Source organism: Pan troglodytes, chromosome Y, assembly GCF_028858775.2.
Source record: "Pan troglodytes isolate AG18354 chromosome Y, NHGRI_mPanTro3-v2.0_pri, whole genome shotgun sequence".
NCBI classification, from domain to species: Eukaryota; Metazoa; Chordata; class Mammalia; order Primates; family Hominidae; genus Pan; species Pan troglodytes.
Genome location: NC_072422.2, coordinates 17,509,540 through 17,581,628, shown reverse-complemented (window position 1 = coordinate 17,581,628; position 72,089 = coordinate 17,509,540). Strand labels below are relative to the sequence as shown.

At 40.7% G+C, this 72,089-nt stretch overlaps 2 long non-coding RNA genes and 2 pseudogenes across 2 annotated transcripts; 3 read left to right on the top strand and 1 right to left on the bottom strand.

The window, feature by feature from the left end:
* The first annotated feature begins 17,482 nt into the window (after window positions 1-17,482).
* On the top strand, window positions 17,483-18,003 carry LOC104005502 (keratin, type I cytoskeletal 18-like; annotated as a pseudogene).
* A 3,703-nt stretch (window positions 18,004-21,706) lies between these two features.
* Window positions 21,707-23,222, top strand: LOC100614199 (C-terminal-binding protein 2-like; annotated as a pseudogene).
* A 7,086-nt stretch (window positions 23,223-30,308) lies between these two features.
* Window positions 30,309-35,137, bottom strand: LOC134809400 (uncharacterized). The gene is made up of 2 exons (XR_010154987.1): window positions 33,783-35,137; window positions 30,309-32,183 (listed from the first exon to the last, which is right to left on the bottom strand). It is a non-coding gene; the product is annotated as an uncharacterized LOC134809400 (long non-coding RNA).
* A 179-nt stretch (window positions 35,138-35,316) lies between these two features.
* Window positions 35,317-56,611, top strand: LOC112208158 (uncharacterized). The gene is made up of 4 exons (XR_010154986.1): window positions 35,317-35,409; window positions 45,392-45,482; window positions 53,347-53,506; window positions 53,792-56,611. It is a non-coding gene; the product is annotated as an uncharacterized LOC112208158 (long non-coding RNA).
* The last annotated feature ends 15,478 nt before the right edge of the window (window positions 56,612-72,089 follow it).

Here is a 72,089-nt window from a genome sequence, read left to right as displayed (position 1 = left end):
ATACTTCTGGGCCCAGCAAACAGGTGATGTGTTTCTCCTGCCTGTGCCTTGTTCACAGGGAAAATTGTGACATATCGCTGGGCCCAGAACCCAGGTGAGGTGACTCTGCTGCATGTGTCGTGCTTTCAGGAGGGAGCAAGAACATATCCCTGGCAGAACACCTAGGGATGTGACTCTCTTGCCTTGTCCCTGTCCTCAGGGGAGACTGTGACATATCCCTGACACAGACCCAGGTGATGAGACTCTCCTGCTTCGTGACTACCCAAATGTGAAGTTGTGACATATATTTTGGCTTGGCACGTAGATGTGATGATGACATTCATACCTTAAACCAACCAATAGGAGAGAAACTTTCTCTCATAGCCAGGCTTAACAAAACTTGCAAAATTATGGGTCTTCTCTTACTGTGAAGGTCAGAGAAAATAAACACTCTTGCATATCATATAAAGCACTCAGATGGTACAGTGTCATCACAGGGTCCGGAACACAGGTGAGATTGTGTTCTCTGTGTGCACACCCACCAATCATCTGAATTGTCATTCTTACACAGGAACAGAGGTGATTGTGGAGGTCCTAAATCTCATACCTGAATCAGTCCACAGTTGGAACTGTAACTATCATATGTGAACATCCGATCACAGTTGGGATAGTGACTTATTTCTGAACCCAGTTTATGGCCAAGTAAAGATCCTCTTATCTGGATCCATCCAGCTGGAGAGATGTTGACTCTCATACCTGGGCTTATGGCCACAGGTACAATCATAAGTTCATATCAGCACGAAGACCTCAGAGTGGATTATGTTTAATGCATACTGTACAAGGCCCACAGGAGGTACATAGTGTCCTAACAGGGCCCAGCAAACAGGTGAAATTGTAACACTCATGCACACTCTGGTGACAATAAAAGTTACCATCCTCAAAAATGGGCACAACTGGCTGGGCGCAGTGGCTCACGCCTGTAATCACAGCACTTTGGGAGGCCAAGGTGGGTGGATCATGAGGTCAGGAGGTCAAGACCATCCTGGCCAACATGGTGACACCCCGTCTCTCTACTATTTATGATTATGATTATGATTATGATTATTTTGAGACAGAGTCTTGCTCTGTCACCCAGACTGGAGTGCAGTGGCACCACCTAGGCTTACTGCAACATCCGCCTCCCGGGCTCAAACAATTCTCTTTTCTCAGCTTCCTGAGTAGCACGGACTACAGGCTTATGCCACCATGCCCAGCTAATTTTTGTATTTTTAGTGGAGACGGGGTTTCACCATATTGGTTAGGCTGATCTCAAACTCCTGACCTCAGGTGATCCACCCACCTTGACCTCCCAAAGTGCTGGGATTACAGGCATGGGACACTGCGCCTGGCCACCCCATCTCTACTAAAAATACAAAAATTAGCTGAGCGTGGTGGCATGTACCTGTAATCCCAGCTACTTGGGAAGCTGAGGCAGGAGAGTTGCTTGAACCCAGGAGGCAGAGGTTGCAGAGAACCGAGATCGCCCCACTGCACTCTGGCCTGGAGATAGAGTGAGACTGCATCTCAAGGGACTAAAAGAAATAAGAAAGAAAGAAAAAGAAAGGAAGAAAGAAAGAAAGAAAGAAAGAAAGAAAGAAAGAAAGAAAGAAGAAAGAAAGGAAAAGAAGAATGAAAGAAGAAAGAAAGAGAAAGAAAGAAAGAAATGAATGAATGAAAAGAAAGAGAATGAAAGAAGAAAGATAAAGAAAGAAAGGAAAAGAAAGAATGAAAGAAGAAAGAGAAAGAAAGGAATGAATGAAAAGAAAGAATGAAAGAAGAAAGAAAGAGAAAGAAAGGAAGGAAGAAAGAAAGAAAGAAAGAAAGAAAGAAAGAAAGAAAGAAAGAAAGAAAGAAAGAAAGAAAATAAATTGACTCTCATATATGGATCTTGTCCACAGGTAGGTGGGTGACTCTCAAACCAAAATTCATTACATCTGTGAGACTGTAACTCTCCTAAGGGGAGAAATTCTTCTCAGCCAGAGAAGACTTATTTATGAATCCAGTTCACTGTTAAGATTGGGACTGGCGTACTTAGGCCCCACATACAAATTCTCATACTTGGAATCTGGACATGTGTGAAGTTGTTCATGTCATCCCTGTCGCTTTCTGCAGGTGGGATTGTGACATACATCTCTGCCCAGCTCCAGAGTGTTTTAGATGTTTCCTGTGTCCAGCTCACAGATGGGATTCTGATATATCACTGAAGCCAGCACTTAGGTGATGTGACTCTTATCTCCTGCCTTGGTGCTGCCCACAGGGGACATTGGGACATATCACTTGGCCTTACACCTAAGTAATGTATGTTTTCTGTCTTGCATTAGTGCTACTCACAGGTGCGTTGTGATGTATTGCTGGGACCCACATCCAGGTTATGTGACTCTTCTGCCAGTGCCCTGTCCACAATGGCCATTTTGACATATTGCTGCATCCAAAAGCTAGATGATCTACCTCTCCTTCCTGAGTTTTGCCCAAGAGGATGTTGTGAAATATCTTTGTGCCCATCACCCATGTGGTGTGATTTTCTTCTCCTGCCTAGTCCCTGCTTAAAGAAAGTATTGTGACATATCACTTTGCCCAGCACCTAGCTCATGTTACTCTTCTTTTGTTTTTTAGGAATTGTTTGGAAAGAGATTGTAATACATTGGTGGGTCCACCTTCTCGGTGACATTACTCTGTTGACTTTGCCCTACAAGCAGAAAACACTGTGACACATTATTGGGGCCAACACCCAAGTGAGTCTCCTGCCTGAACCCTGCCTACAGCAATTTGTGACATAAGGCATTGGGACATATCTCTGGGCCCATCAACTATTTGACAAGACTCTTCTTTTTTAACAAAGGCTTTGCCCATAGGAGAGATTGTGACATAATTCTGAGCCCAGAAAATAGGTGATGTTTCTTTTGTTTTCTGCTTGAGCCCCACATTGTGATATATTCCTGTTCTCAGCAACTGAGGGAAGGGAATCTCCTGCGTGGGTCTTGCATACAGGGAGCCTTGTAAAATCTTTCCACACCATCACCTAACAGATTTGACCCTCATCTTCTGCCTTGGCCATGTTTACAGAAGGGAGAGTGGGTTATTCCTAGACCCAGCACACAGATCATATGATTCTGCATCCTGGTCTCTCTAGAGGGGTCATTTTGACGTATCTCTAGACTCATCAACTAGATAATGTGATGCTCCTCTTCTCCCTGAAACCTATCCATATTGTGAAATATGGAGATTTTGAAATACAGCCTGGCACAGCACCTACATGATGGTACTCTCTTCTCATGCTTGGGCGCTGCCCACAGGCATCATTGTGACTTATAGCTGGGTACAGTCTTCAGGTGATGTAACTCTCCTCTGTTTTTGGGCCCACACACACAGGGCATTACCATATAGCTCTGCTCCTCTGACCTAGGTGATGTGACTCTTCTGTCTGTTACCTCCTCTTAGGGGGTATTGTGATATATTGCTGGGCCAAAACTGAGGTGATGTATCCTTTTGTCTTGCCCGGGCCCTGCATACATGGTATATGGTAACATATGTCTGGGTTGAACAAATAGGTGATGTGACTCTTCTGCATAAGTCTTGCCAACAGGGGTATTATGACATACCTTTATATTCATTGCCTGGGCGATGTGACTCTCCACTCTTATCTGGGCCCTTCCAAAAGAGGGGATTGTGATATATCACTGACCCTACCACCAAGGTGATGTGATTGTTCTCTTTTTCCTGGGTTTGCATATTTTGGGTATTGTGACATATCCCTGGGCCCAAAACTTAGGGAATAAAAGGTTTATTCCTCTATCTTATGCACAGTGAAACTTGTAACATATTTCTGCATTCATCACCAAGAAGATGTGACTCTTCTGCCTGCATCCTGACCACAGAGAGGATGGTGACATATTGCTAGATCCAGCATGCAGGTGATGTGTCTCTGCTGCCTGGGTCCTAATTTGAGAAGTGGATTGCAACATACTGATGCCTGAGCATTCAGATAATGTGACTGTTGCCTGGTCTCTGCTCTCAGGGAAGTGACATATCACTGGCCCAGCGTCCAACAGATTTTACCCTCCTGCTCTCTTCCTATACGCAGGTGTAATTATGACATATATCTTGGAACACAACACACAGGTGCAATGATGACTTTCATATGTCAAACTAGCCAATAGGAGAGATACTGCTTCTCCTAGCTACACTTAGGGAAATGAAAAAAAAAACATGGGTCTCCACGCTAGGATCATCCACTCTCTCACATATTACAGAAAGCTCTCAGGTGGTAGAGATTCTTATCACAGGGCCCAGCACACAGGTGAAATTTGTTTCTCGTATGCACACCCTGCACCCTCCTGACCATTATGATTTTCACCCTCACATATAAACAGAACCCACTGGTGAGGTCCTGAATTGCACACATGAATCAGTTTATAGTTGGAACTGTGACTCTCATATGTAATCATCTGTCCAGAGTTGGAATGGGAACTTCGTTAAAAACCCAGCGCATAGAAAGTTGATGATTGTCTTATCTGGACCCCGCCAATTGTAAAGGTGTTGACTCATATATTGGCTTAGGGCCATAGGTATGATCATGGGTCCATGTCAGCATGAAAATCTCTGAAAGAATTGAGACTGTCATGCATAACATATAAAGCCCTCAGGTGCAACACAGATAGTCCTAATAGGGCTCAGCACACAGTAATATAATGACATTGGGATGCACACCCAGCCAACATTAAAAATTGTCGTTCTTTCACATGATCATAGTTCGCTTTTGAGGCTCTGAATCCCACACCCGAAGGCAGTTTCAAAAGTTGAAAAATTGACTCTCATATGTGAGAGTCACAGATGTGTTGATGACTCTGAGATCATGAGTCAGCACACCTTGGGAAGCTGTGATTTCAATTAGGGGACAAAGTCTGCAAGAGAAAATAGGGTTGCCACACACAAGTTTAGTCCACTATTGAGATAGTGACTTGTGTACTTAGATCAAACATACAAAAGGTGTTCACTCTCGTGCCTAAAACCAGAATATGTGCAGGATTAATCCCATATCTGGACCTTCCTCCAGGTGGCATTGTGACAAATATACACTTTTGTCCAGCACCTGAGTGATTAGACTCTTCTGTTTAAGCCCAGATCACAAATAAAATTGGGACATATCATTGGACCTAGAACGTAGGTGATGTGGCTCTATTCTCTTGCCTTCATGCTGCCCACAGGGAGCATTGTAACGTATCACTGAACTTAACACCTAGGAGATTAGAGGCTCCTGCCCAAACTCTGTCCACAGTGAGCCTTGTAGCCTATTTCTGCTTCCAACGCCAGATGATGTGACTCTCCTTTCTGCCTGCACCTTGCCCACAGGAAAGATTCTGACATATCACTGGGCCCAGTAATCGGTAATCACGTGATGTGTCTCTCCTGCTATGGCCTTGCCCACAGGGAGTGTAGTGACATATCACCGAGCTCAATATTCAGGTGATTTGTCTCTGCTGCATATACTCTGATTTCAGGAGGGGATTGTAACATATCCCTGGTGAGCACACAAGTGATGGGACTCCCTTCCTAACCTCTGACCTCAGAAAACACTGTTACATATCCCTGGCCCAGCCTTAGGTATGTGACTCTCCTACATGGTCCCTGCCATCAGGGAAGATATTGACAAATCTCTGGCCAAGCATCCAGGTGATGTGACTCTCCTGCTACCTCCCTACCCAGAGGAGAGATTGAAAAATATATCTTGGCCAGCTCACAGGTGTAATGACTCTCATACCTCAAACCTGCCACTAAGAGAAACATTGTTTTTCATAGTGAGGCTTTGGAAAACAGGTAGGTCCTAAGTTTTCCTTTTGTATGAAGGTCTGAGGGGAATACCACTCTCTCTTATATTATATAAAGCCCTTAAATGGTACAAAGAGTATTATCACAGGGATATGTTGCACAACCTAGGGAAGGGGCCCAGTTATATGTCACAATTACCCCAGGAGGCAGGGCATATGCATGAGAAGAGAGTCACATCACATATGTGCTGGCCTAAGTGATATGTCATCGTCCTCACTGTGGACAGGTCTCAGTAAAAACAGGAGAGTCACATCATTCTAATAATAGTCTCAGAGATACATCACAATGACTCCCCTGGGCAGAAACAAGAAACAAGAAACAAGGGATAAGAGTCACATCACCTGTGGGCTAGGCCCAGAGATGTCACTCTTATTTCCGTGGGCATGTGTCAGGCTGGAGAGGAGAATCACATCATTTAAGCACCGGACCAAAAAATACATCACAATCTTTCTATGGGCAAAACCCAGGTAAGGGAATAGAGCCATATCAAATAGTTCATGGGCTCAGAGATATGTCACTATGCTCTCTGTGGGCACGGTTCAGGTAGGACAATCACATTACATTGGTGCTTGTTCAGCAATATATCCCAATGCCTTCTGAGGGCAGAGCCAAGATAAAAGAGTAAAATCATTTTGGAGTTTTACCTATCGATATGTCACAATCTCCCCCTTGGGCAGAACCTGAAAAAAAGCAAAGAGTCACATTAGCTAAATGCTGCGCCTGGTGATAAGTCACAATTCACCCTGTAGGCAGAGACTAGACAGAAGATAGAGTCACATCATCTAGTGACTGGTGCAGAGATATGCCACCATGCCCTCTGTAGGCAGAGTTCAGACAGGAGAGCTATGTCACCTGTGTTTTGGACCCAGAAATATGTCACAAGAGCTCATGGACAGAGCACAGAAAAGACAGTCACATAACCTGAATATAGGGTTAAGTGGTATGTCCCAATGCCTCCTGTGAGCATTCCAAGGCAGGAGAGGAGACTCACATCACCTGTGTGCAAGACCCAGTGATAGGTCACATGGAGGAGTACCACTGTCATGCATATTGTGTAAACTATGGTAGAGAAATTGTCACCACAGGGCTCAGCACACTGGTGAGATTATGCTTCTCAGATGCACACCCCACCAATATTCAGGATGGTCTCTATCACACGTGGAGAGAGTCCACTCTTGAGGTCCTGAATTACACATGCAGACACAGTCCACAATGGGGATTCTGACTTTCATATGTGAACACCCAGCCACAGGTGGGATGGTGACTTATTTTTAAACACAGCTCATAGGCAGTTAAGAACTCTTACTTGGAACTTGCCAATTAGAAAGATGTTGACTGTCATGCCAGGGCTTAAAGCTAAAGGTACAAGGAGGGGTCCGTGCCTGCTTAAGGTTTCAGAGAGGATTGTTATATTCATGCAGACTCTATAAAGACTTCATGTGGTGAAGAGAGTGTCCTGACAGGGCCCAGAACAAAGGTAGATTGTGACACTCATATCTACTCTGAGCCGAGAGTAAAAACTGTCATCTTTTCACATGAACACAGCCCACTGTTGAGGTTCCGAATCTCACACCGAGAGGCAGTTGAAAGATGAAAAATTGACTCTCATAAGTGGATGCGATCCAGGTTTGAGTTAGCGACTCTAAAACTAACATTCAGTAAACACGTGAGGCTGTGACTCCATTAAGGGGCCACAGTCCTTAGGAAAGACTGAAGCTGCCATGCACAGATCCAGCGCACCATTGAGACTGTGACTTGTATATTTAGACCCAACATACAGAATGTGTTTGCTCTCACACCTAGATATGGGACATGTGAAGGGTTGTCAGTCTCAACCCTGGACTTTCCTGGAGGTGTAACTGTGAAATATATCTCGGCCCAGCTCCTGAGGGACTTGACTCTTCTGCCTAGCCCAGCCCATATATAAAATTGTGACATTATTGAACCCAGCACCTATGACCCTCCTCTTCTGCCTGGGTCCCGTCAAAAAGAGAGATTGTGACAAACCAATGGGACACAAGCACCCACATGATGTGACTCTCCTCTTTTGCCTGGGCGCTGCATATTTTAGATATTGTGACATACTGCTGGGCATAATACCTAGGGAATTGATGGCTACTGCCTGAGCCCTGTTCACAGGGGACCTTGTGACATCTCTCTGCATTCACCACCTAGAAAAAGTGCGTGCACCCTGCCTACTAACAAGATTGTAACAGATTACTTGTCCTAGCAACCAAGTGATGCGAGTCTCCTCTCCTGCCTTGGTGCTGCTCGCAGGGGACATTATAACATATACTTGGTGCTGCACCCATGTTTTGTAATTTTTCTGCCAGGGCCCTACCAAATAAGCCACATTGCCTGGTCCAACACCCAGGTTATGCAGCTCTCCTGCCTGGGCTCTGCCTACAGGGGACACTGTGACTTATCTCTGCACCCATCACTCAGGTGATGTGACTTTCTTCTGCTGACTGATTCCTGCTCAAGTGGGGATTGTGACATATCAATGGGGGCCCCATCTAGCTGATGTAACTATTCTCTCCTGCCTAGGTTCTTCCTGCAGTGGAAATTGTGACATATCACTGGGCTTAACACCAAAGTGACATTAGTTTTTTGCCTTGGTTCTTCCCTCAGAAGACATTGTAACATATTGCTGGGCTCAGCACCAAAACGATGTAAGTTTCCTGTCTGGACCCTGCATACAGGAGTGTCTGTGACATATCTCTTGACTCATCAACTATTTGATGTCACTCTCCTCATTTCCCTGGGCTTTGCCTATAGGAAAGCATCAGCCTGGGCTCCAGAGCCAGCCACCCACCCCTGCACAGACAAGAAGAGGTCTCATTAAGCTTCAGCACAGTCTGGGACCTTGGCTTTTTTTGTAACGATTTGTTCGACATGAGGCCCACTCACAAGGGCCCTTCGTGACTGGACTCAAGGAAAACGAAAAGGCCAACTTGTCTTTGCGATTGTCTGTTGTTTCTCAATAACTATTTCTCAGTAACAGTGCTGGATGAATTCCACTAGGGGTTCACACAACCTGTTCCAGGACTTAGTGACCATTGTGTCTGTCCGTGTTCATTGAGTTCAAATTTAATATTTAACTTTTCCTCCTCATTCAGCCTCAATTTGACACTGAATCACAGGAAAATATTTTTACCGATATACGGGGAAGGCACAACTGGTATAGATTACAGATAAAGCAGAGGAGAATTAAAAGCACAATTAATAGAAACCACACCCACCACGGCCAACGCCAATGCCGGTTTGACAGCCAGTCCATGATGGGGTCCTGACGGTTAGATTCTCACTGTTTTACTTGTCCTTGCATGTCTTGGTCAAGGAGAGTAATATTGTGAGACTTGTCAGGGATATACACACAACATTCAGTATGCAGCAAGGTTCAAAGCCCTCCTTAGGCTGCTGTAAGCATACCTAATGCCATTCGATTTTGCAACACAACAGTACACAGCTGAGCAAATTCTTCTGATAACAACAGAAGTCTAGTGCTACTATCTTAGGCGCTTTTTCTACATGTAGACTTAATATTTTAATTTGTTGCTGAAGCAGGATTGTACCAGGGGCAAGGGAGAATATTGTGATAAGTTTCCACCACCAGGGAGTCTGGCACGTTCATAACCAGCTCTCTTCGTAAGCATCTAAATTACTGGGGAGGGGAATATTATCCCAGATGCTGAACGGAATTAATGGCACCCCCAAGTGAATCTCCCCATCCAACATGGGGGCAGGTACAGCCACCCATAGTGTCTGCATACCCAGAGGGCCCCCCAGGGGACAGTAATGGTTATACTATAATTATAGTGCATTAAGATGTTATTAAAGTAGCAAAGAAGTCCAGGTTGGATTGCAAGTGTTGTTGTTTTGGCCCCATTGGTAGTGACAGAGCCATTCAGAAATATTGGCAAGGACAACTCTCCAAGGTAGTCCATTTCCTGTGGCCTCTGTCAATTTGATGCATAGCCAGCATTGACTGCAGTTGGCTTCTGTTGCAGTGGTTGCTGCCCAGTTGATGAACTCATTCTCAGCCTCAGACAAGATGACCCAGGTGCTGAATACTAGCAGACAGGTTATTCTCTGTAACAACAAAAATGAAGGGGAACATGATATTGTTTTTCATTTTTAGGAAATTGTACTACCTCTTTATTTTCTGCTCCCATAGCTACAAGGTCACCAGCCTTAGGGGCGGGTTCTGATGGAGGCTGTATCCATATTTTGGCTCCAGGATTTAAGCTACCTATACCAGTGGATCTGAATTTCCCAGTTCTGTACGTAGCCTCTGTTGAGGCAGAGATTTCCTCAGGGGTTAATTGTTAACAAGGTACCAGGTACCAATGACAATTGAGCAACCTGCATCTGCGGTCTTGTAACAAAAGAATGTGGAGTGGTATTGTGTAAAGTGAACTATAACTCTTCCCGGTAATCATTATCAGTTATACCACCATACATTATAATGTGTCTCATTGCCAGGCTTGAACGTGTTGTAATACATTCACCCACATTCAAGTTTGCATTTATGCTGGAAATTTTCGCCTGTCGATCTGCCTGCTGTTTAGTCTGTCAAGAGAAAGCAGAGATGCATGAGCATCAATATGGAAAACAGCAATAATGGTAGTGTGCGTCAGGATTCAGGTATCTTCCAATATTGTTTTCTCCAAACTTCTTTATTTGTAATTCACCATTTATTTCATGGTCATTTGGGCAACTAGGTAGTAAGACAATTTTCTGCTGACTAACAGTCGGTATACAAGCAACAAATCGCTCTGGCCTCCTCTTAAATAGCTCAGGGGATGGCTTCTAGTTCAGCCAGCTGGCTGCTCACACCCCTCCCTTCATCAGAAATGTTTATGTTTTTAACAGGATTATAAACCACAGCCTCCCAGCATCGAGTACCATCAATGTATTTGGTGGGACCATCAGTAACCAAGCGTGTTTCTGATCCTCTGGGCTTAGTACTTTAAAGGATTTGCCCCATTGGGCAAGGAAGGTTTCCTTCCCTATCTGCAGGACTTGCTCAGTTGTTTGCTGAGCTGGCAAGTTTTGCACATCCTCATGTAAAAATGATACATGTTTTGGTTCCAGCTTAGCCTGGTCTTTTATGTACCATTTCCATTTACTTTCTTGAGTGTACCCTATCCAGTGAGTTTTGAGGGAGCTCCTGACCCAAGTCATAATAGGAATTTGGGGCCTCATAAGAACATCATGATTGAAACAAAGGTGTTCTGCTTCCTGTGAAGCCCAGTAGCAGGCCAACAACAGCTTCTCAAAGAGAATATAAGCTTTGCCAGCCTCTGGCAGCTTCTGGGTCTAAAACCCCAAAGGTATCTTCTTCCCATCTTGTTTCTACCTAAGGCTCCAATAAGCATGTTGATCTAGGACAGTTACTTGCAGTTCTGTTGACCCATCCTATAAGGGCCATAGATCCAGGGCCAGTTGCTCCGCTTGTCTGGCTTACTGAAAAGCCAGGCTGTCTTTCTGTCTCCAGTGAAATTCATAGCGTTTTCAAGTGACTGCCTGCAGAGGTTGTAAAATGTTACCCAAGTGGGGAATATGATGTCTCCAGAATCCAAGCAAGCCACTACAATTTTGGACCTCCTTTTCAGTGGTAGGGCTGCAAATTCTAGTATTTTAGCCTTAGCCTTTGGTAAAATGGACCGTTTCCCTGCATTCCATAGGATGCCAAGAACTTTACAGTTTGTGCAGGCCATTGAATTTTACTAGAGTTAACTTCCCATCCTTGAGACAGGATTTGGGTTTTTACCCTCTCCAAGCCCTGAAAACTGACTAGTTCTTCAGTTTTACCCTGACCGGGCCACTGGGACAGCTGCTTTTTCTGCAATAGGCTGGTAGCTTTGAGCCTGATCAGTCAAGACATAGGCCTGGCATGGGGCCAGGGCCAGTCTGGAAGTCAGATTAAAATTTTCCTTTTCCAGCTTACATTTCTCTTGTAGCAACCAGTCCCTATATTGACACTTTAACTCATAAGCCGTAAGCAAGCATCATCAATGCTGGGAAATTCCCTCAGCATTCCAATTACCAACTGGGATTCCCTGCAGCACCTCACGCACAGCCAATGATTCAAAATGCACTAATATAGATTCCCAATTTTCACAAAGGCCAGTTCCCTTGGACCAGTCAAAGGCCAAGGGGAAGAACTGGAGGAGTTTCCATCTGAATACATGGGAAGTTCCTGAGCTCCCTGTCTGGTTTCTGCTGCCAAAAAAATGGCACGCTTTTGCTTTTGAATCCTGTTCATGACGCCAAAAATGTACTGTGCGGGAAACACCCAAAGGGAGAAGAAAAAAACACACACACACAATAGCTTTAAGGGTAAACAAACTTTATCCCACTTAAAAGGCAATGCAGATATAATAAGCAAATATATAAGCAAGTTGCAATGGGAAGGGGAGAAGGGAAAGTATATATATTATATATATATAGTGTATGTATACATTATATATAGTGTATATATATTTTAAATATAGTGTATATATATTATATATAGTGTATATATAATATATAGTGTATATATATTATATAGTGTATATATAATAGCTATAGTGTATATATATTATAGCTATAGTGTATATATATTATATATACTGTATATATATTATTTATAGTGTATATATATTATATATATAGTGTATATATAATATATATAGTGTATATATATTATATATAGTGTATATATATTATATATATATAGTGTGTGTATATATATATATAAAATATATATATTTACACTCACCAAACTATGGAGGATTCACCACCAGACTGTGAAGCAACAGCCTGGGCTCCAGATTGGCCACTCATCCGTGCACAGACGAGGAGAGATCTCATGAAGCTTTGGCGCAGTCTGGAACCCTAGCTCTTTTTGTAATGAGTTATTTGGCATGAAGTCCAGTCAGGAGGGCCCTTCACGACTGGGCTCAAGGAACACAAAAAGGTCAACTTGTTTTTTTGATTATCTATTGTTTTTCAATAACTAACATATAGGAATAAATTGAAATAGAAATTTATCTGAAACAGAGCCGGATGAAGCCTTCAAGGGGCTCACACAACCTGTTCTGGGACTTGGTGAACATTGTTTGAGTCCATGTTCAATTGAGTTCAAATTTAATATTTAACTTTTACTCCACAAAGTGTCAAAAGTAATTCCTTCAAATGCAGGAAATTATGTAGCTACTCACAAACTAAAATTCTCAACCAAAAGTCATAAATTGAGTACAGAGATAAAAAATAAAATAAAATCTAACTACATTTGTCTACAGGGTGCTCAATTTATTTATTGATTTATTTATTTTAGAGACATGGCATTGCTGTGTTTCCCAGGTTGGTCTCAAACTTCTGGCCTCAAGTGAACCTCCTACCTCAATCCCCTAAAATGCTTGGATGACAGATATGAGCCATCATACTATATAGTAACAAAAACAGACTAAAAGTGGCAAGATGCATCAAAACAATTTTATGCAAATCGTAAACAAATGAAGACAATGTCACAATTACATTATGCAAAATACTTTTTAAATGACTGTCTTAGTTTATAAAATATACTGTAAGTTAAAACTGTCAAAGAAAACAAAGGACAAACTAATAAAAGAGTTTATTCACTGGAAACCTAGGACAATTATATACATTTATATAATTGTATTTATCTAATTATGTATACACACACACATATATATGCACCTCACATGAGGATTTTAAAATAAATCAACAACATTTTGTCAGAACATAAACAAAAAAACTGCAATATACTGAGAACAATATTTTAATACACCAGTTCTGTAATTAATAATAAAGCCAGATAGAATATTAAAAAGAAAACAGAGGACATGAAAATACTATAAAGCAGTTAGATTTAACAGATGCATAGAGACCCCTCTACACAACAACAAAACTCACAGTCTTGTCAAAAGCTCATAAAACATTGTCCTAAAAATAAATATTAGGCAAAAAAAATTTTTAACAGAATTAAAAAAAAATTGCATGTTACAGAAAACCCTTCAAAAAATCAATCAACCCAGGAGCTGGTTTTTTGAAAGATTAACAAAATAGACAGACCGCTAGTAAGACTAATAAAGAAGAAAAGAGAGAAGAATCAAATAGACGCAGTAATAAACGACAAAGGGATATCACCACCAAACCCGCAGAAATACAAACTACCATCAGAGAATAGTATACACACCTCTACGGAAATAAACTGGAAAACCTAGAAGAAATTGATAAATTCCTGGAAACATACACCCCCACCCCAAGACTAAATAAGGAAGAAGTTGAATCTATGAATAGACCAATAGCAGGTTCTGAAATTGAGGCAATAATTAATAGCTTACCAACTAAAAAAAGTCCAGGACCAGACGAATTCCCAACAGATTTCTACCAGAGATGCAAAGAGGAGCTGGTACCATCCCTTCTGAAACTATTTGAATCAATAGAAAAAGAGGGAATCTTCCCTAACTCATTTTATGAGGCCAGCATCATCCTGATACAAAAGCCTGGCAGAGGCACAACAAAAAAACAATATCCCTGATGAACATCGATGCGAACATCCTCAATAAAATGCTGGCAAACCAAATCCAGCAGCACATCAAAAAGCTTGTCCACCACAATCAAGTCAGCTTCATCCCTGGGATGCAAGGCTGGTTCAGCATATGCAAATCAATAAACATAATTCATCACATAAACAGAACCAAAGACAAAAATCTCATGACTATCTCAATAGATGCAGAAAAGGCCTTCAACAAAACTCAACAGCCTTTCATGATAAAAACTCTAAATAAACTAGGTGTTGATGGAACATATCTGAAAATAATAAGAGCTATTTATGACAAACCCACAGCCAATGTCATGCAGAATGGGCAAAAACTGGAAGCATTCCCTTTGAAAACCAGCACAAGAAAACGATGCCCTCTCTCTCCACTCCCACTCAACATAGTATTGGAAGTTCTGGCCAGGGCCATCAGCAAAGAGAAAGAAATAAAGGACATTCAATTAGAAAAAGGAGAAAGCCAAATTGTCTCTGTTTGCAGATGACATGATTGTATATTTAGAAAACCCCATCGTCTCAGCCCAAAATCTCCTTAAGCTGATAAGCAACTTCAGCAAAGTCTCAGGATACAAAATAATGTGCAAAAATCACAAGTATTTCTATACACCAACAACAGACAAACAGAGAGCCAAATCATGAATGAACTCCCACTCAACAATTGCTACAAACAGAATAAAATACCTAGGAATCCAACTTACAAGGGATGTGAAGGACCTCTTCAAGGAGAACTACAAACCACTGCTTGATGAAATAAAAGTGGACACAAACAAATGGAAGAACATTCCATGCTCCTGGAAAGGAAGAATCAATGTCATGAAAATGGCCATGCTGCCCAAGATAACTTATAGATTCAATGCTATCCCCATCAAGCTACCACTGACTTTCTTCACAGAATTGGAAAAAACTACTTTGAAGTTCATATGGAACCACAAGACAGCCTGCATAGGCAAGAAAATCCTAAGCCAAAAGAGAAAATCTGGAGGTATCATGCTACCTGACTTCAATCTATACTACAGGTCTACAGTAATCAAAACAGCATGGTACTGGTACCAAAACAGATATATAGACCAATGGAAAAAAACAGAGGCCTCAGAAATACCACCACACATCTACAACCTTTGGATATTTGACAAATGTGACAAAAACGAGCAGTGAGGGAAGCATTCCTTATTTAATAAATGTTGCTGGACAAATTGGCGAGCCATATGCAGAAAACTGAAATTGGATTTCTTCCTTACACCCTATACAAAAATTGACTCAAGAAGGGTTAAAGACTTAAATGTAAGACCTAAAACCATAAAGACCTAAAACCATAAAAACCTAAAAGAAAACCTAGGAAATACCATTCAGGACATAGGCATGGGCAAAGACTTCATGACTAAAACACCAAAAACAATGGCAACAAAAGCCAAAATAGACAAATGAAATCTAATTAAACTTAAAAGCTTCTACACAGCAAACGAAACTATCATCAGAGCGAACAGGCAACCTACAGAATAGAAGAAAATTTTTGCAATCTACCTATCTGACAAAGGACTCACATCCAGAATTTACAAAGAACTTAAACAAATTTACAAGAAAAAATGAGCAATCCCATTAAAAGGTGGGCAAAGAATATGAACAGACACTTCTCAAAAGAAGACATTTATGTAACCAACAGACATGAAAAATTGTGCATCGTCACTGTCATCAGAGAAATGCAAATGAAAACCACAATGAGATACCATCTTACACCAGTTAGAATGGGGATCACTAAAATGTCAGAAAACAACAGATGCTGGAGAGGATGTGGAGAAATAAAATGCTTTTACACTGTGGGTGGGCGTGTAAATTAGTTCAACCACTGTGGAAGACAGTGTGGCAATTCCTCAAGTATCTACAACCAGAAATACCATTTGACCCAGCAATCCCATTACTGGGTATATATCCAAAGGTTTATAAATCATGCTACTATAAAGACACTTGCACACGTATGTTTATTGTGGCACTGTTCACAAGAGCAAAGTCTTGGAACCAACCCAAATGTACATCAATGATAGACTGGATTAAGAAACTGTGGCACATATACACCATGGAATACTACGCAGCCTTAAAAAAGGATGAATTCATGTCATTTGCAGGGACATGGATGAAGCTGGAAACCATCCTTCTCAGCAAACTATCACAAGGACAGAAAAACAAACACTGTATGTTTTCACTCATAGGTAGGAGTTGAACAATGAGAACACATGAACACAGGGCAGGGAACATCAAATGCTAGTGCCTGTTTGGAGGTGGGGGGCTAGGAAAGGGATAGCATTAGGAGAAACACTTAATGTAAATGATGAGTTGATGGGTGCAGCAAACCAACATGGCACATGTATACCTATGTAACAAACCTGTATGTTCCGCACATGTACCCTAGAACTTAAAGTATAATAAAAACTGAAGGTTACAGACTATAATTTCTGACCAAAATGGATTAAAACTAGAAATCAATAACAGAAGAAAATTCATAAAATTCACAAATACATGAAAATTAAACAATTTACTCTTCAACATGTTTTTGTTCAAGAGTTAGAAAATTTAGTATTTTGAACGTGTCTATAACACCCAAGGTGAGCTACAGATTTAATACAATCCCTATGAAATTCTTAAGATTATTTTTGACAGAAACAGAGAATGTGACTCCCCAAAGTATACGGAATTTCAGGGGACCACATAAAAAAGTTGGAAGCATTACAATTCCTGATTTCAAGACATGTTAGAAATCTACAGTAATCAAAATCGTTTGTTACTGGCATAAAGACAGAAAACTAGACTAATAAAAAAATCTTTGCCAATTCTGCAGACAGTGCCTGCATCATCCTGCAGACTGAAAATGATCATTTTGCTGCTGATGACTTTAAAGTGTGAGACAGAGCTGGCCATATGCCAGTTTGTGGAGAGCGACATTACTGATAACACCAGTATCACTCAGCCTCTGCTGGAGACAGAGATGGAGGCCCTCAAGGAAGAGCTGCTCCTCATGAAGAATCATGAGGAGGAAGTTAAAGGTTTATAATACCTGATTTCCAGCTCTTGGTTGACCATGGAGGTAGATGTCCCCAAGTCTCAGGACCTTGGCAAGATCATGGCAGGCATCCAGGCCCAATATGACGAGATGGCTGAGAACAACCGAGAGGAGCTGGACAAGTACTGGTGCCGGCAGACTGAGGAGAGCACCACAGTATTCACCGTGCTGTCCACTGAGATCGGAGCTGCCGAGAGGATGCTCAGGGAGCTGAGATGTACAGTCCAGTCCTTGGATATAGACCTGGACTCAATGAGATATCTGAAGGCCACCTTGGAGAACAGCCTGAGGGAGGTAGATGCAGATGGAGGAGCTCAACAGGATCCTGCTGCACCTGGAGTCAGAGCTGACCCAAACCCGGGAAGAGAGGCACCAGGCCCAAGAGCACGAGGACCTGTGGAACATCAAGGTCGAGCTGGAGGCTGAGATTGCCACCTACTGCCGCCTGCTAGAAGACGGGGAGAACTTCAATCTTGGCGATGCTCTGGACAGCAACAAATACCTGAAAAACATCCAAAAGAACACCCCTGCAGGATAATGGACGGCAAAGTGGTGTCTGAGACCAGTAACACCGACGTTTTGAGGTGCTGAGCCAGCAGAAGCAAGGTCCCTTTGGGGAGCAGGAGGCCAGTAAAAAGTTCAGAGGTCAAAAAAAATTACCTTCAAATCACAGAAGTGTTTCCTTCACACAAAAGTAATATAGAATCATTAATACATAGAAGTGGAAATTAAGACAATTTCCACAACTACGCACCCAGAGAGGATTAAAAAAGTAATTGACCACCAACTAATAAAACAAATACACAAGTCATAAATAAAGTATGAGTAAAGTTTATACAGGCAAATGAACAGAGAATTATGTTGGCAATAGACATATGGTTGATTCACATTTGACTTATTTTCTACACTCTTTGAAACTGTACACAGTTGAATATAGTCGTGCAAAATTATAATATATAGGCAGAATCTAAAAACACAAATGATGTAAGGCAGCCTATCCTAACAAGGAAATACAAGAATATATAATATTAGAAAATAAAATTAAATAAACATTAACCTGTGAAATACTGAATAAACAAAGCATACAACGGAAGAAGACTCTTTCTAGGTAACTAGCATGTTCAACCATAACTGGGCACCCAGAAAGATCAGATTTTGAATTATTAGCATATGGTTAGAGTAACAAAATTGCACAACAAATACATTATAATCTCCCATAAAGAGCATTTAGAAGAAAATTTTAATAGAGATTTCAATGATATTAGAGACACTTTTTATTATATTCTTAATATATTTATTACTCCTCTTTTTATACAAATGCAAAGGCTATAATTTATTTATTTATTTATTTATTTATTTAATTTTTTGAGACGGAGTCTCGCTCTGTCACCCAGGCTGGAGTGTAGTGGCGAGACCTCGGCTCACTGCAACCTCCGCCTCCTGGGTTCACGCCATTCTCCTGCCTCAGCCTCCTGAGTAGCTGGGACTACAGGTGCCCACCACCACGCCTGGCAAGTTTTTGTGTATTTTTAGTAAAGATGGGGTTTCATCATGTTAGCCAGGAAGGTCTTGATCTTCTGACCTTGTGATCCACCTGTCTCGGCCTCCCAAAGTGCTGGGATTACAGGCTTGAGCCACCGCACCTGGCCGGCTATATTTTTTGTAGTTTTAGTAGAAACGGGATTTCACCATGTTGGCCAGGCTGGTGTTGAACTCCTGATCTTGTGATCCACCCATCTCGGCCTCTTAAAGTGCTGGGATTACAAGCATGAGACACAGCACTGGCCAATAATTTATTTTTATAAAAGCAAAGAAAAGCCTTACATTTTTACATATGGGAAAAACATGAATATTGTAAAATATGCTGTGGAACACTACAATATAATAAGCAATTAGAAATAAATTATACTATCATTCAGATAGATGTTGAGGAAAGTAAATGGAAACACTAATGATAAGTTTTTCTATGCAGTGAACTTAGACACAAACTAAAACTTTTCTTAATGTGATGTGCATACTATCTACTTCACTTTCTGTATAACACATAAATTCAAGTATGCTATTCTGAAACCCCCGAAGCTAAAATTACAGGCTAATTTGACATACACAAAAACAGGACAGGGAAAACGTACAGATCACAGTCCCACTAAGCTTCATATAAGATTAATTAATAAAATAACTCATTAAGAAATCATGTGACAATTAAGAATTTGTTCTATTCCTCGCAAGTTTCCAAGTTTTTCTATGGCATCAAGTTCTTTAAAATTTCTTTGAGGTGAGTAGATACAATAAACTATTCCACAGGTGAGACGTTTGGCATAGAGAGTTCACATTTCTAAGTTAGTTTCTACTAAGGGAAAGAAAACATTTTGACCTACATTACCAGAGATGAAAAAAAGAATAAAGTGAAATAGAAGATTCAACTTTATCATATGTGCTAAGGTGCTTTGGGCTCTGATAATTTTTTTTCCAATTTTTTTGCAGGATCACATTTGAAATCATAGGACTGAAAATTATGAAGAAGAAACCTTTGTCCTTGGACTTTCTGAAATATGTGAACCAAACCCCAATGCCTGCACTTTTACTCTCACAGACTTCTGACATGAGGCACAGATTTTTACAAAACAGCTTAACATGGAAGTCTCACAAAATGTGCAGATTTCCTCAGATCCCAAAAACAATGGAAAAGTACTCAGACCACAAGGCCTTCACAGGAATAACAGAAAGAAGAGGAGAACTTTGGCTGTCACTGTGAATGCCCTGGAATGCTAGAGGATGAACAGGAGAAGCCTTAGAAGACTGAAGAGCATAATAAGCAAGGGTAGGAAATTCCCATCTGTGGAGGCAAAAGAAGTAAATCTAGAATTTTCCAGAACCAATTTCTTTGAAGCAGAACTTCCAACACCACATTTTTAAGGTTTTCTCCTTGGCCTTTGCACCTCTCATCTTTGTTATTTGTTCATTCTTTCCTATTGGGGTGATGCCTATTATTCTCTCTTTTTACATTCCAAAGATATTTCCTTTACTGTAGAATGGGGCATCCAAGGGAGACTACAGCCATGAGTTCTTAGCTTCTGTTTCTGGTTGAGCCAGTAAGGTCCTTTCCTCATCCCCCTTTGCTGCTTATCACTAGAGACAGAACCTGAAAACCATTGCTGCAGGCTGCTAAAAACCTAACACAAAACAGAGCCATAACAAAAACAAAACAAGGCGGGTTGGAAAAGCTTGCTGTACAAGGCAACCAGGTCTGGCTTATATTCACCACATCCCTTCTTCTTTCCCAGAACAGCAATTGGGCTCAAGAGAAAACATCCAACTTTCAGTATCTCCCTCAGTATAGAATGAGAACAGTGGAACATATATTCAAAGGTTTGGCTTTTTGGGCTACCCCCATGACTAGATTCTGTCTCCCCCAACAGGGAATGCTAAAGGAAATGGCAGAGTTATGAGAATGACAACTTATGACTGCTGAGAAGAGAAGTTCCATGCTTATCACAGCCTCAGAGAAACAAACACTGCAATCAACTGCGGAAGCAAAGGACTACCGTGTCTGGAAAACAATGGGAAAAAATATCTTTACCTTAAAAATACACACACAAGCCCACAGGAGACACATTGAGGACCCTGTTAATGAAGCACCAGGATGTACAGCCTCGCTGATTGTTGTATTATCTTGTAGTAAGAAAGTTTGTACATACTACATTACACAGTTGTTTTATAAATTTCTGAATCTCATCAAAAGATTGCAGGACATACAGAAAAGGACGAAAACATGTCCCAAATGAAGAAATAAAATAAACCTACAAATATTGAGCTTTAAAAATCTTTGTTGACTTTTAAAGGTCAAAATTTGTAGGTTTATTCTTTGTTGTTTTTGTTGTATTCGCATTATATAATTTCAAAAATCAAAATAATTATCAAAGCTCCTTAATGACATGGACACTCCTCCGGTCCACAGGGCCCCCGCAAGGGAGGAGACTCGACACCATGCAGGACACCCGGGTGGACCCCCAACCCACGCCCAAGTCTCAGAGCAGGAGCAGGCACCTGGCTGCACCAGGACGAAGCCGCCTCCACCCCCAGCGGTCGCGGACTCCAGGAGCTCCAGACCTAGGGTCGTGGTGAGATTTTTTGATTGACTGCGCGATGGTGGCTGAGTTGCAAGCAAATGGGTTTCATCACCTTAAATGGTTTTGAACCAATGAAGCTATATTCCCTTAAAAAGACGGACAGCCCATCGTGTGAACTATAGAGTTTGTGAACAAATTTATATTGGGTTCATAGTGGCATCATGCATACAGACTCCTGCGAGTTCCCCTAAGTTCTTAGAGGACTGCTTTGCCTTTTCAGCTGAGAGTTGCAAAGTTCCGTAAAGAATGGCCCTTGTGGATAAGCGCTAAGTCAAGAGACAGCGATTGGACAGAATTTGTGAAGGAATTCGCCGCCAGATCATGAAAGACCCCCTGAGCCCCCGCTCACTGGCCGCGTTCCTGGTCGGCCGTGACTGCACTGTGTACATGCCCATCCTGAAGGACCTGGCCACCGTGGCCTTCTGTGATGCAGTCCACGCAGGAGATCCACGAGAAGGTTCTAAACGGAGCCGTGGGCTCCATGATGTACCACGCCATCACCTCACCAGGGAGGATCTGGCAAATTTCAAGGCCTTGAGAGTGATCGTGGGGGTGGGCAGTGGCTATGACAACGTGGACATCAAGGCTGCCAGCGAGCTTGGAATTGTTGTGTGAAACATCCCGTCCGCAGCCGTGGAAGAGACAGCAAATTCCACCAACTGCCACATCCTCAACATGTACCGGAGGAACACATGGCTGTACCAGGCACTGTGGGAAGGCAAGCGGGTTCAGAGAACGGAGCAGATCTGCGAGGTGGCCTCGGGAGTGACCCCCATTCGTGGGAAGACGCTGGGCCTCATCGGCTAGGGTCGCACGCAGCAGGCTTTCGCAGTTCCAGCCACAGCCTTTGGATTCAGCGTCATATTTTATTACCCCTACTTGCAGGATGGGATCGAGCAGTCCCTGGGCATGCAGAGGGTCTACACCCTGCAGGATTTGCTGTAGCAGGGCGACTGCATCTCCTTGCACTGCAGTCTCCACGAACTTAAGCACCACCTTATCCATGACTTACCATAAAGCAGATGAGGCAGGGAGCATTCCTTGTGAATGCAGCCCGTAGTGGCCTGGTGGACGAGAAAGCCTTAGCACAGGCCCTCAAGGAGGGCAGGATACGAGGGGCAATCCTCGACGTGAATGAGTCGCAGCCCTTTAGCTTTGCTCAGGGTCCGTTGAAAGATGGCCCCAATCTCATCTGCACTCCTCACACTGCCTGCTACAGCCAGCAGGTGTCACTGGAGATGAGGGAGACAGCTGCCACGGAGATCTGCGGAGCCATCACAGGCCGCATCCCAGGAAGCTTAAGAAACTGTGTGAACAAGGAATTTTTTGTCATATCTGTGCTTTGGTGGGAAATAGACCAGCAAGCAATTCATCCACGCATCGTGGGGTTGGCTCCAGGAGGACTTCCCGCATCCATGGAAGGGATCTTCTCTGGAGGCATCCCGGTGACTCACAAACTCCCCACAGTGGCACATCCTTCCCAAGCGCCCTCTCCCAACCAGCCGTCAAACACGGGGACAATCGAGAGTACGCCAAGGAGAAATAACAGACAATGCCGGAAGGTAATCATTCAGATACACTTGGGAACAAGAGACAGTGAAAAATAGATAAACTAAGAGAAAAAGAATCTGACGCTCTTTTTAGCTGATTCTGGACATAGGCTCATTGGTATTGCAGTGCTAAAACTACAAGAGCTAGAAAACTGAAGATGTCGTCTGCTTACGGAAGCTCTGAAAGACTAGAGTGTGATTTATTAACGACCAACTTCCGTTATTGTGTGTTGTTTTTCATCTGTGCGTCAAATCACAAAGAATAAATAGAACTTTTTCCTTTATCAGTCCCTTGGGCACAGCAGGTCCGGAACACCCTGCTCAGAATGTTGCATCAAGACTTCAAACATCAAAATAAAAACCATGAGGAGGAAATCCCCATCTTGTGACTTGAGTCCCTTCAGTCTACAGGGACTGTTTACCGCTTTTTGCTAATAGGAAGATCACATTACTAGAAAATGTGGAGTAAACTATGTGCCTGTGTTAGTCATCCGCACCCATAGGATTGAAGACAGTACCGGCCCCTGTACAGAGAAGCATCTCTCATATCTGAACTGCATACTGAGCGGGCAAGTCGGTTGCAAGTTCAGTAAAAGCCTCCGATAATGCAAAAAAAAAAAAAAAAAAAAAAAAAAAAAAAAAAAAAAAAAGTATTAAGTTTCACAAGCTGTTTGTAATGAAGTATATTTTCTCAGTTTCAGATCCTCTGCTATTTTATTGAGTGGAAAGGGTTCAAGGTTTCTTGAACCCTTGCACTAAAAGGGTTCAAGAAAAATAATATTGCATTTTCTTATGTCACAGGAAACACTTTTAATGGTAACTTGTCAGATGCTCTATGAACAAACCCACTTTTTAAGACATTGATAAAGTCTTCTTTTCTTCACGTTGTGTTTTATACAAGAACACTTCAGATGTATTGGATGTGACTGATTTTAACAAATTCTATTAGATTTGCCTCAATTAGTTACATGTTCTGTTCATAGTCTTTTGTGAATCATTGTCTTTTTGTTTAAAAAGATGGCCTATTTTGATGCTTTGATTAGGTACATTTACGTTTTTGTAAGAAAAGAAAAATTTTTTAAATTGTCCCAAACAGAAAAATAATGGCTATCAGAAGTATATTTTGTTGTAGTGTAGTACGAGTTACCATTACTGTAGTTGTTTATTGTAAAGATGGACATTTAGCATTCAGTGCAGTTTTCAATAAAATGTAATTAGAAAAAAACTGTTTAATGAACAAAAACAGAACACAGATAACAAAAGAATATTAGAAGAAGTGATACATAAAGAAAATGAGATATCAATAAAAAGATTTTTAAAAACCTACAACAATTGTGAATCTGAAGAACATAATAACTATATTAAAAATTTAATCAACACTCACAAAAGCAGACTAATAAAGGAGAAAAAAATTACACAATTAATGACATTGTAGTTATAAATATTGAGCGATAAAAACAAATTTTTTAAACAGAATGGAGAAAAAAGTATAGGACGTACTGCACACCATCAAGTGGACTATTATATTTATAAATATAAATATTTACATTTTTTTGTTATCTTACAAAAACAATACAGGAGAAAAGTAATAAAGCGGTTATTTTTAAAAAGTAGCTGAGAAATCCCCAGATGACAAGGTAATTAAACAAGAAGAAATACTTCCAAACAAAAACCTTCAACTGGAATAATATCACTTCAGAAATAAAAAAAACTAAACCTTTCCAAAATAAATAAAAGTTGAGTCTGTTACTAACCACTGGAACAGTCCTAAAGGAAATGTTAAAGAAACTCTATCACGTCAAAAAATGAAATGATGCTGCACAGCATCATAAAAGCACATGAAAATAGAAAGTGCTATATTAAAGGTAAATATATAAACAGGTAAAGAAATCTCTACTGTCATAATGATGGTGCACAAAATTTTCAAAATATTGCCATGGACTTTAAAAAATGCAGCAAAAATCTGCATAAATGTGTGTTCATAGAGAATAAGAAAAGATAATATGTGATATTAATAAAACGGTGGGGATGTGAAGAGGTACAACTTTGCATTCAGTTGAAATATAGTTGTTATATACTGTCATAACTTTAAGATGATTTATGAAGTCTTTATTTCTCAAGATGATTACCAAAAAAACCTGTAGAATGTATGCAAAGGCAAATGAGAAAGAAATTCAATCATGTCGCTACAAAATCAACAAACAAAAATAAAGAAGTAAGAGAAAAAATGATAAATAACACATCTACAAGAAACACAGAAGACAATTACAAATAATAAAGTAACTTCATTAACTGCAGTAATTACTTCAAATATAAAAAGCTAAATACCTTAAAGAAAGTTAATAAATAATTTAATGTATTAAGAACAAAGAAGATCCGGCAATGTGCTCTCTACAAGAGTCACTTCAGCTCTAAGAACTCAAATAAGTTGAAAGTAACAGTATAAAGAAAATGTACTTTATGCAATGAGTAGCTACAATTGGAGGGCCATGGTCATAATTATATTAAACAAAATATATTTTAAATCAAAAATGTGAACAAGAGACAGATTGGTATTATGTTTTTGTTTTTGTTTTTGGAGACAGAGTCTCATTCTGTCACCAGGCAGGAGTGCAGTGGCACTATCTCGGCTCACTGCAACCTCCGCCTCCCCGGTTCAATCGATTCTCCTGCCTCAGCTTCCTGAGTAGCTGGGACTACAGGCATGCACCACCACACTCAGCTAATTTTTGTACTTCTTAGTAGAGATGGGGTTTCACCTTGTTGGCCAGGATGGTCTCGATCTCTGGACCTCATGATTCACCCGCCTTGGCTTCCCAAAGTGCTGGGACTGCAGGCGTGAGCCATTGCACCCGCCCGGCCGAGACAGATTGGTATTATGTAATGGTGAGATGGATTAACTTTCAAGGAATCTATAACAATAATTTATAAATCATATATGTATATAATTTGAAAAATCTGCAAAAATATACCAATGAGATTTTGACAAAAATTACATTAAATTTTTATATTACTATAAATAGCATTGACATCTTTCTGTTTTTTTTTTTTTTTTTTTTTAGAGACAGAGTTTCTTTCTCCCAGGCTGGAGGGCAGTGGCACGATCTCGCGATAGGCTCAGTTCAACCTCCTCCTCCCAGGTTCAATTGATTCTTGTCTTTCAAATATGTAAAAGAAATATTGACAGAAGTCATGCAAGAAATACATAGCAACACAACAATGGTGGACTTCAAGACTCCACTTTCAATAACGACTAGAATAGTCAGATATAATATCAGTAAGAAAGCCAAACCTGAACACCATAGACCCAACCAGCATTTACAGAACTCTCCAATTGAAAGGAGCAAAATCTGCGATATTCTAAGTCACACAGGGTACATTCTGTTAGGATACATGTCTTATTAAATTTAAGAAAACTGAAGTCATACAAAGTAAATGAAACTAGAATTCAAAAGCAAGAAAATGTGGCAAATACGTAAATAAGAGGAAATTAAGCAAAACCTTTCTATAGTCTTGCTGAAGTGTCAGGTGATTTAATATTGTTAAGATGTCAGGGCCGGCACGTGGCTCATGCCTGTAATCCCAGGACTTTGGGAGGCCAAAGTGGGTGGATCACTTGAGAGCAGAAGTTTGATACTAGCCTGGTGAATATGGCAAAACCCTATCTCTACTAAAAATACAAAAGTTAGCGAGATGTGATGGTGCATGACTGTATTCCCAGCTACTCTGGTGGCTGAGACTGGAGAATTGCTTGAACCTGGGAAGCAGAGCCTGCAGTGAGCACATCTCACACCCCTGCCCTTCAGCCTCAGTGACTCACTAAAACTCCATCTCCAAAAAAAAAAAAAAAAAAAAAAAAAAAAAAAAAAAAAAAAATTGTTGTCAGTACTACTCATGATGATATAAAAATGTAATGTAATTTTTGTCAAAATCCCAATGGTATTTTTTTGCAGAATTTTTGTGTATAATTATAAAGGTTGCTTAGGAAATGTGACTAGCCAAACACCCTTTAAAAAGAACAAAGAGTTATTAAATTTTCTGATTTAAAATCATAATACAAAGCTACGAAAATAAAAAAAATATAGTATTGCCACAAAAACAGATACATAGATGATGAAACAGAATAGAGATCCCAGAAATAAACCCTTGCATATGTGATAAAATACTCTTCCATAAGCTTTCCATGATCACACAATAGAAAAATAAGAATCTCTTTAACAAAGAATTTTCCAAATTGAATATTTACAGAGAAAAAAATAAAGTTGGATGCTTCCTTTGTATCGCATAAAAAAAGAAAAGTTTTTTTTTAATGGATTCAATACTTAAACATAAAAACTAATAAAATTCTTAGGAGTAAACATAGAGGAAATGTTTATGACATAAGTCTTAAAACTCTTCCCTTAAGTTTGACATCAAATTCATATGCAACAAGGAAAAGAACAACGACAAAAAAAGGGACTACATTAAGCTTCAACTATTCTACACATCAAATAAAACATTTAGTGGCATACAAATGTCACCTAATAAGTGGGTGAAAGCTAGGCATGGTGGCTCATGCCTATAATTCTAGAACTTTAGGAGGCCAAGGTAGAACAATTACTTGAGGCCAAAGTTTGAGACTAGCCATGAAAACATAGGAAAACCCTGCCTTGTATAGGGTTATATATGTGCATACATACATACACACATACATGTAACAAAAAAAAGTAAAAATATTTTCTAATCACATATTTGGTAGGTGTTAATTTTCAAAATATATAAATTCCTAAAACTCAACAACAAAAAAAGTTAGTAACTTGATTTAGAATGGCAAATGTTTGAAATGACTTTCTCCAAAGAAGATATAGAAATGACTAGGCATTTAAAAGGATACTCGACATCTCTCTTCTAGAAAAATGCAAAGCAAAGTCACAATAATCTACCACCTCAAACCTATTTTTAAAATAGTATGAAAGCTCTTCAAAAAATTTAAAATAAGATCATTATACAATCCAGCAAACCCTATACTGGCTATGTATTTAAAATATACAACACATGATCCAGAAGAGATATTTGCACACCCAAATTTATTGCAGCATTACTAACACAAGCCAAAAGGCAGAATAACCCAGATGTCCCTTGACCAATGAACAGATTAATAACAAGTGACACATACATAAAGTAGAATATTATTCAGTCTTTAAAAAGTCACATTATATGATAATTATTGAGAACATCATGTTAACTGAAATAAGCCAGGAACAAAGTGACAGTCTATGATTCCATTAATAATCAGGTATCTTAAGCAGACAAACTCATAGGAAAAAAAGTTAGAATGGTGTTTCTTAAGGGCTGAAGAGATGGTAAAATGGGCAGTTGTCTTAAAAGGAATTTAATTTTAGTTTCGCAAGACATAGAAGTTCTACAGATCTTTTGCATAACTATGTGAATGTACTTAACACTAACGAAATATACACTTAAAAAGAATTAAGATGGTAAATTTTACATTATGTGTTTTTACCACAATCACGATTTTTAAAAGAAAAAATATGGACTTATAAAGCTTTCCAAAAATTAAATTTTGTTCACAAAAGATTTTCTCTCACACAAAGGAAGTATAGATTTATAATTAAACACCTTGTGAAATTAAGACTATTTCAATGACTATTCATCCACAGAAGATAAAACAACCACTGAAAATCAGCCGAAAAATATGGAAGATAAGCCATGAGCAAAGTTAGGGACATATTTATAGAGACAAGCACACACACATATAATTTAATTTTGAAAACGTATGACCGATTTATATTTTAATTAAACCCAACATTAGTTGCCTGAGTGAAATTTGGTTTTCAATTTGGGCAAATGAAAACGTTTCTGGGGTTAAATGGATTCTTTCTTCTCCGTTTCTTGATATGGACCTGTGCTGGGGATTGGTCAGCTGTTCAAGTGAAATGCACTCAGTTTTGGTTCTGTGCCAGGATTAAACCTACGATATTTCACATTTCATATATAAACCCCGATGAAGTGTTTGTAGGAGATGGCTACCCCATAATCTATGTTTTGCCAAACGTTTACTATGAGTTTCACCACCATCCTCTTGAACGTGGTATTGTAACTAAAACCCTTCAGGAAATTCTACTTAAAACTAAAATCATGTATATCTCAAGAAACTCCTTTCTGATTTGAAATGCCTCTGTCATGTATTGTCTGCAATCAGCATCCTCTTTCAAAGAAAGTAGAAAGGACACATGAGGAAACTGATAGTGTTAGTGCATGGGAGACAGAGGTGAGGATACCCATGGCGGATGAAAACATGGAAGTTATTTCTACAGCACGATCTTTTAAGTGTCTGACTGCGATGCTCCCTTGTATATCAAATGATGTACCTTTATTGCAAGAGAAGAAACTGCGCTGTTTACCTTGACATTAAGAGGCAATTTTGAATCTCTGTCGTGATTGCTTAGGACTGAGGATTTAATGTGTTATTTTGTGGAAATCTTAGAAGCAGTAATGGGATTTAATGATCTTAACTATCATCCATCTGAAAAATCTAACGCAATTTTAAATAAAATGGCCTGCTGCTTCCACTGTTCCCTTTTTAAACCAGGAGCTGCCACTGCTTTTAACATTATGAAGGTGAATCTATGAACAGTTTGTACTATTAAAAAAAAAATCCACATTGACTTGAAGTGTACAGGCAGAGTTGGAAATTATAGCATCCAAAATTATAATACATACGTAAAACGCAAAATGAAATCAACTGCTTCCCTGGAACCTATTCTAAATAATTGAGACAGTAATATGGAATTGTAAAGAAAAGTAAGAAACATACTTACTCATAAAATCTTGCAGGCAGTTTTTTTTCTTTTTTTGAGACAGAGTCTCGCTCTGTCACCCAGGCTGAAGTGCAGTGGCGAGATGTCAGCTCATTTCAACCTCCGCCTCCTGAGTTCAAACCATTCTCCTGCCTCAGCCTTCACTGAGATTGCAAGCACCTGCTACTAGACCCAGCTATCTTGCATATAAACTTGATATATCATTTATAAAAATATTTCTTAGATAACTAAAATATTCTACTGTGACTGTGCATTCATGAAGTTCCGGTATCTTGAATCATTGGCATGTAGTGTATGACAGTAAAATTTTACAGAAAATACACTATAACCGTTAATAAAAGGCTCTAATAAGAGAACTTTAATGCATAAGAATTGAAAAGACACCATAAATAATTTCCATTATGTTTTTAATACACTGATGCTATTCTTACATAAAGTAAAAAGGCTGGGTAAGTTGTGGTGGCTCACACCTGTAATTCCAGCACTTTGGGAGGCCGAGGTAGCAGACTGCTTAAGCACAAGAGTTCACAACATGCCTGGGCAGCATAGGGAGACCCTGTCTCTACAAATAATAATAAACAGCCAAGTGTGCTAATACACATTTGTGGTCCCAGCTGCTCAGGAGGCTGAGGCAGGAGAATTGCCTGAGCCTGAGTGGTCAAGGCTAGAGTGAGCTGTGATTGTGCATTGCATTCCAGCCCAGGTGACACAGTGAGACCCTGCTTAAAGAAAAAAAAAAAAAACAAACAAAAAAAACAACTACAAATTAACCAGGAGTAGTGGCATGCACCTGTACTCCCAGCTACTTCAGAAGCTGAAGTTAGAAAATCATTTGAGCCTGAGAGTTTGAGTCTGCAGTGAGCCATAATTGAGCTACTGAACTCCAGTCTGGGTGACAGAACAAGGCCTTTTCATAGATAGATAGATAGATAGATAGATAGATAGATAGATAGATAGAATACACCTGGAGAAAGAGTAAATTTTAAAAAATATAGTGTAATTTTTAAAATAAACTTTATGTGTATCACTTAGAAATTTATATAACAGGCCAGGCGTGGTGGCTCATGCCTGTAATCCCAGCACTCTGGGAAGACGAAGCGGGCAGATCAATGGGCCAGATATCGAGACCAAGACCATCCTGGCTAACACGGTGGAACCCTGTCTCTACTAAAAATACAAAAAATAAGCCGGGTGTGGTGGCGGGCACCTCTAGTCTCAGCTACTCGGGAGGCTGAGGCAGGAGAATGACATGAAACCGGGAGGCAGAGCTTGCAGTGAGCTGAGATCGTGCCACACCACTCCAGCCTGGGTGACAGAGTGAGACTCTGTCTCAAAAAAAAAAAAAAAAAGAAATTTATACAACTTAGTCAGAAGAATAAAAAACAACCTCTTAACAGTTTTTTCAAATTAAAAAAAAAATGAGTTTGAAGAGAAGGGAATAAAGGGGACTTTCAGTTTATTATGTTTTTATTTTTTGGGTCAGGGTCTCACTTTGTTGCCCACATGGAAGCACAGTGGTGTGATTACAGCTCACTGCAAACTTGGCCTCCCAGGCTCAAACAATCCTCCCACCTCAGCCTCCCTAGTAGCTGGGAATACAGGTGTACATCACCACAACTGGTTACTTTTTGTATTTTTGTAGAGAGAGGGTTTTACCATGTCGCCCACACTAGAGTTGAGCTTCTGGGTTCAAACATTTCACCTGCCTTGGGCTCCCAAAGTGCTGGGATTGAGCCACTATGCCAACCAAGTTTTTTGTTTTGTTTTGTTTTTGAGATGGAGTCTTACTCTGTTGCCCAGGCTAGAGTGCAGTGGCATGATCCTGGCTCACTGCACCATTCGCCTCCTGGGTTCAAGTGATTCTCCTGCCTCAGCCTCGTGGGTAGTTGGGATTACAGGCACCCGCCACCGAGACCAGCTAATTTTTGTATTTTTTAGTAGAGACGGGGTTCCACCATGTCAGCTAGGCTGGTCTCAAATTCCTGACCTCATGATCCACCCACCTCGGCCTCACAAAGTGCTGAGATTATAGGCATGAGTCACTGCTCCTGGCCACCAGCCAAGACTTTTGCTTTATAAAGATATTTATGATGTGTTCTTTTCTTTTTACAGTATGTATTGCATTTATAATTGGAGATACAAAAAAAGGCGACTGTTAGTGTTTGACAGCAAGGCAGTAGTATTATCTTCATCAATATTTGCAACTTCATTCACAGGAACCTGTAAGAGAAAGCCCAGACAAAACTTTAAGGCAAAGAAATTACACTTGTAAAAAGTGAGAGGACTATTTTTTTTATAATAACCAATATTCCAGGTGAGGACTGTTCAGGATCTACCACTGCTCCATCTCACTTGATAACTCTCACACCTGCCAGGGTAAGAAGAAGCAGAGAGAAGGACAAATTCCAGTGAGTTTTCTCTCCCACTGAGGACCTGTTTGTCAAGTTTCCTACCATCAAGTAAAAGATGTACTAAAAATAAAACATGTACCCTTGCAGATGCTAGCAGAGAGGCACAAAATAGAAAAGGAGGTAAGCCCACACACTGTGGAGGCAGAGATCCAACTTAAGATTCAAAATGCACCAGAAAGTTGTGTAAAGTTAATTAAATTACACAAAATCTTGGAACATTAGTTTCCTCACCTGTAAAATGGGGATCATGTGCCTACTTCATAAGTTGTTTTGACAGTTAAATTCACAAAGATATTTAATAAAGCCTGCTATGGCAAGTGTTCACATTAACAAAGTAGTATCAAACTTCAAAATATGGGAAAGGTATTTTGAATAATGTCAACGAGGCCAAGGACAACATGCCCAGCTTCATAATGAATCCCAGCCACATTACACTGAGGAGATCTACAGGTAACTATACTTCTTCAACAAATTCCATTAGAGAGGAAGAGCGTGGAGTCTGACAACATGACACAAATGTGACCAGTGTACAGTGACTTAGGTAGTGGGGGGTGGAATCCGACATATTCTCCGAATTGCAGCTACACAGTGAGTTCCCAGGAAACAAATGGAATGGAAAAGGCAACACAAAAGATACTACCATAAAGGGGGTGAGCATAGCAGGTTCACAACCATAGATCTAAGCAGGAGACTCAAATCACAAGGAGGACCGAGATCTGTGAACAGCAGCTTGTGGTGGCATCAGGTTCAACTTTCTGAGACCACCGCTGTGGGCAGTGTCTTTGCAGGCACATACTCAGCAGCAGTGCATCTGAACACAGATCTCAAGGCTCTTCTCTTCATTAATTATTAAGGTGACAGATGACGGATACGCTCATGTTACAACATCCCCACGCTGTGGACCAGTGAATTCAGAAACCCCCACATAAATACACAGTGAAGAGTAGAATGACAATACTGCAGGACAGGTTAGGAATGCAGGCATTCGACCCCATAGAGTCTATTTTAAATAAGAGAAGGGCCCTAGTATTGTGCTGTGGTCTCCCTATATATAGTTCTTTATTTTTCCAATTTCATAAAGGCCATACAGTTTTTCTTCCTTTCTTTACAAATGTGCTGATGAACCCATGTGTAATTAATCCTAAAGCGGTTAATTCCTCATAAAGTACAGTAACATGATTCAATTGCTATGATGAGGTTTTTCAGGTTTTTTAAATAGTGTCCCATACTCACTAATCACAAGTGAAAATTATAAGAACATGTAATTTGAACAAAGTATCTTTTCACATAGGGTAATACACAGGTTTGTACAGATTAGATGCATCATGAAAGTTGGTAACATCTGGGAACAAAAGGAACCATCCTGAGGACATAAGGAACTTAGGGACGTCAATTATGAAGAGGTTACCTGCAAGTGGAACTTCTGGGTTTTCATTGTCTAGACAGAAAAATTTAACGGATAAGCCCCAGCATATTAAGGTACATCCCCAACGGCTGTGGGTGATCAACTTTCCATCCAAAGCAGAGATGTAAAACATGAACGACTTCCAATGCTGCCCAAGTGCTCTGCACCTTGAAAGGCATCCCCTCAAAGCTGCAGCACCACCTGTTCCTGAGGGATCAGGTCACCAACTGTGTTTTTGAGACACTCGTCAGTCAGGACTCAGTTGAGGTGAGGCTGGTGATTTCAACTGTAAAACATCTAAACCATCATCTTTAGGTAGATTATTATGCCTGGAAATTGTGGTTTTCTCCTCTGCTGTTAGCAGATCCTGGGTAACCCAATAAATACTCTCTCTCACGCGTCAACTTCTATATCACAGGAAAGGGGCTGTAGAGGGTGACATTTTCGCGAAGGAGCCACAGCCTGCATCACCCCTTGAAAGCTCTGAAGTTGCGCACGGGTGGGCCACGCAGCAGATGGATGTCTCAGTTCCCATAGAGTTTAGCACAGCAGGCGGCTCCCTGGGCTGGAAGAGGTGCGATGCTCTGGAAACCCCCCGCGGGTGTGTATGTGAGAGGACACCGAGATGTTCAGCGGGCTGTTCAGTGAGGACCAGACCCCTCCGATTTGAGCAAGGGAGGTGCACTTCGCAGCGTCACACCGTCCTCATCGCCCAGCCAGACCTGCCCCTCAAGTCCTTCTCCGGACTCCCTTGGCGAGGGGGTGGCACCGCTTAGGAAAGGCGGAGGCCCACACCGCCCTGTCCCTTCCTCCAGGGCTGCGCACCACGGGGGAGGACAGACAGCGCATGCTGGGATTGTAGTTCTCAGGTCGGCGACCAATGGGCTGCAAACCGTTAAGACACCATAACTCCCAGCACTCCTAGCTAGGGACGCGCCTCCCTATCCTTCGCTGCCATACTACACACCACCCCCAAACCCAGCGCATGCTGGGATTGTAGTCCGTTGGCCTCGCAACCAATGGGCCGGAAATACTTAAAGTACTATGACTCCCAGGATGCCTTGCGAGGTACCTGTCGTCCCGATCCTTCCTCTAGGGCTGCGCACCGCCCCCAAGCCCAACGCATGCTGGGATTGTAGTCAGGTAGGCCTGAGACCAACGGACTGTAAACTGTTAAGAGACCATAACTCCCAGCACGCCTGGCTAAGGACGCACCTCCCTATCCTTCCCTCCAGTGCTACACACCGCCTCGAAGCCCGGTGGCTGCTGGGATTGTAGTGTGCAGGCCGGGGCCCAATCGCTGGAAACCGTTAAGAGACCATAACTCCCAGCATGCCTGGCCAGGGACGCGCCTCTCTATCCTTCCCCCCACCCCCCCCACCCGGCGCGTTAAACACCGCCCCAATCCCGGTGCATCCCGGGATTGTAGTTCGGTAGCCTTGCGATCGACGTGCTGGAAACCGTTTAAGGACTATGACTCCCAGGATGCCATGCCAGGGAACCCACCCTGTTGACCTTTCCTCCAGGGCTGGGCACCGCCCCTAAGCCCAGCGCATGCTGGGATTATAGTCCGACTGTCGCGACAAAAAGGCTGGGAGTGGATCTGAGACTACAGTGCCAACACTACGGGGTAAGTTTCATCTTCTCTGAGACTACAGTTCCAACACTACGGGGAAAATTTCATCTTCTCCTCCGCCCCTCCATGTTTCCAGTGCAATTGCTCCCTGCTGTGGGGAGCCTATCTGTTCCCAAACTTCTGCGTGCGAGGAGACAGCATGGCCAGGGCAGGTGGTCTCACTTGTAATTGTGACACAGTCTCCCCACGTGCCAGTTGCACGACTGTGTGCCTGAAGTTTGATTTTTCTCTGACAAGATAGAGCCCGGGAGCTTCCGACAGCCTGCCCAGCATTGCCATAACGCTTGCTCGCGGAGAGCTGGGCGCGCCCAGACCTTTGCAGGGCCCCTCCCTCAGCCCCGACCCTTCTCCTCGCCCCTCCCCTGCCACGCCTCTTTCGACATGCTGGAAAGTCATCTACCTTTAATAACAGTCATCTTTGCAAAAAAAGAAAAAAAAACTCTGAGAATAACCTATCTTCCATTCTACTTACTATTTATTTCCATAGTATCCATAAATAGTAGCAATTAGAAATCATAGCAAGTCAAGCAAAATTCCTGCCTTGACTGTTTCATAAACCACGATATGGCCTTGCTGTGGTTTTATTTGTATTTTGTTTTGTATTTATTGACCTTTTGGATATAAATATTTAGGTATTTGGATAGTTTTTGGAAGTATTCCGCTATTAGTTTTTGATTTGCTTTTGTTCCCTATTTAATTTTTTTTTTTTTTGTCTCTCCCTTCTCCTTAGACTCAATCATTCCACAGGTCTCGAGAACTCTGTTCATTTCCTTTAAACTTTTTGTACTTTTTTTTCCCAGACTGATAATTTCTATTGCTGTGTCTTCTGTTTTAAATCTGTGGACAAACTCAAAATTTTTTTTCATTTCCTTATCTATTTTTTGTTATATATAAGTTCATTTCTTTGCTGAAGTTCCACATCTGTTTATGAACAGAATATTTTCTTTTTTCCCCATGAACATATTCATAAAAACTGCCTTCAAATTCTTGTCTGCTGATTGCAACATCCTAGGATAGCTTCTACTGCCTGCTTTGGATATTGTGTATGGATTACATTTTCACGTTTCTTTACAAGTCTTATGAATTTTAAAATTGTGTACTAGAAACTATAAATGACAATTATAGATAGAAACTCTGGATTTTGTTGTTTTACCTTGAAGACTTTTGTTTTATAAACAGGGTTCATTGGGCTAGTGTCAAACCAATGCTTATCTCCGCTACAGTGGGCATAGCTGAAATCTTCATTCAGTTGTTAAACACATATGTCATATATGTATTATGCATAGGCGTTTTTCTAAAATAATATATTTTATTCAAGTTTCATCATCGTTATTTGTGAGAGTTGAACAAGCTACTCCACAGTTAGTGGAAGTCAGAACCTCAGTTTTATTTGATTGTAGTATTTTATATAAATGAAATTATATAGTATGTATACTTGTACATCTATTTTCTTTCTTTCCTTTTCTGTCTTCTTTCTTTCCTTTTCTTCTTTCTGTCTTTCTTTATCTCTTTTCTTTCTCTTTCTTTCTTTTTCTCTTTCTTTCTTCTTTCTTTCTTTCTTTTTCCTTCCTTCTTTCTTTCTCTCTTCTTTTTTCTTTCTTTCTTTTCTGCAGGTTGGTGTGCAGTGGCATGATCTGACTGCAACCTCTGCCTACCAGGCTTAAGATATCCTTCCACTTCAGCCTTTTGAGTCACTGGGACCGCAGCCTTGCACCACCATGCCCGGCTAATTGTTTTGTGTTTTTGGTAGAGACAGGGTTTCACCATGTTGCCCAAGCTGGCATGTCTACTGTCTTTTATGCAACATTACATTTGTGATATTCACCCACCATTTGCAAGCAGCTATAGTCTGTTCATTTTAGAAAGTAGTTTTTACATTTTAGTAAAATATGAAAATACATAAAATTAACCATTTTAGTATTGTTTTGTGTGTGTGCAGTTTAAAGAAATTAAATACATTCACATTGTTTTGCAACGATTGTCCACGTTCATAAGGAACTTTTTTTCAATCTTTTAAAACTGAAGATCTGTACCCAGTAAACAGCACTCCCTTCCCATTGCCCTTTGTGTAGTCCCTGGGAACTACTCTTCTACTTTGTGTTTCTATGAACTTAACTGCTCTAAATATCTCTTATGAGTGGAAACATACAATATAGCAAAAAAATCATGAGGAAGAATAATGTATACTATATAACATATGTTTATCCATTTTAAGAAAAATGCTAGCAGAGATCAGGTCATGGTGATTATAGAGAAAGGTAGGTAACAGTGAAAAGGGGATTGGGTGCATTAAATTTACAACGTGATGCCTCAAGTGCCAGAGCAGTGAGCTTTCTGCCCCACTCGCAGGGCTGGTCAGTGGTGCGGCTGGGACCCTATTCGAGCAGCCTGACTTCCAGAGCCCATGCTTAGTACAAACTTCAGTGAACCATGAAAGCAATTCCAACAACAGGCACTTAAGGGCTCTGAGATTTTATCACAGCCTGTTCTTCATGGATAGCAACTTCAGAGAAGAGTGACAGCTGTGAGGTTCCAGAAGCCACACCTCAGGTCCCCCAGTTCCTCCCCAGCAGCTGGAGTCCAGCTGCAACAGGGCCTGATGCCGGCCAGGGAACCATGGCCACAGGCTGTGTGAGGCTGGCGGCAAGACAGGCTCCCCTCCTACCCTCTGCTCATCTGCTAGGTCTTTGCCTTTTATTCTGATTGTGCTGCCCCAGGCTTGGAACCAAGCCAGAAATTCCTCTTGAGTCTGAAGATGATGATTGTTTCCAGCTATCTGGAACTGCTGCATCTCCTGGAGGACTTTAATCTTCTGGAGACAGAGGGAAAGACAGGATGCTGACAGGGCCTGGGTGAGAGACTCTGTAGGGGCCTTATAAAAGAGGAAGGGAGCAGGGCTGGTCTATGGGGTGTTTCTTTTAAGAGGCTGTCACCTCTCCTCCAATATCATGCAGCCCTAACTTGTTCTCAGAGTTGAATGTAAACAGCCCTTCCTCTAGGAACTTGTCATCAACTTCACTCCCCTGACTGCACCCTGCATTAGGATAGGTCTCCTCCTTCTCTGTGTATTACTCCCTTTCAATAAATCTTAGATGTGGAAGACGGGACCAGGGAATGTCCTGCCCAGGGTGATTTCTGATTTCCACCTCCACCCTCCCGCAAAGTGAGGACTTCAGCTACTGCTCACCTTTGTGTTTTTCTGGGTTTTGATCATATTTCTCTGGAAGACAGAAAGCCAAAGACCATCAGAAAGGTCCGCTGGTCCATGAGTAGCCTCCATTTCCTGGGATTTCCAAGCTTCACCACCACCAGAGCCACCAGGGTCAGAGAATGTGCACAAAAGAGGCCTTGCAGCTCTGCAGCTTCACTACTCAGGGAGTGGGACTGATGACTGCTGTGCAGCCTCCATCACTCATGAGTCAAATACCCTGTTTACGGGGTGGGGAGGGCTGTGAGGCCCTTGCAAGAAATTTTGGCAAGGACTGAGATCTAGGAACTCAGTTCAAGACTCTCTTCTCCCAGACCTCAGGATCCTGGTCCCTGACCCGTCTGCTCCAGGCTCACTCACATCCACACACTCCTTCATGGCAATGTCCAGCATCACCAGGTCAGTGAGGAATGTCTCCAGAGAGGGCATGACACCTGCACCATCAGAGTGGTAGTGGTGAGGAGCACCTGCTCTCAGGTGCCCACCCAAGTCCTATCCCCTGAAATCTTATAAACCCCTGCCTCCTGGCGCCCTCTACCTAGGTTACCCACTTGGAGTAGCTGAAAACCCTCAGCTCTCTTTTCCCAATTCTCTATGTCTTTCCATTAGCTGTCCTCTATGGCCATTAACCTCACCATAATTACCTCCTTGGTGGGATTTTAATAAGCCACAAGGTCATGTGGTCCCTGGCTCCACCTGTTTTAAAAGCCACAGGGAGCCCAGCTCTCCCCGGCCTTCCTCTGGTCTGTCTAATGAAGGTGTTTTAGGCACTGCAGCCCCAGGAGAAAAGGGCTGGAGTAGAAAGCCCCTCTGCTTTTTTGATTTGGAGGTCTCCAGCTGGGAGAAATAAGCTCTGTTCTCTGAAACCCTGGAGCCCTTCCCCACTACAGGTACATTCACCTTCTGCTATCACAGCTTCATCTGGGCTCTCTGGGGCTCCGCTACAGGGTAGACAACTTATAGGTCTCCATCTGCTAGGATGAGGGACAAGGTCAGTGAAAATATGCTTCTTTCAGTTGTGCCTCAGCCACACTAACCTTGGACATGGATAAGTGGCCTGAGTCAGCTTGTCTAGTGCTCTGACCACCTCCAGTGAGCTCTGACTCTAGACTCCCTCCCAGGTCCAACACTCCCTGGATGTGTCATTTTGGGCATGCAGTCGGGTTTCCCTGAGCTCTTTCCTCAACTGGAAAGTGTGGTGGGAACCAACTACCTCACAAGGCCTCTTAACACCTCGGTTTCATGTGGCTGTCATGATTGCTGTCACCATCATCCCTCTCAGGATGAGCCAGACACAAGCACCCTCAGATTCTCTTTCTCCCTGAGCCCCATGATCGCCTTGTGAGGCCTGCCCAACAGGCTCATCATTCCTACATTTTCCACATAAGAAAACAGAGGCCCAAAGGGGCAATGACATGCCAAGGACCCCGCAAGAGAGGCCAACTCCTCCCTCAACCTGGAGGGACTGTCCCAGCTGTCCTCATCCAACACCCTAGCATCACCACTGACCAGCATTGCATCTTCTAAACTCTATGAGTGACAATATTCCCAGCCAGGCCCTGTGGTGGTGGACATGGTTCTGAGAATTGGGAATCTAATGTGGAGGAAAAGTTAAATATTTAATATGAACTCAATTGAACATGGGCACAAACAATGGTCACCAAGTCCTGGAACAGGTTGTATGAGCCCCTTGAGGTATTCATCCAGCGCTGTTTCAGAGAAATCTTTCAATCCATTCCTATACGTTAGTGATTGAAAAAACAACAGATAATTGCAAAAACAAGTCGATCTTTTGTGTTCCTTGAGCCCAGTTGTGAAGGGCACCTGTGACTGCGCCTCATGCCAAACAACTCATTACGAAAAGAGCTAGGGTTCCAGACTGTGCCGAGGTTTCATGAGACCTCTCCTTTTCTGTACATGGACAGGTGGCCGACTCTGGAGCCCAGGCTTTTGCTTCCCAATCTGGTAATGAATCCTCCATAGTCTGGTGAGTGTAAATATACATATATATATGTATATAAATGTGTATATATACATATATAGATGCATATATATGTGTATGTATATAAAATATACATATAAATATGCATATATATATTTTCTTTCTCTCTTTCCCATTGCAATTTGCTTATTATATTATTTGCTTATCGTGTCTGCATTGCCATACACTTGGGATAAAGGCTGTTTATCCTTAAAACTATTGTGGGTGCCTTTTCTTTTCCCCTCGTGCCTTTCCCACACAGGAGCGCAGGTGATGGAATCTCGAAGTGACCTCACTTCCTTAGTTACAAACTCAAAGGAAGTTGAGAACTCTGGTAACCTGGAGCCCTCATTCTAGAGACAGCCTTGTATTTACTAAGGAGAGTGTGAAGACAGCAAGATGTTCTCCTACTATGTCTTGAATTTCTGAGGCTCTCATCTCAGGAAGGCTTGAACTGAGAAACTTTTTTTTATGATGGAGACAGTGCTCATTCTGCACCACTGGCTCTTCTGGCCATTTGGAAGGGGTTACCCATGGATAACACAAGGCCATCCATGGCAGGCCTATCCAGGCCAGGCCTCACCTTTGATATCATCTCGGTAGCCACACACCCCTCCTCATCTCCACGTCTCGTGGGAAAGAAAGAGATAATGGGTCCTTTCTTGACAGGAGCAGGTTTCCAGATATTGGGAGGCTAAAATCCTGTCAAATTTACACCACAGGTTACAGCTGGCAGGAGGGGAAGGTGAGTGCTGGGGATCACCTTTGTCTGTTCAGATGTTTATTCTAAGGCTTCAAGCTGTCATCTTGTTTTCTCCCTGGCTGGAGGTCTATGCAAATGCTCCTATGTGCCTGATACGGGGAGTAGACTTTCTAACTGGAATTTCCTCTGCGGGGAAAGCCAGGATGCCATTGATGCCTCTTGGCCAGGCTTCCAGGCACTCTCTTTGCAGAACTCTATTCAGGAGATCCCTGAGGAGCTGTTTGATGAGTCCAACTACTCTATCTCATTGAACAAAAGGCAGGTGCACCATGCCAACAACCATGGCCCGTGCTAGTCTGGAGTCAAGGTGGGCACAGAGAGGTCTCCAAATGGAAAAGACCAGGGAAGCCCAGGACCATGACCCAAATGTGAGGATTCCCCAGAAACCGTTTAGGGCTTTCTCCATTAAGGACCCACAGTTCCTTCCCAGAGGAATCTGGCCTCCATTAGTCCATAATGGCAACTTAGGTGCACAGTAAGCAGTCATATACTTGCAGGAATGTCAAAAGAAACACTTCTGTGTTGTTTTTACTTTACATTAGGTTGTGAGTATCTTTGCATGTTGCTATTATTTTTATTGTTATATCTACCCACCCCAGATACTTCCTGTAGCAGGCAGCTTCATTGCCTTGCCAGACCTTCTCTAAGTCTTAGAAGTTCACACTGTTACCAGAGAGAGGTTTTACCCAAAAAGTGGGAGTTATGCAAAAGGGTCTTATGAGACTCTATACATGTGTCTCCCAGAGCCCACCTCTATAGCCGCATCAGGACAGGAGATTTGCCCTCGTATGTCTTCATAAGATTCCATAAGTGGAGCCTTTCCCTCAGTAATTTAGCCTTTTAATACTGGTTGAGCCTGACATAGTAAATTCTATTTCCACTTTAGCCATGTTACAGGGAATATACTTTTTTTTTTTTTTTTTTTTGATACGGAGTCTTGCTCTGTTGCCCAGGTTGGAGTGCAGTGGCACAGCCTCTGCTCACTGCACTCCGCCTCCTGGGTTCACACCGTTCTCCTGCTTCAGCCTCCTGAGTAGCTGGGACTACAGGCGCCTGTCACCATGCCCAGATAATTTTTTTTCTGTGTGTGTGTGTGTGTGTTTTTTTTTTTTTTTTTTTTTTTTTTGGTAGAGACAGAGTTTCACCATGTTAGCTAGAATGGTCTCCATCTCCTGACCTCATGATCCACTCGCCTTGGCCTCCCAAAGTGCTGGGATTACAGGTGTAAGCCACCATGCCTGGCCGCTACAGGGAATATCTTATCTGTGTCCTAATAGGCTGTAACAGTTTGCTATGACTTCCATAATACAGTACCACAGGCTGAAGTTCTTTAACGACAAAAATGGAATGTCTCACAATTCTGGAAGTTAGAAATCCAACCTCAAGCTACTGGCTGTGTGGTTTCTCTGAGGTCTCCATCCTTGGCTTGTAGATGATCATCTTCTATCTCTGTGTTCACAAGATCTTCTCTTGTGCTTTTCTGTCCTTCCTGCCTCTTCTAATAAGGGCTCTGGAATTAGGATGCACCCCAATTAATTCACTTAACTACATTTGCAGAGGCTATATGTTCAAATATAGTCACGTTCTGAGGCACTAGGTGTTAGGACATGAACATATAATTTTTAGGAAGGGAATGCAATCTAGCTCACAACATTTACTAATCCCTTGTAGATTATAGTCTCCCAGGAAAATGATTACTCAGTGAAAGAGTAGGAAAGTGTAAAGTTTTAATAGGTAAAGCCGGAATATATTCCAAAAGGGTTGTGAAAGGTATACTGTAAATAGTAGTTTCTGAATTTATCTACTTTTGTGTATCCAGACCCCCTTGGATGTTAACATTCTTTTAATTTTTTTGTCAATCTGCTATGTGGCAAAAAATTATGTTTCTATTTCAATTTTTCAACTGATATATTTGAGTTACCTTTCAGTTGATTTATACCTATTTGGATTTTCTGTTCCCTCAGTTAACCTGCTCAATTCCTTGGCCCTCTGAGGGGTTTCTCTCACCTTGGAGTCCCCGAGCACTGACACCTTTGTCAGGTGTGGGGTTGCTGTAGTTGTTTCTCAAGACTCCTTTTAAGGTTTTAAAAGACCCAGTTAAGTTGCTTTAAGTCAAAAGGGTTGTCTTAGGGTATCTTGTCCTGTGCCCTGTCTCTAAAATAGAAAGAAAGTGAGGCTTCCCCATGCCCTTTCCTCTATGTCAGGGACAGACATAGAGCCTCAGGTAGCTTAAAGGGAATTTCATGCAACCCTCACCGTGGAAGATTCTCATTCTTACCTGTGTTTTTCTGAGCAGCCATTTGATATCACAGAGCCTTGTTTTCTCATTTGTAGACTGAGAATGTTTTTTTGAGAATTCTCTGGGATAATGTTCTTCATAAAGATTATTAATACAAGTGGGTGCTGTTGTCTTACAGCTGATATGATATCGTGAAGGCCTTGAATGTATTCATGGTTTAATTATTCTCTACCTGCACATTAAGTTTGATATCAGAGGCCTAAAATCTTTTTCACCATAAACACCCATGTCCTCCACATGCCCAAATCTCTGAAGGATGGGGATTTCCTGATCTGAGCTCCACATTCCAGGCCTCTGGTGTTTCATGGTCTTGCCATGAAAGGTCTTGTCCCCTCCCCAAGAGGAAATGAGTCTATTCTGAACCTAGAGGTGTGAATGATGCCAATGCGCCAAACCAGGCACAACGGAGAAGCTGACAAAGTCCCTGACAGCACCTTCCAGGGTCAAACTCTCTTCTTCTTTAACATTTTTCTCAACTTTTACCAGGACTTCCCCACCACTCTATAGTTTCTGGACCAGCTGTGTAGTAGTTGAGCATATGTCTTCTCCAAGGCACAGTGGTGACTCTGCCAGCTACTAACTGTGTCTTAGGATACCAGTGCATCCTTATCAGCCTCAATTTGCAGCTGCAATTCTCTGTAGAGAATTGTAAAATGAGCCTCTGTTCTGTACGAGAGACGTGCAAGGGGAGAAGAAAACACACACACAAAAAAACCTTTAAGGGTAAACAAGCCTTATCTCATGTAAATGGCAGTGCAGCTATAATAAGCAAATTGCAATGGGAAGGGGAGAAGGGAAACATATATACATATTTACATTTACCAGACTGCGGAGGATTCATGACCAGACGGGGAAGCAATAGCCTCGACTCCAGAGTAGGTCACCCGTCCGTGCACAGACAAGAAGAGGTCTTATGAACTTTCGGCGTGGCCTAGGGCCCTAGCTCTTTTTGGAATGAGTTGTTTGGCATGAGGCCCAGTCACGAGGGCTCTTCACAACTGGGCTCAAGGAACATGAAAAGGTTAACTTGTTTTTGCAATTGTCTGTTGTTTTTCAATAACATATAGGAATAGATTGAAACAGATACTTCTCCAAAACAGTGCTGGACGAATGCTTCAAGCGGCTCATGCAACCTGTTCTGGGACTTAGTGACCATTGCTTTTGTCCATGTTCAATTGAATTCAAATTGAATATTTAACTTTCCCCCACAACCTTATATGGTTTTTGTGAGAAATGAATGGCATAAAACATGAAAAGTGGATCCCTAATGCTTGGCTTTGTGGAAAGGCTGCTGGGGCATGCTCTGATTGTTCGTATTTATTATTTTTTTCTCTTCTTTCACCCCAGAAGGTCTTTCATGTCACAATGACTCATGTCCCTCTATAATTGGACAATTATATAGAAAACAAACATTTTCTTACATTTGTAAAGGGCGTTTGAGCTTCCTGTTAGCTGAACTTTGTCCTTGAAACAGAGAGATCCTGTTATCTCTCTGAGTGTGCCCCAGGCACACTCAGACATAGCTAAAGAGGTTGTAGTTAGGGCTTATTTATTCATCACGTATATATAATGCAGTTTTCAGACATTTGGCATAATTCAGTGAAGACAGCAGATGACAGTTCCTGGGCCACAATTTACTTCAGGGAGTCAGACACTGAGAGTGGACATCATAAGCAGGTCATGTTCACGGAACGTGAGATCTGACGTTCTCATGCTCTTCTCTAGGAATGGATGCACCTGTCAGCTTCTGATCAGAATGACAGACCCAGGATCAAGCATAACATTTAAATAGATGAAGAAAACTTTTTTCCAAAAGGTAACATCGCTTTATGATAAAAATTCTCAACAAATTAGGTGAAAATAAATTCACTTCAAAGTATTAAAGGCCATGTATTACAAATGAATAGCTGGGTGGACAGATGTGCCATAAGGCAAGGGCATCCGCTTCCCTAGATACATATCCAGGGGCACAGAGAATGAGCAGTTCCAGGGTTGTGCTTCACCTGAGGTCCTCTCCAGGTCGGTTTCAAGAGGACAGGACTGCGGTTCTGCATCCACCTCTGTGGAGAGCTGGAAGTAAAACGAGCTATGCTCCACCTCAGCCTAATGTAGACAATGGCTACAGAAAAGACTGTTTTCTTCCTCATAAATAGGGGTGCTCGAAGTGGGTAACCTCGATTGTTTCACATACTCATAAGTGTCTGCCAGCCTTGGTTCTTCATTGGTGAACTAGGACTCTTCGCTCTGAGACTCTGCAAAAATGCTTCTACTCCCTGAGGCCCTTCAAATCAGGCAGAGGCATGGCCACTCCAGAGGGATTTTGGGTAGATAAAGATGGGATAGAGCTAAACGTGCCACAGCACTGGACCCTGACTCTGAAGTCACGGGAAAATGCCAGTTCCTGTTGGGTTTTTGAGCTCCTCATTTGAAAGTCGTTTTAAATAATTTCCCTGGATAAGGGGAGGGTGCCTCATGAGTAAATAGCACACCCCAAATGGTGGAGGCAAAGAGAGGGCAATGGAGGATTCCAAGGTCACTCATTGTACTTGGAGCCTTCTGATCCTGCTCCTTTGTCCCCTGGAACTCTAAAGAGTCAGTGTCTTGAGGACGCAAAAAAATGGTACCTGATTTTTTTCCATAATGTTCCTGCATGGGGCTGCAGTGATAGTGATGGCCTTGAGGTGGTTACAGCCTGCTGTGTTTCTGGTGCCTATTGAGATTTGCCGGAGCAGCTGGAGCAAGTAAGAGTCACACACCTCATGTTATTATCAACAGTTTCCACATTGCCCACTTAGCCAATCTCTTTTCCCTTGCACTCACCCTTTGCCAGCTACCTTGGTGGGCCCAACATGTAGCACAGAAAATGATTACATCATGGCTGCATGCCCCTCTGAGGACAGAACAGTCTGAAGACAGCTCGACAAAAGCACTAAAGCAAGTATATATAAAAGAAAAGAGCAAGGACTATCATATAAAGTAGAATGTTGAGAAGAGCTGCAAAATCATTGCATGTGGGTACCCAAAGGCCTCACTGAGGTGATCTTTAATCCATGATGAGAATGACAACAGGGAGGCATCTCTGCACAAGAATGTGTCAGCGAGAAGCCACCCTTGGTGAAGAGTCTTACAGGTGTGAGTTTGGCAGAGATTAGAAAGGGACCAATATGGTACAGACAGCCTGAGGAAGAGATAAGCAGAGGCATGGAGAATCCTGGGGCTCGGGAGATGAGGCTAGATATCTGCTCCTTCTGACAACATGGCCCTAAAACTTAGCACCTTTCAATAGTATATACTATCTCACAATTTGTGTGGACCAGAATCTGGACACAGTTTAGTTAGCTGCCTCTGCCTTCACGTCCCTTATGAGATTGGGGAAGTGATCTCAACTGAAGGTGGACCAGGAAAGCATCAGACTTTAAGCTCATGCTTGTGAAAATTGGCAGGGTTAAGTGTAGACTGAGAGCATGACCTTACTTCTGTCTACTGGCCTGAGCACTCTCTCCGTTCTTTGTTATGTGCGTCTGTACATAGAGCATCTCATAGCATTGGAGCTTGCTTCCTCTGTTCGAGGAATACAATTGAGAGACAGAATTAGGCAAACAGGTTCACACAAAAAGAGACAGAAAGAAAGGGAAAGACTGAGGAAGCAAATAGGAAAAACCCAGTAGGAGGAATAATGACAGCTTTAAAAAAAATCTTGAGAGTTACAATAATTTGTATTAAAATTGTAACCCCCCGTGTAATGCTATAAGGAGATAGGTTGTAATTAACTCCTGAGGTTGAGGCCATGATGATTGAGATTATTGGCTTTATACAAGAAACCCCAGGGGGATGTCTGTCTCCTACCAAATGAGAATAAAACTTGATGTGTGCAGTCTGAAATTCAGAAGAGTCATCACCAGAGCTCAACCATGCTAATACCCTGATCTCAAGTTTCTAACCTCTAGGAGTGTGAGAAATTAAATCCTGTTGTCTATAAGCTGTCTAGTTCATGGTTCTTTGGTATAGCAGCCTGAACTAATACAAAAGTCATACACTATTGTGTATTCCATTCGACAAAAGCTGAATTTGTGCCTCCAAACTATCAAAAAAAAAAAAAAAAAGACTTTAAAAATTGGATATTTAGAATGAAAGATAAGAAACAGCTTGTTGAAACACTTAAGTTTCCTCTGCTTATAAGATTTTAAAAAGTTGGCTGGAATTTGTTGGAACCAATATGGTCAACTGAAGTCCATGGAGAATGAGTTTGCTGATGTTAGAGCCCAAATTTCCACTGCATGTTTCATACTAACTCTCCCTGAATATTCATGTGACCTGTGAGGAAGCAAGAGGAGATGACTGTGCATGTCTCATGACTTTCCATATTACTACTTTTCTTCCAGCAATCCCCTCCTAATCCAGAGCCCACTTCTTAAGCTTTTTTTAATCAACACCTTAAAGCCTATATAAGAAAACCGATTTGAGCTGGACTTCTATCTCCTGTTGGCCAACCTACAACAAGATGCCATTTTTCTCAAAACCCAAGTGCCATACTACTGACATCAAGCAGTAGGCCATTTTGTTTAATTACAAACTGAGTCACTAACCACCTAGTGCTGGGAGACTTTGTGAAGGCTTTCCCTGACATAGGTGAGATAAGGCACATGGATATAATTCTATATATAATAAGAAGGCACTAGAAAGTTTAATGCTTGTATTAGTCCATTCTTATACCGCAATGATGGAATACCTGAGACTGGGTAATTTATAAAGAAAAGAGGATAATTGACTCACAGTTCCTCAAGATTGGGTGGGAGAGGCTCAGAAAACTTCCAATTATGGTGGCCAACAGATGAAGTGAGTGAGAGCAGGGGATATACCAGATACTTATGAAACCATCAGATCTCGTGAGAACTCACTATCACAAGAGCAGCATGAGTAAAACCCGTCCCCATAATCCAATCAACTCCCCTCAGTTCTCTCCCTTAACACCTGGAGGTTATAATACAAAATAAGGTTTGTGTGGGGGCAGACAGCTAAACAATATCAATGCCAGAGGATGATATCTACATTTAATTTCAACCTCATACTTCAGTTTCAGAATGAAACTGAAGCCCAGTGGGGAAGTGACTTTCCCAAGATTACACTGCTAGACCCCAGGCCTACTTGAGTTGTGGCCCATGCTACCTCACACCTATTCTCCTAATGCTTCCACCTCTAAGTGTGTGCATTATTTACAGGTGAAACCACACAACGATTTTTATGTTTTATCTTATATACCTCTGATACATTCCCTAGGAAGTAGATAACATTATCCCCACTGTGCACGCTAGGAGGCTGGGGAAGCCTCAAATACACAGTGACTTTTATTAGGTCCTAGAGATGATAAGAAAAACAAGGTTACGTTCCAGCTGTCTCATATCCTGGAACCCAGGCTGCATGTAGGCCTTTCCAGGGAATTAAGGGGAAGTTGTGTTTGCATAACTGTGTACAAATAAAGAGTTCACATGGAAGAGGAGACTGAGCAATCAGTAGCATAGTAGGGCCTTTAGGTAGGTCTTACAGAAAGAAGGGGCCCAGTGGATGGAACCTTGAAGAGTTTGACACACTTTCCTGGTGACAGAACCCCACAGCAGTTAAGAAACCAGGAACCCACATTCTTGAGACAGCTCTGTATTCACCTCTGTTGGTGAGAGATGCTCAAGAGAGTGAGATGTCCTTTCATTGTGCCCTGATAATTCTGAGTTCTAGCCTTACAAAGGCTCAATGTAAAAACCTTGTCTGATAACACAGATATCAACTCAGCCCTCATTCCTGATACCCCTGGCCATTGGCCAGGTGCACCTACAGATAACACAGAGCAGCCCAGGACAGGTCCATCCAGGGCAGGCCTCTCTCATCATCTCATCTGGGCAGCCCCATGCCACTTCTCAGTACCATGAGTTGCCGTATGGACAAAAGGGAGGGCACTCTTCTTGGGCAGAAGCAGATTGTCAGGTGTTGGAACTCTTGTGTGTCTGTTATGTTCATATTCAGGTCATAGCTGGCAGAATAAAAATAAGAGAGTTGGGGACTGAGTCTGTGTACTCAGATGTGAATAGCAGGACTCTAACCTGTTCTCTGGTTTCCTTCCTTGCTGGAGATTTATTTATTTATTTATAATTTAAGTTCTGGGATACATGCACAGAATGTGCAGGTTTGTTACATAGGTTTACATTTGCCATGGTGGCTTGCTGCGCCTATCAAACTGTCAGCTAGGTTTTAAGCCCCACATATATTAGGTATTTGTCCTAATGCTCTCCTTCACTATGCCCCCTGACAAGCCCCGATGTGTGATGTTCCCCTCCGTGTGTCCATGTGTTTTCATTGTTCAACTTTCACTTATGAGTGAGAACATGTGGTGTTTGGTTTTCTGTTCCTGTTATTTTGCTGAGAATGATGGCTTCCAGCTTCCTCCATATCCCTGCAATCTAAGGTCTCTGTTCTGTTCCTTCGGTCTATATATCTGTTTTGGTACCAGTACGACTTCCTCTCTTCCTATTTGCATACCCTTTATTTCTTTCTCTTGCCTGATTACCCTGGCCAGAACTTCCAGTACTATCTTGAATAGGAGTGCTGAGAGAGGACATCCTTGTCTTGTGCTGGTTTTCAAAAGGAATTCTTCTGGCACTTGCCTATTAAGTATGATATTGGCTAGGGGTTTGTTATAAACAGCTCTGATTATTTTGGGATTTTTTCCGTCAACACATAGTTTATTTAGAGGTTTTAACATGAAGGGATATTAAGTTTTATCAAAGGCCTTTTCTGCATCTATTGAGAAAATCCTGTGGTTTCTGTCACTGGTTCTGTTTATGTGATGGATTACATTTATTGATTTGCATATGTGGAACCAGCCTTGAATCCCAGGGATGAAGCTGACATGATCATGGTGGACAGCATTTTCGATGTGCTGCTGGATTTGGTTTGCCAGCATTTTATTGAGGATTTTTGCATCGATGTTCTTCAGGGATATTGGCCTGAAATTTTTGTTGCGGTTGTGTCTTTGCCAGGTTTTGGTATCAGAATGATGCTGACCTCATAAAATGAATTAAGGAGGAGTCCCTCCTTTTCAATTGTTTGGAATAGTTTAAGAAGGAATGTTACCAGCTTCTCTTTACACTTCTGGTAAAATTCGGCTGTGAATCCATCTGGTTCTCAGTGTTTTTTTATTGGTAGGCTATTAATTACTTCCTCAATTTCAGAACTTGTTATTGGTCTATTCAGGGATTCAACTTCTTCCTGGTTTAGTGTTGGGAAAGTGTACATGTCCAGAAATTTATCCATTTCTTCGATATTTTCTAGTTTATTTGTGTAGAGATGTTTATAGTATTCTCTCATGGTAGTTTTTATTTCTGTGGAATCAGTGGTGATATCCCATTTATCATTTTTTAATGTGTCTATTTGATTCTTCTCTCTTTTCTTTTTTATTAGTCTAGCTAGTGGTCCATGTATTTTGTTAATCTTTTCAAAAAACCAGCTAGTGGAATCATTGATTTTGAACAGTTTTTCTTGTCTCTATCTCCTTCAGTTCTGCTCCGATCTTAGTCGTTTCTTTTCTTCGGCTAGTTTTTGAATTTGTTTCCTCTTGATTCTCTAGTTATTTTAATTGTGATGTTAGGGTGTCGATTTTAGATCATTCCAGCTTTCTGTTGTGGGCATTTAGTGCCAGCATATCCCCCCTTAAAACTGCTTTATCTGTGTCCCAGAGATTCTTGTACATTGTCTCTTTGTTCTCATTTGTTTCAAAAAAAACTTAATTTCTCCCTTAATTTTGTTATTTACTCAGTAGTCATTCAGGAGCAGGTTGTTCAATTTCCATGTATTTATGCGGTTTTGAGTAAGTTTCTTAATCCTGAGTTCTGATTTGATTGCACTGTGGTCTGAGAGACAGTTTGTTATGATTTCCATCATTTTGCATTTGTTGAGGAGTGTTTTGCTTCCAATTATGTGGTCAATTTTAGAATATGTGCTATGTGGCCTGGAGAAGAATGTATATTCTGTTTGTCTGGCATGGAGAGTTCTGTAGTTGTCTATTAGGTCCACTTAGTCCAGAGCTGATTTCAAATCCTGAATATCCTTGTTAATTTTCTGTCTCATTGATCTGTCTAATATTGGGAGTGGGGTGTTAAAACTTCCCAGTATTATTGTGTGGGAGTCGAAGTCTCTTTATAGGTCTCTAAGAACTTGTTTTATGAATCTCAGTGCTCCTCTGTTGGGTAGGTATATATTTAGGATAGTTAGCTCTTCTTGTTGCATCGATCCCTTTACCTTTATGCAGTGCCCTTCTTTGTCTTTTTTCATCTTGGTTTAAAGTCTGTTTTATAAGAAACTAGGATTGAAACCTTGTCTTGTTTTTTTGCTTTTTTTTTTTTTTTTTTGCTTTTTTTTTGCTTTTCATATGCCATTTCTGCTTCCCTTTATTTTGAGCCTATGTGTGTCTTTGCATGTGAGATGTGACTCCTGAATACAGCACAACAAAGGGTCTTGACTGTTTAACCAGTTTGCCAGTCTGTGTCTCTTAATTGAGGCATTTAGCCCATTTACATTTATGGTTAATACTGTTATGTGTGAATTTGATCCTGTTATCATGATGCTAGCTGGTTATTTTGCACATTCGTTGATGCAGTTTTTTCATAGTATCGATTGGTCTTTATATTTTGGTGCATTTTTGCAGTGGTGTACCATATTTTCCTTTCCATATTTAGTGCTTCCTTCAGGAGCTTCTGTAAGGCATGCCTGGTGGTGACATAATCCCTCAGCATTTGCTTGTCTGTGAAGGATTTTATTTCCCCTTTGCTTTTGAAGATTAGTTTGGCTGGACATGAAATTCTGAGTTGAAAATTCTTTTATTTAAGAATGTTGAATATTGGCCCCCACTCTCTTCTGGCTTGTAGGGTTTCTGCAGAGAGATCTGCTGTTAGTCTCATGGGCCTCCATTTGTAGGTAACCTGACCTCTCTCTCTGTCTGCCCTTAACATTATTTCCTCCATTTCAACCTTGGAGAGTCTGGGGATTATGTGTCTTGGAGTTGCTCTTCTCAAGGAGTATCTTAGTGATGTTCTCTGTATTTCCTGAATTTGAATGTTGGTTTGTCTTGCTAGGTTGAGGAAGTTCTCTTGGATAATATCCAGAAGTTTGTTTTCTAGCTTGAATCCATTCTTCCCGTCACTTTGAGGTATACCAACCAATCGTGGGTTTGGTCTTTTCATATAGTCCCATATATCTTAAAGCCTTTGTTTAGCTCCATCAGGCCATTTATGTTTATCTCTAAGCTGGTTATTCTAATTAGCAGTTCCTATAACCTTTTATCAAGATACTTAGCTTCTTTGCATTGGGTTAGAACATGCTTCTTTAGCTCAGAGTAGTTTATTATTACCCACCTTCTGAAGCCTACTTCTGTCAATTCTTCAATCTCATTCTCCATCCAGTTTTGTGCCACTGCTGGAGAGGGGTTGCGATCATTTGGAGGAGAAAAGGCATTCTGGTTTCTGGAAATTTTAGCATTTTTGTGCTGATTTTTCCTCATCTTCATGGATTTATCTACTTTGGGGCTGATGACCTTTGGATGGGGTTTTTTTTTGGCGGTGGGTCCTTCCTGTTGATGTTGCTGTTGTTGCTTTCTATTTGTCAGTTTTTCTTCTAACAGCAACGTTCTTCTGCAGGTCCAATGCAGTTTGCTGGAGGTCCAATCCAGACCCTGTTCACCTGGGTATCACCAGTAAAGGCTGCAGAACAGCAAAGATTTGCTGCCTTCTCCTTCCTGTGGAAACTTCATCCCAAGAGGATACCCGCCCAATGCCAGCTGGAGCACTTTTGTATGAGGTGTCTGTCCACCCCTGTTAGGAGGTTTCTCCCAGTCAGGAGTCATGGGGAACCCACTTGAGAAGACAGTCTGCCTCTTAGCAGAGCTGGTGCACTGTGCTGGCAGAATCCCTCTAGTCAAGATCAGCTGCTCTCTTCAGAGCCGGGAGGCAGGAATGATGAAATCCACTGAAGCTGCACCCACAGCCGCCCCTTCCCCATGTGCTGTGTCCCAGGGAGATGGAGGTTTTCTGTGTAAGCCTCTAACTAGGGCTGTTACCTTTCCTTCAAATATGCCCTGCCCAGTGAGGAGGAATCTAAAGAAGCAGTCTGCCACAGCCACTTTGCTGCACCTGACCCAGACCTCCCAGCCTCCTTGGCATTGTCAGGGGAAAACTGTCTACTAAAGCCTCAGTAATGGTGGACTCCACTCCCCGCAACCGAGCTCAATTGACCCAGGTCAACTTCAGACTGCTGTGCTGGCAGCGAGAATTTCAGGATGAGGAACGCATTAGCTCTTTGTGATTTTCATGTCTGTTGCAGGGATTTGACCCATTGTTAGTGCTAGATTTGGAGTCTTAAAAAACAGATTTATCTTACTGAACTCAAAGTACAACTTGAAGATGCACTCAGCTGTTTAGTTAAATTGCAGCAGGAGAAAATGTATCTTTGCAGATCTATTTTATGTCACTTTCTTTTAGAGACGAAATTGTCTCTGGCACAGTAATTTAACTTAGTCTATGTCAAAAACATAGCCTGAAATTACTCAAAAAAATTATGAATAGTGGAGTGCATTCTATGTGTTTTCAGATTTCTTCTATGATGTAAAATAAATAACATAATGTTTTACCTTGGATTTCTAACCTCAACCCTCAGCCATTTTCCCAAACTTTTTTTTTTTTTTGAGATGGAGTCTTGCTCTGTCTCCCAGCTGGAGTGCAGTGGTGCTATCTCGGCTCACTGCAAGCTCCACCTCCCATGTTCATGCCATTCTCCTGCCTCAGGCTCCCAAGTAGCTGGGACTACAGGCACCTGCCACCACGCCCGACTACTGTTTTGTATTTTTAGTAGAGACGAGGTTTCACTGTATTATCCAGGATGGTCTTGATCTCCTGACTTCATGATTCACCCATCTCAGCCTCCCAAAGTGCTGGGATTACAGGCGTGAGCCACCTTGCCCTGCCCCACTTTCCCAAACTATTAAAAGACCTTCTAAGGTGGTTCAGAAGCATTTTTCAGAGGAGATTGTTCCTAATGGTAAAGGATAATAACAGATGGATAAAAATATCAAATAAATTATGCCTCTGTTTGCAGAAGTGTCACTCTCCAGAGTCTCCAAGATCCAGAGAAGTTCCACGAGATAGAGTAGTTTATGAACATTTAACAGAGTTGGTCCTGACTGCCGTCTCAGCCTCTTAATAGCTGTGCAACTATAGACAATTTACTGGACTTAGAACAGTTATATAAACCTCAGCTGCAAGAAAACACATAACACTGATTGCAAGAATGGCAACCACTTCTCATTCCTCTCTGATCTGGGCCCTCTGCAATGTATACTTGTGGCTGCTTCCATAGAGGGAAAGATTTTCTTTTCCCAAATCTTGGATCTGGCTGGGCTTATTTACTCTGCCTCATTCATACTTTTTGTTCTAATGAAATAATTAACATGTTTAGCGTCTCATCCCAGCTTTTATCTTGTTAAAACTATATCTTATAATATGTCATCTCTCTTTACTATATTTGGTTATATTCATTCTATTCATTATTCAGCTTTACTAATCTTTTTATCTCTGTTTAGTGTTTCACCTATACATTTTCTTAATTTTTTTATTCTTTACATTCTACCGAGCTGTGATTCAAATATGCTATTTTAATATGGAAAATGGTGGCCTAGTTTTTCTTCAGAAATTTCTTTTTATTTACTTGTGTTCTTCTGTTTTTAACTTGGTTCCAATATTTGGGAAATATCACATTTGAGATGTCTGTAGTCATGTTATTTCTGTGCTTATTCCATTTTCCCTTGGAGGAAGGTGGACAGCACACAGACTTGACATCCTTGTAATCTATCAGTATCTGAAGGGACCACTTTTTTTCAGTTTGATTACTTCTCTGGCTTATTCTCTTGATTTACTTTAGCTTTCATCAAGTGCTTATATATTTTTAAACTGTATTCATTATTTTCATGGTTCTTGTAACTTCTTGAGAACTTTTACTTGTCTACACTAAAATATTTAAAAAATATGTAGCCTTTTCTTTTTAAAGCACAAATATTCAGTGCACACATGAGTAGAGTATTTCATAGGCATTGGGCAGCATACAACCACATCTTATGAGATATTCCGTTTCTTCATTCAAAACATCTCTCTCAAATATGTAGTAATAGTCACTTGTAAAGGGTAGTTCTTTTGATACTTAAAATTTTGTTTTATGTGCCTTTTTGAAAATATATACTTAACTGCAGTGAACAGAACTGACCTAGATACAAAAAGAACTACTGTTTTTGTAAAACATTAAGTTGATAGAATGACTTATCTTATTTCAAGTCTTTTGACTCTAGTCACTGTGCTTCCTTTTAGTATGTCCTTGACCTCACAAAAATAATTCGTGGAATCTTCTATTTATTTTATAAATTAATTTAAAGAAACAAAATTTGTGCATGGCTAAATATTACTTGTTGAGTACAATTTAGAATTTCTACTGTCATTTTAGTGTCCTAAAAGATATGACCTGTTGAATTTCTGCTGTCATAAAATGAATGATATCGTTAGGCCTAAACCCTTGCCATTTATTTTCGCCCTCTGTCATACAGTGTGTATCTTTGGTTCACTGCTGAAAAATTTTATTAATTTTTCTCTCTTGCTAGTAATCAAACTTTTGAATAAAGTTATCATTACTTGTCTTTATTTAGTTACTGTATGTTAAACATTTGATTTCTGATGGTCTTAATGTCATTTAATATAATTGTAAATATTTCAATTTGTCATTATTAACAAATTTCTGTATTATATATTTTAGACTCAGCTATTAATTATATGTGTGTAAATGACTGTGAATAGTTTCTAAAACATTGTAGGGGCTACTAAGTACTAATAACCCTGATTCATTAAAATTTTATTCGTTATACTATTCTTTATTTACTAAATTATTTTGTAATCTTATTTAAATTTATTCTTTTCTAAATATTTGTGAAAAAGGGGGTAGGCTAATGTGTCATTTTGATAAAACTTCATGTCAAATGATATGCTTCACTGTTTTCTTTTAGATGTAATAGCTTTTTTGACTCAGGCAATGCATGCAAGTATGAAGTATAAAAATTATAGTCTCAATCCTTAAGCAGAGGAAAAACGTGGCTATTTATTGATTGTAACAAAGCTACATTATCCCACATAATACATAAAACTTTCACAAATCTACATTATCCCACATAACAGGCATGCCAGCTGCCTAGATCTGGAAACATGGATTGTTACAAATTAGAAGTAAATAACTTGATAGGCCCAATTTAACAAATGAAGCTCAAGAAGTGGAAGATATAAGACCTATAATAAAAGATTAAATTATTGTAAAAATCTTACCACAAAGAAAAATCAGAGTCAAATATTTTAACTATTAAATTATACAAAATATTTAACAAAATACCAATCCTTTACAAATACACACCATACATAGATAAGAGATAAACAACCCTTAATTACTTTATGAGGCCAATATTACTATACCAAAGACAGACAAACCCAACATGTGTTAGGAATAATATGGGTACATACGGCTGATGAATAAAGACACATAATTCTAAAAAAGTACTAGTAAATTAAATACAGAAACACATAAAAGTAATTATACACCGTGGCCAAGTACAATCTTTTTACAAATGAAATGGCTTAATATCTAAAAACCAAAAATTTAATACACAACATTGATAAACTGAAGAACATAAAATGATCCTTTTAATAAAAACAGGAAAGCTTGTGATACAAATAACACTGATTCATTATAAAATCCTTAACATGCTAGGAAGAAAAAACTCACTAGAACTACTAAAAAGGATTCATAAAAGTTTCCCACTAATATTAAACTTGCTGATGAAAGACTAGGAGCTTTGCCTCACAGTCTGGGAAACAGATAAGCATGGCTACTTTTGCTACTCTACTAAATTGAACTAAAGGTGTTAGGCAGAGAAATTATATAATAAAAACAAATAAAACAATTCTAAATTTATAAAATAAACTTTTATTGTAAATGGCATCAACTTATATGCAACGATTTTTAAAGAGTTTACAAAAATCAACTGGAACTAATAAATGAGTTCAGTAAGTCACAAGATACAAGATAAATGCACAGTATTAAATTGCACTTTTATACACTAACTAGGAGCAATCTGTCAATAAAATTAGAAAAAATAATTCTACTCATTAGCTCAATGTGTAGTGGCTTAAAATTCCAAATATGCATTATGTCATATTTTCTGTTGGCCACAAATACTGACACAGTTTAGTTGAATGGGTCTACCACAATGTCCTCATGTGTCCGGAATTGGTGGGTTCTTGGTCTCACTGACTTCAAGAATGAAGCCGCGGACCCTCACGGTGAGTGTTACAGTTCTTAAAGGCGGCGTGCCTGGAGTTTGTTCCTTCTGATGTCCGTATGTGTTTGGAGTTTCTTCCTTCTGGTGGGTTCGTGGTCTTGCTGGCTCAGAAGTGAAGCTGCAGACCTTCATGGTGAGTGATACAGCTCATAAAAGCAGTGTGGACACAAAGAGTGAGCAGTAGCAGGATTTATTGCAAAGAGCAAAAGAACAAAGCTTCCACAGTGTGGAAGGGGACCCAAGACGGTTGCCACCGCTGGCTCGGGCATCCTGCTTTTATTCTCTTATCTGACCCCACCCACATCCTGCTGATTGGTCCATTTTACAGAGAGCCGATTGGTCTGTTTTACAGAGAGCTGATTGGTCCGTTTTGACAGGGTGCTGATTGATGCATTTACAATTCCTGAGCTAGACACAAAAGTTCACCACGTCCCCACTAGATTAGTTAGATACAGAGTGTCCATTGGTGTATTTACAAACCCTGAGCTAGACACAGGGTGCTGACTGGTGTGTTTGCAAACCTTGAGCTGGATACGAAGTGTCCATTGGTGTATTTACAATCCCTTAGCTAGACATAAAGGTTCTCCAAGTCCCCACCAGACTCAGGAGCGCAGCTGCCTTCACCCAGTGGATCCCGCACCAGGGCCGCAGGTGGAGCTGCCTGCCAGTCGCACGCTGTGCGCCGGCTCTCCTCAACCCTTGGGTTGTCGATGGGACTGAGCGCCATGGAGCAGGGGGGTGGAGCTCGTCGGGGAAGCTTGGGCCGCACAGGAGCCCTTGGCAGAGGGGAGGCTCAAGCAAGGCGGGCTGCAGGTCCCGAGCCCTGCCCCGCGGGGAGGCAGCTAAGGCCTGGCGAGAAGTCGAGCACAGCAGCTGCTGGCCCAGGTGCTAAGCCCCTCACTGCCTGGGGCTGGCGGGGCCAGGTGCTAAGCCCCTCACTGCCTGGAGCTGGCCGCTCCAAGTGCGGGGCCCGCCGAGGCCACGCCCACCTGGAACTCGCGCTGGCTGGCAAGCACCGCGCTCAGCCTCGGTTCCCGCCCGCGCGTCTCCCTCCACACCTCCCCGCAAGCTAAGGGAGCCGGCTCCGGCCTTGGCCTGCTGAGAAAGGGGCTCCCACAGTGCCGCGGTGGGCTGAAGGGCTCCTCAAACGCGTCCAGAGTGGGCGCCAAGGCCGAGGAGGCTCCAAGAGTGAGCGAGGGCTGTGAGGGCTGCCAGCATGCTGTCACCTCTCACTCATGAGACTGAAGCTGTGTGTCAACTAAAGCTGGACTGGGAAGGATGCACTTCTGAGCTCAATCTGGTTAGTTGTGGCATTATTGTTTTGACTGAGGTCTTAGTTTCTTTCTGTCTTTGCTCAGGGCACTCTCTCCATTCTCTGTCACACAAGCCTGTAAAAATGAAAGCTCAAAACATTGAAGCTCGCTTCTCCAGAGCAAAGTATGCGACAGACAGAGAGAAAGACAGGAAAAAAGGAAGGAAACAAAAACACAAGAGAGAGAAAGTAAGAGGCAAGTGACAGTCTTTTCATAATTAAATATTGGAAGTGACATTCCCTATTTTCAAATGTATTCTACTGACATGAGGTGAGTCAGTAACAACTTACTGTTTACACATGTGTATGTATAGTTGGAAATAAAAATTGTTATGAGCCGTCATGAAGGCTGTTCACGACGTATGCTAAGGTGAGACAAATGGGCATGATTCTAAATATAACGAGAAGGTATTACAATGTGTGTTGTTGTTATTGTTGTTGTTCTGGCCAAAGAATAACAACATCTAAATTGTATTCAATTTCGATGTTTTCATGGTGGAGTTTGAAAAATAAATTCAAGAGGAGACATGACTTTCTCAAGATTCAAGTTATGAAACCCAGGCGTGTTTGAGAGGTATTCACGCAACGTCCCATCCCTTGTGGTTTCTTTCTCTAAGTTTATGCAGTAGCTGTGTTTAATATCAACCCCCAAGAGTCATGCATATCATTTTATACATATCTCATGAGATCCCTTGCAGCTGGATGCCACCATAATCCCCATTGTGCAGGATGTGAGACTATGGAGCCCCTGAGAGGCACAATGACATACTTGGGATCACAGAATTAATACATTAAACATAAAGACTTTAACTCAGCTTGTATCCTCAAGCCTGTGGCTCTGGCCGCATTCCATTTCCTCAGGGACTGGTGCAGGAGGTGCTTTATTTGCATAATTGTGCACAAGTAATCAGATGACTTGGGAGAGATTGGTGAGCAGTCATCAGTGCAGAAAAGCCTTTGAGTAGGTCTTATCGAAGGAAGGTAGGTGTTATTGAAAGAAGAATAATACCTTCAAGAAGTGACCTCATTTCTTTGGTGAAAGGCCCTAACAGTACTAAGAACTCTGGTAACCAAACACTCACATTCTAAAAACAGTCCACTATACAGCACTGTTGGCCAGAATCTCTCAAGAGAGAAAGATGTTCTGCTGTATAACAACTTTCTGAGGCTCTTGCTTGTGAAGTTCTGTTCATCACAAGTAGTACCTTCTAGCTATGTCTTCACACAGCAGAAGGGGCATGAATATTCCTTTCAACCTCTTTCACATGGGCACTATTATTTTTTCATTAGCATGCAGCCCTCCTGACTTAATAACTTTCTCAAAGTTCCAATAACTAATAGTATCACACTGAATCCACATGTGGATTAAGTTTTTAAATATGAATGTGGAGAGTGAGGAACACAAATATCCAGACCATAGCAAAAACTTACTAAGCAATAACAATTGCAGTGGACAGTATTATTAATACTTGGGGTATGGGAATTTGATGTTTCTATCACAAAGGTTAAAAAATGGTTTATCTTGGCCGGGCATGATGGCTCAAGCCTGTAATCCAAGCACTTTGGGATGTCAAGGCGGGTGGATCACAAGGTCAGGAGATGAAGACTATCCTGGTTAATACGGTGAAACCCAGTCTCTACTAAAAATACAAAAAATTTGCTGGGTGTGGTGGCAGGCGCCTGTAGTCCCAGCTACTCGGGAAGCTGAGGCAGGAAAAAGGTGTGAACCCAGGAGATGGAGGTTGCAGTGAGCTGAGATCACACCACTGCACTCCAGCCTGAGCGACAAAGCAAGACTCCATCAAAAAAAAAATAATAATTAAAACACATAACAAAATTAAAGTCCAATTAAAGGTAAATATATAGAGCAAAAAAAAAAAAAAAATCAAGCTCTGATAAGGTTAATTATAATAGATTTTGCCAGAATTTTGAGATTTCTGGGGATGGACAGAGCCCAAGAGTTTCCTTCTATAACAATTTCTGTGAAGTTTCTTACACTCTTACTCAATTTGAACATGGATAAATAGGTTTTCTCTGTTTTATTATTTAAGACATTCATGATAAAGAAGGCCAATTTATGCATGATTCTTTTTTTTTTTTTTTTTTTTTTTTTTTTTTGAGACGGAGTCTCGCTCTGTCGCCCAGGCTGGAGTGCAGTGGCGCGATCTCGGCTCACTGCAAGCTCCGCCTCCCGGGTTCACGCCATTCTCCTGCCTCAGCCTCCCGAATAGCTGGGACTACAGGCGCCCGCCATCACGCCCGGCTAATTTTTTGTATTTTTAGTAGAGACGGGGTTTCACCGTGCTAGCCAGGATGGTCTCGATCTCCTGACCTCGTGATCCGCCCGCCTCGGCATCCCAAAGTGCTGGGATTACAGGCGTGAGCCACCGCGCCCGGCCTGATGCATGATTCTTAAACAATTATTGAGTCAGTGGTGTCTGCTGAGGAAGGGCACAGAATCTCATGCCCACAGAAGCATGATGTTCTATCAGATAGGAGACTTCTCCTAGAGCCAGAGCTTCATCTTTCAAATGGAATTAGAGGTTTTCACAGGCATACATTACTCTGAAACCCTATCAGAGGCTTAGCACTGAGAATATGACCAAAGAAGGTGACTAATAAACATATGACCTAGTGCTCTGATCTACAGTGATTCTACCCTCTCAAATAGCTCTTCCCTGGCTCTGGAATCTTTTCTGGATTCATCTACCAGAAACAGATACACTGAAAGATTGAGAAGAAGCTTTGATTCTCACTGTTAGTCTTGCCCTGTCTCACCGTCTTCTCTAGAAGTGCAATGTTCTAACTATTCCTGAGAGACTTCATCTCAGGTAGTTCTCTCTGATGACACAATTGAGAAGAGAAATGAGAAAGACTCAGATTATCTTGAAGGCTTGTTTAGGGTTTTTACATGATTTATGTCTCCGATTTATGTCAATATTGACAAATATAGATTCACCCCTAGATGGTAGAAAAACAGAAGGAGGAGCCTCTGTTCACAGAGAAAATAAAAGATGAATTCAATTTTTTGTAGATCCAGCTTAATCTAAACCATGGGGCATTTAATCTTTTTAGAAAAAATCAAAAGCAATAGGGTTTGTTGTTTTTGTTTTTGCTTTTGCTTTTGTGTGTGTGTGTTTTTTTTTTTTCCCTGAAGCAACTCAACTGTGGCCTCAGACAACTGGGCACTGAGAACGCATGCTTCTCACTAGAATTTCATTACTACATTGCAGAGAAATGGAATAATTCCAAAGGATTTTTTTTTTTTTTTTTTTTGAGATGGAGTCTTCCTCTGTCATCCAAGATGGAGTGCAGTGACATGATCTCAGCTCACAGCAACCTTGCCTCTCAGGTTGAAGCAATTCTCCTGCCTCAGCCTCCCAAATAGCTGGGACTACAGGCATGTGCTACCATGCCTGGCTAATTTTTGTATTTTTTAGTACAGGCTGGGTTCCACCATGTTGGCCAGATGGTCTCGATTTCCTGACCTCATTATCCACCTGCCTTGGTCACCTAAAGTGCTAGGCTTAGAGGTGTTAGCTGCATGCCCAGCCCAAAGGATTCTTAAGGGTGATATGGGGGACGGAATGGAAAAAATAAACCTAGTCTTTGCATTTCCATCTGGTCTAACTAACCCTACTCTCATCATATCCCAAAATTATTGCTAGACTCTTTTCTGGAGTGTGCCAGGGGTAATTCAGAAAGAAAAGAGGTTATTCATGCCTATCCATTTCCCATAGCTCCTGAGGTCTAAGTCGTTCACTCCCCTGGTTTCAGGTTGTTGTTCCCCTTCTATATCCTCAGAATTAATGTGATCCATTCCAATAATTATAATTGTACCTTTATCTGATCCCCTTCTATTTTGTTGTAGACATTTTATGTAGTAGAGTCAGTTGTAATGGAGACAAGAATGTTTATATACAACATAATCAGAACTAAATTAGAGTTCCATAACCCCCTTTTTGACTGCGCTGCTAATCAGATGTCATACAAACCAGGCTGCCTGGAGGTTGCAGTTAGGAGAAAACACATCTTGCCCAGGAATGTCAGTGTGGAACCTCAAATTTGGAAAATAGATTCCTATAGCCCCAATCATTTTGCAACTCTTCTGCAGAGTTAAAAGAAAGCCAGTATCTAACAGAAAATCTTGAGCTTGCAGAATAACAGACAAGAAAAAAAAAGAAAAACTGAACTTGCCAAAACACTGAAACTCTCTCTACTTATGAAATAAACAAACTGGCTTAAATTGGTGGAATCAATATGGCCAAATGGTGTTTCAGCAGAATCACCTTGCTGAGGTCACAGTCTGAATTTTCACTACGTGTTTCATCACAACTCCCCTTCAGTTTGCACATGAGATCCACGAGGAGGCAACAAGAGATCAGTCCTCGCCTGAGAACTTTCCACTGTCCCTTTCCTTCCACTAATCACCGACTAATCTCAGAATTCACCCCATAAGTCTTTTTTAATAATATTATTACCATAAAGCCAACACAGAGAGACAGATTTGAGCTTGAGAGTCACGTTTCATTATAAAATTGCTTTCTCTTAAAAACCTGGTGTCATAGTATTGGCTTCTAGCACTTCAAGAAGTGAGCTCCTTTTACTCAATAACAATGTTATCTATATCGTAGACGCAGTCAGCAGGAGATAATCTCTTCTGGGACCAAAGAAGGTGACTAATAAACCATTTAATCAACACATTACCTAACCAACAGCGGTGGACACAGATGAGAAAAATAAGTTAAAATTAGACTATTGGCTCATTTTAATAGATTTGGTGATGAAAGAAAAAAAAAGAGAGAGAGATAATTTAAGTGGTCTTAAATACCTAAAAGATGACATGGATTAGCTTCAAGTAACACAAAATGTGGCTGGAGTCAGCTGATCTTTATGCTAAAGGTGTCAACAGTAGTGACCAATACTTCAGATAACGGGTCAAAAGTCTAAGGCAGTCATTCTGCTGGAAATGGTCTGGGACTTCCCCAACCATGGGACACATAGATCATCTTTCACCAAGAACCACCAACCTGGCATGCAGTGATGAGCTCTGCAGTGGACATTGATTTAGGCTTGATTGTTGTTCATCTCTTTGGAGACATAACGCTAATTGTGAACTTCTAAATTAATGGTCTGACAATTAGATCAGCAGCTAAGATAAATTTCAGTTTGCAGCCCCAAAGAAGATGTTCTTAATTAGACAGTTAATCATTTTCAATGTGGAAGCCTAAACACGTAGAATGTGGCAATAACCCAGAACTCTCAGTTCTGACAATTGAGTGAAGTAATCACCCCTGATTCAGGTTCTTCATTGGCTGACAATGAGATCAAAACACCCACACCACCCCAGTGAACACCATGAGGTGTCATCTTCCGTGGCCCATTAGTGAACCAGGAACAGACATTTAGAAAATATTCAGTAAATTGGGGAGTCCCACAGTCAGAAAGTTTGCTTGAGATAGTGGAAGGTGGCATAAAATTTCTACCAAATATGAATTTTAATTTTTACTTTAGTGTTGTTTCTATTTTAGTCTAATTTCCTTCTAGAATATGTTATTTCTGTTTACCAAGTGGCCTCCTGACGTCTTTCATAGAGTTCAAATTGACCCATCTCAAAACAGAAAGATCAAGCTAACGACCTCCCACAGGGGTCAGAATTCAGTTTCACAGCTCTGTAGCAAGCTCATTGTTGACTTACAAATTACTGTAACCAATAGTCATGTCATGGTGGCCATAACTCCAACATCCCAAAAAGTCCCTCAAGGTAGAGGCTGACTTCATTTATCAGAGGATTCAAATGGCAAAATCAAGCTTTACTAGATTACTGGATTGCTGGAAGAAGTGAGCGATGCGAATCTGCAACACAGTTTCACTAAACTTTAATAGGACAGCAAGACTCCAGATATTGTAGCCCTCTCAAAATATGAATCTTCTGATCCTTTCATCTGGAATCTGTATGTGTGCCATAAAGTCCTAACTCTGCTTGTGCCTATACTTTCTGCTCATGCAGAGATTAAAAGACAAACAGGTGGGAACTTAGGGTTTTAGCATTTTTCCTGAGCATCTGTCTAGCCTAGAGCATCCCCATTTTTTTTCTAGATTCCAAGGAGTACTATCACAATGCTAATTCTCAGTGTCTTGTTTCCAAGTATTTCCTCCTACGATTGTCAGCATGACTATCTTTTGACCCCACTGATAGTATTTGCTCCAGGTGAACTAGGTAGTTCATTTTCATTTAAATGCTTCAATAAGCATTAAACTATTAATTTAAGGTTTCTTTGTTTTTTATAAAGTAATTCTGCTGTTTCCCTCAGAGCTCAACTTTCACTAAGTCTCATGAATTGTGTTATGTTTTGTCTAAATTTCTATTCATCTTAAAATATTTTCTGACACTATTTGTAAATTTTTTTATTCATTAATTATTTAGGAGTGTGTCATTTAATGTACACTTGTTTGCATTTCCCAAATTTCTTGCTTTTTTGGTCTCTAATTTTCTCTTTTGTGATTAGAAAACATTCATTTTATTATTTCAATCTTTCAACTTTATTGATGTTTGTTTTATGATGCAGCATATTCTCCATTCTAGAGAATGTTCTGTGGCATTTGGGAAGAACATATATTCTGATTTGGGCTGAAGAATTCTGTACATATCTCTAGTTTTATTTGGTTTATGTTATTCATGTCTTCTATTTCCTTGTTTCTCTTATGTCCAGTTCTTCTACCCAATAGTGTAAGTGGGGAAGTGAAGCTTGCAATTATTATTGTTGCAACTATTGTTGCAACCATTTCTGCCTTTATTTCTGTCAGTTTTGCTTCATGTATTTCTGTGAACTTTTGTTACATTCATATATGTTAATTTATTTTCCTCATTAATTTATCCTTCTAATTATAATTTATCTTCATCTCTAGTAATAGTATTTGTTGTCTTAAAGTATATCCTAATTTTTTAATTTTTGGTTTTTCTGGGTGCATAGTAGGTGTATACCTTTATGTAGTATATAGAATATTTTGATACAGGCATACAATGTGTAATAATTACATGAGAGTTAATGGGGTATTCGTCACCTGAGGTATTTACTTTTGGATTTCAAATAACCAAATTATACAATTTCTGTTATTTTAAAATGTACACTTAAATTACTATTAACTAGAGTCACCTTGTGCTGTCAAATGCTAGAACTGATTCATTCTTTCTAACTATATTTTTATACCCATTAACCATACCCACCTCCCCACCTCCCCACTCCCAACCTTCTACTACTTCTCTCAGCCTCTGGTGACCATCATTCTACTCTTTATCTCCATTAATTCTATTGTTTTAATTTTTAACTTTAACAAATAAGTGAGAACGTGCGAAGTTTGTCTTTCTATACCTGGCTTATTTCACTTAATATAATGACCTTCAGTTTAACCCACGTTGTTATAAATGACAGAATCTCATTCATTTTTGTGGCTGAATAGCACCACATTGTGTATATGTACCACTTTTTTGTTTATTCTTCTGTCGATAAACACCTATGTTACTTCCAAATCTTGGCTATTGCGAATAATGTTGCAAAAAACACAGGAGTACAGCTATCACTTTGATACACAGATTTTTCTCTCTTTTGGGTATATACCTAACAGTGAAATTGCTGGATTGTATAGAAGCTCTATTTTTAGTTTTCTGAGGAACCTTCAAGCTGCTTTCCATAGCGGTTCCACCAACTTACATTCCCACCAACAGCATACGAGGGTTCCCTTTTCTCCACATGCTTGTCAGCATTTGTTATTGCCTTTTAGATAAAACCCACTTTAACTGGGGTGAGGTAATAGCTCATTGTAATTTTGATTTGCATTTCTCTGATGATTCATGATGTTAATCATCTTTTCATATACCTATTTGCCATTTGCATGTCTTTATGAGAGTAATGTCTGCTTACATATTTTGCCTATTTTTAAAAATAGGATTATTAGATTTTATTTTCTATAGAGTTATTTGAGCTCCTTCTATGTTTTGGTTACAAACGCATTTTCAGATAGGTAGTTTGAAAATATTTTCTTTCATTCTGTGGGTTGTTTTTTTCACTTTGTTGATTCTTTTCTGTGCTGTGCAAAATTTTATAATTTGGTGTGATACAAATTTTCCATTTTGCTTTGGTTACCTGTGCTTGTGAGGTGTTACTCAAGAAATCTTTTCTTAATCTAAGGTTTTTTAGAGTTTCCCCAATGTTTTCTTTCAAAAGTTTTATAGTTTGCGGTTTTCCATTTAAATATTTAATCCATTTTGATTTAATTTTTGCATGTGGCAAAAGGTAGAGGTCTAGTTTTATTTTTCTGCATATGGATATCCAGATTTACCATCACTGTTTATTGAAGAGACTGATTTTTTATTCTTAATGTATTTTCTTGGTATCTATGTAAAAAATGAGTTCACTGTAGATAGACGGTTTTGATTCTGGGTTCTCTATTCTGCTCCATTTTTCTGTGTGTCTGTTTTTATGCCAGTACTATGCTGTTTTGGTTACTACAGATCGGTAGTATAATTTTATGTAATGTAATAATGTATGTTATGTAATGGGATTCCTCCAGTTTTATTCTTTTTGCTCAGGATAGCTTTGGCTAGTCTAGGTCTTTTGTGATTTTATATAAATTTAAGATTTTTTAGAGCTGTTCTATCTATTTGTGTGAGGAATGTCAATGGTATTTTTACAGAAATTTCATTGAATCTGTAGCTTGCTTTGTGTAGCATGGACATTTTAATATTGATTCTTCCAATCCATAAACACGGAACACTGACTAATACAATCTGCAAGTGGGCGGTTTGACTTCCTCTCTTCTTATTTGAATGCCCTTTATTTTTTTCTCTTGTCTGATTGCTCTGGCCGGGACTTTCAATACTACGTTGAACAGGGCTGGTAAGAGAGGGCATCTTTGTCTGTGCCAGTTTCCAAGAAAAATGCTTCCACTTTCACCCATTCAGTAAAATGTTGGCTGTGGGGTTGTCATAGATGGCTTTTATTATTTCAAAGCGTGTTTCCTGAATACCTTGTATATGGAGAGTTTTAACATAAAGGGGTTTTGAATTTTAATAAAAGCTCTTTCTGCATCTATTATGATAATCATGAGGTTTTTGTCTTTAGTTCTGTTTGTATTATGAATCACATTTATTGATTTGCATATGTTGAACCAAACTTGCATCCCAGGGAAAAAGCCTACTTGATTGTTGTGGATAGGCTTTTTCCTGTGCTGCTGGATTTGGTTTGGCAGTATTTTATGGAGAAATTTTGCATCAGTATTCATCAAAGATATGAAACTTTTCATTCTTTTGCTTTTCTTCCAGGTTTTGATATCAGAAGAGTGCTGGCCTCATAGGATGAGTAAGGAAGAAGATGCTCCTCCTCAAATTTTTAGGAGTTTCATTAGGAATGGTACCAAATTCTTCTTTGCATATCCAGTAGAATTTGGCTGGGAATTTGTCTTTTCCTGGGCTTTTTAAAGTTGATAGTCTATTTACTACTGATTAAATTTCGGAGCATGTTATTGGTCTGTTCAAGGATTCAATTTCTTCCTGGTTCAGTCTTGGAAAGGTGTACATGTCCAGGAATTTATCTATTTGTTCTAGGTGTTCTAGTTTTTTTGCATAAAGGTGTTCATAATATTCTCTGATGTTTATTTGCATTTCTGAGGAGCCAGTGGTAATATCCCCTTTGTTGTTTCTGATTGTCTTTATTTGGATCTTCTCTCTTTTCCTCTATATTAGTCTAGCTAGTACTCCACTTTTAAAACAAAACCTACTCCTGGATTCATTAATCTTTTAGTTTTTTTGTGTGTGTGTCCCAATCTCAGTTTATCTCTGATTTTGGTTATTTCTGTCTTCTTCTAGCTTTGGAGTTGGATAGTTCTTCATTTTCTAGATCTTTTAGTTGTGATATTGAGTGGTTAAATTGAGATCTTTATTACGTTTTGTGGTGAGTGTTTAGCACTGTCAGTTTTTTTCTCAACATTGATTTAGTTGTGACTCAGGGATTCTGGTAGGTTGTGTCTTTGTTTTCATTAGTTTCAAATAACTTTTTGATTGATGGCTTAATTTCATTATTCACACAAAAGTGGTTCAGGAGCAAGTTATTTAATTTTTATGTAATCATATGGTATTGAGTCTTGGTTTTCTCACCTTTTACCTCCAATTTTATTGTACTCTGGTCTGGAAGAGTGGTTGTCATAATTTGATTTCCTTTATAATTGCTGAGGACTGTTTTATGTCTGATTATGTGGTTGATTTTAGAGTATGTGCCATGTGGCAAGGAGAATGTATATGTTGTTGTTTTTGGTGGAGAGTTCTGAAGGTGTCTATTACATCCATTTGATCCAGTGCTGCATTCAGATCTTGAATATCTAGTTAATTTTCTGCCTTAATAATCTAATATTGTAAATGGGTTGTTGAAGTCTCTCACTATAATTGTGTAGGAATCTAAGTCTTTTTGAAGACCTCTAAGAACTTGCTTTATGAATTTGGATGATCCTGTGTTGGGTGTGTGTATATTTAAAATGTATGTATTTAAATAAGAATACATATATTCTTGTTGAATTTAACCCTTTAGCATTTTGTAATGCCTTTTTTTGCCTTTTTAAATCTTTGTTGTTTTAAAGTCTGTTTTGTCTAAAATTAGGGTTGCAACCCATTCTTTCTTCTGTTTTGCATTTCCTTGGTAGATTTTTTATCCCTTCATTTTGTGCCTATAAAAGTGATTTCATGTGAAATGAGTCTTGATGACAGCATGTCATTGGTTCTTTGTTCTTTATCCAGTTTCCCACTCTATGCCTTTTAATTAGAACATTCGGCCCATTTACATTCATAGTCAGTATTGATATGTGTGCATTTGATGCTGCCATTATAATGGTAGCTGCTTATTATGCAGACTTGTTTGTGTGTCACAGGTCTGTATACCTCAGTGTTTTTTTTAAGTGGGTAATAATGGCTTTTTTCATCTATATTTCGTTCTTTCAGGAGCTCTTGTAAGGCATGTCTTGTAATGAATTTCCTCAGCATTTGCCTGTTTAAAAAGAACTTTATTTCCCCTTTACTTATGAAGCTTAGTTTGGCCAAATATGAGATTCTTGATTGGAATTTATTTTCTTCAAGGATGTTAAATATTGGTATTGGGCTCTTCTGGCTTGTAGGATTTCTGCTAAGAGGCATACTTTTACACTGATGATCTTTCCTTTGTGGTTGACATCCCTTTCCTCTCTAGCTGCCTTTGACATTTTTTTTTCTTTTATTTCGTGCTGAAGAATCTGATAACTATGTGTTTTGGTGATTATTATATTGTGAAGTATCTTACTAGATTCTCTGCATTTCCTAAATTTGAATGATGGCCTCTCTAGCCAGCATTCCCCAGGTTGGGGAAATTCTTACGAATGATATCCTGAAATATGTTTTTCAAATGGCTTCCATTCTCCCCACCTGTTTCATGAACATCAGTGGGTCATACATTTGGTCTCTTTACATAATCGTATATTTTTCAGAGGCTTAGGGGTTTTTATTATTCTTTTTTATTTCTGTCTGAATGTCTTACTTCACATAAACAGTCTTCAAACTCAGATTCTTTCTTAGCTTTGTCTATTCTACTATTAACAGTTGTGAATTTCTTATAAAAAATTTAGTGTGATTTTTTAGCTCTCTCAGGTTAGTTATGCTCTTAATACTGGCTCTTTTGTCTGTCAGCTCGTGTATCATTTTATTATGACTCTTAACGTTTTTGAATTGAGTTTCAAGGTAGTTCTGCATTATAATGATCTTTATTTCTATTCATATTCTGAATTCAATTTCTGTAATTTTAGCCATCTTGGACTGGTTTATAACCTTACTGGAGAGGTAGTGTGGCCATTTGGAGGAAAAGAGGAACTCTGGCTTTTTGAGTTGTCAGAGTTTTTGTGGTTATTCTTTCTTATCTTTCTGGGGTGATATTTCTTTAATCTTTGAAGTTGTGAACTTTTGGATTTTTCCTTTTATTCTGCTTGATGACCCTAAGGGTTTAATTGTGTTATAAGGTTGGCTCAGTCAAGTGGTTTTGTGTGTATTAATGCAGGTGAAGGTGGCTGCTCAGGGCTGAGGAGAGTATGCTGTTTTTTGTGCTTAGTTGTACTCAAATGGCAGTGTTGGCAAAGGGGCAGGGTGCTGGTGTGGTGGGGCTAGTGGGCTCTGTTTCCCCCAAGACTCTGTATGCAATGGTGGTATAGAATGGGTGGGGGCCTGGAGTACACTCCTATCAACAACAGTGCCAGGGCAGAATGCATATGCACATGTGCACTGACAGGGCAGGGAAAGCAACATCCTTCCATGCATGCACACACACACACACACACACACACACACACATACACACCAGCATAATGATGCGTGGTGTGGCAATGGGCCTTGGGGGGAAGCTGCAGTGAGGAGAGGCAGCAGGCAGGCTGATGCCTGGATGTGGTCACTCCACTTGAGCTGTCTACTGGTCAGACATGATCTGCCAGTTCAGGATCTATGATGCAGGACCCCAGGGCACTCAAGGCGGCACTGCAAGCATGCATGGCCAAATTGGGGCCACAGGAGAGGCCAGCACACGAACGCATGCTCAGGTCAAAACATCCCCATCTGATGGGCCACCACCCTGCAGACTTTTTGTCCAAAATTTCCCCTAGGGCTAACGTCTCTTATGGGAGCAAGTTGTTTATGGGTATGGGCA